At 40.9% G+C, this 72,089-nt stretch overlaps 1 long non-coding RNA gene and 1 pseudogene across 1 annotated transcript, besides 1 other annotated feature; both read right to left on the bottom strand.

Moving 5' to 3' along the window:
- On the bottom strand, positions 2,769-3,632 carry LOC100419617 (MIA SH3 domain ER export factor 2 pseudogene; annotated as a pseudogene).
- Positions 47,785-63,696, bottom strand: LOC101927822 (uncharacterized). The gene is made up of 4 exons (NR_125424.1): positions 63,652-63,696; positions 52,504-52,636; positions 51,976-52,154; positions 47,785-48,009 (listed from the first exon to the last, which is right to left on the bottom strand). It is a non-coding gene; the product is annotated as an uncharacterized LOC101927822 (long non-coding RNA).
- Positions 52,445-52,945: an enhancer, noted in NCBI's record as "OCT4-NANOG-H3K4me1 hESC enhancer chr8:134909490-134909990 (GRCh37/hg19 assembly coordinates)". NCBI's record gives its function as "activates a minimal SCP1, AML or CMV promoter by ChIP-STARR-seq in naive H9 embryonic stem cells {active_cell/tissue: H9 hESC(naive)}" and the evidence as "EXISTENCE:reporter gene assay evidence [ECO:0000049][PMID:30033119]".
- Positions 63,697-72,089: the final 8,393 nt, after the last annotated feature.

Here is a 72,089-nt window from a genome sequence, read left to right as displayed (position 1 = left end):
CAGGAAGTGTAAAACTATCAATTTTTTTTCCTTTTTTCTTTTTTTTCTTGTTGAGACAGAGTCTCACTCAGTCTCTCAGGCTGGAGTGCAGTGGCATGATCTCAGCTCACTCCAGCCTCCACCTCCTGGGCTCAAGTGATTCTCCTGCCTCAGCCTCCCGAATAGCCAAGATTACAGGCACACACCATCACGCCTGAGTAATTTTTGTTTTTTTTAATTACAGACGGGGTTTCACTATGTTTGCCAGGCTGGTCTTGAACTCCTGACCTCAAGTGATTCACCTGCCTCGGTCTCACAAAGTGCGGGGATTACAGGTGTGAGCCACTGCACCCAGCCCCTTTTTTTTCCCAAAATAGATTTTTCTATTTCTGCAAAAGAAATGCCACTGGGATTTTGATAGAAATTGCATTGATCCTGTAGATCACTTTGGATAGAATTGGCATCATAATAATATCAAATCTTCCAATCCATGAACACAGAATATATTTCTATTCATTTACATCTTCTTGAATTTCTTTCAGCAATGCTTTGTAGTTTTCAGTGTACAAATCTTTTACCTCTCTGATTAAGTTTATTCCAAAATATTTATTCTTTTTGATGCTATTTTAATAGAACTGTTTTTTAATTTTTTAATATATACTACACATTCCTAGTGTATAGAAAATAACTTATTTGTGTGTGTTAAATTGACATTCTGCAACTTTGTCTAAGTTGTTTATTGAGTCTAATGCGTGTGTGTGTGTGTGTGTGTGTGTGTGTGTGTGTGTAATGTTTAGGGTTTTCTACAGATAATGCCATCGGAGAATAAAGAGAATTTTACTTCTTCCTTTTCACTTTTAATTATTTTATTTTATTTTATTACCTAATTGCTCTGCAATGTTTTCCAATACTACGTTGAATGTAAGTTGCCAGAGAAGATACCCTTGCCTTATTCCAGATCTTACAAGAACATCTTTCAATCTTTCACCATTAAGTATGATATTAACTGTGTGGTATTTCTTTAATATATGGCTTTTATTATGTTGAGGTAGTTTCTTCTAATCCTAGTTTTGTTAAGTACTTTTATCATGAATGTTGAATTGTATTAAGAGCATTATGAAATGCTTTTTCTGCATCAACTGAAATGATCGTGTATTATTGTATTCATTTTGTTAATGTGTTGTATTACATTGATTGATTTTCATATATTGAACTGATTCTTTTTAGCCAATGCAAATTTATTTAGGTAAACTTTAAGCTCCTTCCACAATTGCCTTTTAACAATATTAAAAGCAACTCTTGGCAACCCAATGTGGCATTTAAAATTTTAAATATGTCTCATTGCTGAAGTGCTCATGCAAAATGCCTGGTAGAGGATTTTATGTTATAAAGGACTGGTTAATGATATCAAAATGCAATACAAATCCAATACATGTACTACCTAGAGAATTACAAAATGAAAATCATTTATAGGATTCTTTATATGTAACATAATCTCTATTTATAAATTATAACTCTATGAATTATAATATTATCAAGGTACAATTTGAATACTTGTGCAATTTCTTAAACACCAGTAGTTTAACTAAAAGGAAGGCAATTCAATATGACTTTAGTATTTATCTGGTTATAGACCTTCAGAAGGAGGTACCCTGGAGGATGGACTGAGCCCTGGTGAACATTCACTTCTTCTCTCAGGATGTGGGGACATGCAGTGTTTGGACAAGAATGACAAGGAAACTCCCTTGTGACTAGAGGGTCCTCAGTGCTATTAGAAAATAGGGAGGTTCAGGGAAGCCTGCTGGACTGCAGAAAGTAATCTATGGAGGCTGTTATAGACCGCATTTTGTCCCCTTACCCTAAAATTTGCATATGTGACTGCATTTGGAGATAGGGTCTTTTAGGAGGTAAGATGAACTGAGGTCTTAGGGTGGGAGGGTGGGGCTCCATCCAACAGGACTGGTATCCTTATGAGAAAATAAAAAGGAAAGAGACATCTCTCCTCTCTCTCTTACTCTCCCTCCCCCCAGCCACCCCCCCACCCCCACCCCATACACACAGAAGAGGTCATGTGAGAATGTAGAGAGAAGGTAGCTGTCTGCAGGTCAGGAAGAGAGACCTCACCATAAACCAACCCTGCTGACATGTTGATATTTAAGCTTTCAGCCTCCAGAGCTGTGAGAAGATAAATTTATATTGCTTAAGTCACCAAATCTGTGATATTTTATTATGGCAGCCAAAGCAAACTAATATCAAGACTTCAGATGAGCTTCTAGGGAAGAGGGAAGGAAAGGAGATCCTTCTCCTAGAACCATCCTCAGGGCCTGATTTCCTGGTCCCTCCTACTGGCTCATGAGGTGGGGGAACAAAGCCTGGATCAGCTGCGCCACTCTCAAGTGTGAGAGACATATCAAGAGAACCTAAGATATCAAAGGTGTTATTAACCTCATTTTTTTGGATAGGGTCTTGCACTGTCGCCCAGGCTGGAGGGTAGTGGCGCAATCTCTCCTCACTGCAGCCTTGACCTCCCAGGCTCAAGTGATCCTCCCATCTCAGCCTCCTGAGTAGCCAGGAGTACAGGTGTGTACAACCACACCTGGCTAATTTTGTTTATTTTTCATGGAGACAAGGTCTCCCTATGTTGTCCAGGCTGGTCTCCAACTCCTGGGCTCAAGCAATCCTCCTGCCTCAGCCTCCCAAAGTTCTAGGATTACAAGTATAAGCCACTGTGCCTAGCCCATTAACATCATTTTTGAGGATCTTGGGCCATTTGCCTCATTAAAAGGAAACATATAAAAACATCGGTACCCTGTTGGTCTGAAAGAGATAACAAAAGTTGGGAACAAGAGGGCAAACTCTGCGTTTTTGTTTGAGGAAGAAGAGTTGTTCTAGGATGTGGCTGCCTTGGTGGAGGAATTTTCATCCTGAGATCTGAATACTGTGGAAGTAGCTTCTGGTCCACAAAATACACCTTGGACACCAGATCCCTGAGCCATCCCAGCTGAACATACCTGAAGCCTCAGTGATCTGATAGCTCATAGGATTCCCTTATTCCCATAAGCCTCTGCCAGATGCTGATCTTGAAATACGGAGGTCTTGAAGATCATCTGTAAAGGCTCAAATTTAATATCTGCTTCAGGGAAATTTTATCTGTGATATGTATTTTCTTTTCTAAATTCACTGGGGTTTCTTTGACCAGTCTTACCAGCCTTAACTGTCAACCACTTATTAGAAGTTTTGATATCAAGTATAATCAGCTGACATTTGAAAGATTCAAAGAATCTTTCCATTTCTTCCCTTAGACCTGTAGATTTTTTTCCCCTGAAGCTCCCTGGCTCTTCAGAGGCAAGACTCATGCTTTTATCTACTTGACAAATTTCTCTGCATTCTCTAAACTATCTCTTTGGTCTAGACTTACTTTCCTGCAAGTCCCCTTCATTTTCTTGACAAAGTTCATTCACTTATTTAAGTTTCTGCTGAAACATATAAACCTCACTTTTAATCTTGCCTTTTGCGATTTCCAAAGACATATCCTTCCTTTAGAAAAAATTGCTACAATACTTTATGATATCATCTTTGAGCACTTTTAAAATTATATCTTCTCTAGCTACCTCAATACTTTTTTGGTTGCTTTCCTCTTTGAGTTTTTGTAAGAAAACATTTTTAATAAGCTTTTCTTGTAATGTTATATTAAATCAGTTTTATTATAATAAGCCTTATTACTTATTATAAAATTGGCTTTTAGCAATAAGAAAGTCAACTGTAGCTGTCCATTCTGCCAGATTCCAGGAAAGCTCCAGAGACCTGAGCCTGGATATCATGCAATGCTGCCCATATCTTAGCATGATGTTTTCAAGACAATCCTGAGGCTAAGCTTTGTGTTATCAGCAGAGTCTTCATGCACCTGCAGCCTTTCCAGGACCAAGAGGACCAGCTTCCCAATTTGACTTCAACAGAGGATTTCTTTAAGATGCAGGATTTTTGGTGCAAAATCCAGAAAAGTCTCAGGCAGCTGTAGAGAAGTTGGCTACCCTAGCTAGAATTCAAAGCAACACCTGGTAGCCAGGACCAATGAGCAGGGAGAGGGTCAAGGTGGGGGCAGGGATGATAAAGCACAGCTTTCAATATTTTCATGAGATACCTAGAAACTGGTAATATTTTGACAGGGTCTGTGGGAGATGGGCTGCCTATGAACTGAGGGACTGGCACATGCTTTTTCCACTGTGTGCCTTCCAGGGTCACCGGGTCTTAACTTGCTCATCCTATTTGGATAAATGTCATTCTTGATTCCCTTGCTACCCTCTGACTGGCAGAACAAGCTGCATGATGAAGGTGGAGACCGTCACAAAGGGGGGCTCACAAGGCCATTTTCCTTACAGACTGGCTTTCATTTGACCCCTTCTGACTATCTCTTATCTCAAGTCCACATCAGTCTCCTGGGGACATAGACTTAGCATTTCCTCTGAAGATTCAAATTCCTAAAGGAACCCACAGTAGAAAATTTTATGGCTGAGCAACTTAAAACCTTATAGCAAAAGGCAAAGTTGGAATAATTAAGATGGTGCATGCATGACTGTTAAGAATAATAGACAATCTCACTAATTAAGACAGTATATGCATTTTACTTAATGCTTACATAAAAGTGAGCATTTTGCAATATATTCCCATTATCATCCCTTGTTCATTTGTTTCAATTAGCTGCTTGTGAATATTGTGTATATTTAGAAATATGCATATGAAGTACCATTTTACACCATTTTCTTGATCAGCATGTCAAACAAATCATGATCTATATTTACAATTACTGCTGACAAAATTTTTGTATTTAAGAGCAAAAATTAAGCAGGAACACCTTAATGTAACAGTACATGAATATCTGTAAATCACCTATAACTTGTGAGATTCCTTAAATAGTTCCCAAATAGTTTGAGCTTCCTTTGCATATCTCCTGTGATAGCAGGGCTAAAGTTTATGGACATCTTTTGGCCTTTCCCTTGTGGTCACAAGATAAACATAGCTCCAGCAATTCCATTCAGGAAGGAAGAAGGAGGAACAGAGGAAGCAGAGAAAGCAGGAATAGCTTTTGTAATTAGGAAGCAAAGACTTTCTCCCAAATCCTCAGCAGGCATCTGCTGGAGCATGAGAGTCTTTAGCTTCCCAGACTCTGCAGTAGAGGAAGAGAAGGAAGAGAGTAAAATGTTGGAATGGCTATTGAGTAATATATTCTACAGGATTTGCCATGGAGGATAGTTCAAATGGAATGTCTGACATCCTTGTTCCTAGAAATTCTTAGACACTCTCCCCTACCAGAGAGCTTCCACGGCTATGTCCTTCCATGAATTCCTGCTACCCATATCATTTGTTGTGGCCCCTCCTTTGTCTCTGAAGATTTCTTTCCTCCCTCTTCTAATTCTAGGCCCCTCAGCCCTCTCTCCAGAGGTTCTCAAAGAATTGAAAATTTATGTTGTAGGACGACATATCATTTTAAGCATCACTCAGTCTAGTTCACCTTGAATGGCTGAATGAATTCAGTAAGTTATTTTCTTAAAGAAAAGAATAATTTTAGACCTATTACAAATGATGTTTTTCTGTATGGAGCAAACAATTCAAACTGTAGTTAACTTTTATCTTCAAATTATGCATATTTACCAGAATTCATAGCTGGCACAGTAGTGCTGTGCCAAGGATAGTTACTATTGACAGCCCTCTGGTACAGAGAAAAACCTATACTACTGCCTGACACTTCCCAGTTTGTTCTGACTGGAGTAAATCTCTACCTCTGGGATGTAAGCAGCTTGAGTTAGAAAGGAAGGAAGGAAGAGGAAGAAGGAAGGAAAGAAGGAAGAAGGAAGGAAGGACAGATGGACAATTAGGAACTGTCAGCCTATATGTATACAGTCATAACATAAACAAAAGTTACCCTTGTATTACTGCATTTTTTTATTTCATAAGTTTTTGGGGAGCAGGTTGTTTTTGGTTACATGAATAAGTTCTTTAGTGGTGATTGCTGAGATTTTGGTGAACTATACACAGTGTGTAGTCTTTTATCCCTCACCCCATCTCACCCTTTCCCCCAAGTCCCCAAAGTCTATTGTATCATTTTACAAGCTCCCTTGTTGCCCTTGTATTTACTTCTTTATTTCCAAGGCTAAAAAGTTAAAGCATTTTAAAAGTTTAATGCATTCACATTATGTGTATATGTGTATGCATGTGTGCGTAGCAGCTTATAGCTTGAATAAACTTGCTCTACCTCTTCTTAGATATTAGTTCAGGTTCAGCCAAAGGCAAAAACAAATTCCTTTGCAATTTACCAAAACAGACGGTAAATCTAGTGAAAACCAAAAAAGTAATTTTCACTAACTTCAAAATCAATGGGGTTAATAATGTCTTACTGCTTTTTCTTTTGATCTCATGGAGACTCTTTTTATCTCCCATAAATTGGACAATTCTATTAGTCAGGGTCTCTAGAGAAACAGAACCAATAGGAGATTATATATATACGTATATACATATATATACACACACACATATACACATATACGTATATATATGTGTATACATATAAACGTATATATATGTGTATACATATATATACACACACGTATACGTGTATATATATACACACATACATATGTATATAAGTGGTGTGTATTTATATACACGTATATATGTATATACGTGTATATATACCCACACGTATATGTGTATATACGTGTATATATATACACACATGTGTATATATATACACGTATACGTATATACGTGTATATATATACACACACATATATGTATATACGTGTATACATATATACACACACATATATGTATATACGTGTATATATATATATACACGTATATATGTATATACGTGTATATATATACACACATATAGAGAGAGAGATTTAATAGGAAAAATGACTCATGCTATTATTGAGGCCAAGAAGTCCCATAACATGCTGTCTAAAAGCTGGAGCACCAGATAAGTCTATGCTGTAATTCAGTCTGAGGCTAAAGATATAAGTCCCAGAGTTCAAAGGCTGTGGAACCAATGTCTGGGGGCAAGAGAAACTGGATGTCCCAGCTCAAAATAAGTGATAATAGCCCCTTCCTGAAACTGACCTTCTCCTTGTTCAGGAACAAAAAGCCACCTTTGTAAAACTAATGAAAGGCCAGAAGGTTAGGATTATTGGAAGAGCCTGAATTCTTCTAAGATGTAGGTGTAGCTAAATGATAACCAGCCATTGTCCCCTAGCTTGCTTTTCTATGATTCATCACTGCTCAGGAGTCATGTAGCCAGAAGCCACAAGATTCGTAACTTCCCCAATTGCTCCTATAGATAACATCACTATTGTAAAACCTAAAATTGGTCTTTGAAATATTTTTCAGGTTTTTGCATTCTGATAACTGACCGACTCTACCTGGAATCACTTAGACCTATGACTGACACTAAGGAACTGACTCAACCAGTCCTATCACCCCCATTCAGAAGCTGACTCAGTATACAAAGATTATTTTTGACCCCCTATGATTTCATACCTAACCCAACCAATCAGTATTCACTATTCACTAGCCGTATACCCACCAAACTGTCTTTGAAAAAAATCTAGCCTGTGAATTCTCAGGGAAGTGGATTTCAGAAACATCTCCCATCCTCCTGCTTGGCTAACACTATGATAATTAAACTCTTTCTCTACTGAAATACCATGCTCTCAATGTATTGGCTTTTCTGTACAGTGGGCAAAAGAACCTGTTGTGTGGTTACAATACCTGGTCAACTTATGAACCTTGAAGATGGGTCTTTCCCGTACAATTTAGCTGCAATGCATACAGTTTCATGGTTTCCTTCCCCAGCCCCTCAAGGGCTTCTGCAAATATTTCTTTCATTTTATACACAACATTTCCTCAAATACATCAGAGTATTGCAAGAATTTACACAGAATCCCAAGATTTTATCTACTATTCTAGGTCTCAAGTAAAACCTGAATTTGATTATCTAAACAAATTTACCAGACAGGTTACACCAGATTGTGTGCCACATAAAATTTAAATTTTGAACAAAATAGATCTCTCTTCCTTTGATCTCATAGAGGGGTTAAAGTTTCAAAATATAGATATTACCATTCTCCACCCTTTCTGATTCATTAGTCCTAGCCAGATTAATTTCATTTACATTCCAAGTTGAAATCTGCTTCCTTCTTTAGGTTCTGAAGGGTGTGTGTGTTTTACTTTCAAATTTCATTTGTCCATTCCTAGTACATAGAAAAGCAACTCATATTCTGCGGAATTCAGTTATTAGTTCCAGGAATTTTTATTGTTATTTTGAATTCCTTGGGATTTGTTTATGTAGACAATCATGTCATCTGTGAACAAAGATAGTTTTATTTCTTCCTTCCCAACCTATATACATTTTATTTTATTTTCTTGTCTTACTACATTAGCTAGAAATTCCGGCACAGTGTTGAATAGGAATGATCAGACAGGATGCTATTGCCTTGTTCCTGATCTTAATGGGAAAGTTTCTAGTTTTTCACCATTAAGTATTATGTTAACTGTAGGTCTTTTGTAGATGTTATTTATCAAGTTGAAAAAATTCCCTTTTATTTCTAGTTTGCTGAGAGTTTTATGATTGAATGTTGAATTTTTTTCAAATGTTTTTTTCTATATCAATTGATATAATCATATGGTTTTTCTTCTTTAGTCAGTTGATGTGATGGGTTACATTAATTGACTTGCAAATATTGAACTTGCCTTGCATACCTGGAATAAATCCCTCTTGGCTGTGGTGTATAATTCTTTTTATGCGTTGTTTAATTTTGTTTCCTAAAATTCTTTGTGGATTTTTGAATCTATGTTCATGATACATATTAGTCTGTAGTTTCCTTTTGTTTTGCTTTTCTTTGTCATGTCTTTGGTTTTCACATTTGGGTAATCTGGATCCAGAAAAAAAGTTAGAAAGTGTTCCCCCTACTTCTAATTTCTGGAACAAGTCATAGAAATTAGTATAATTTCTTCCTCAAATATATGATAACGTTTAACACTAAAACCACATGGGCCTGATGCTTTCTGTTTTGGAAGATTCTTTCAGATGGAGTCTCGCTCTTTCGCCCAGGCTGGAGTGCAGTGGCGTGACCTTGGCTCACTGCAAGCTCCACCTCCTGGTTTCACACCATTCTCCTGCCTCAGCCTCCCAAAGTAGCTGGGACTACAGGTGCCCACCACCATGCCCTGCTAATTTTTTTTGTGTGTGTGTTGTTTTCGCAGAGACAGGGTTTCACCGTGTTAGCCAGGATGGTCTCAATCTCCCAACCTCATGATCCACCCACCTTGGCCTCCCAAAGTGTTGGGATTACAGGCGTGAGCCACCGGGCCCAGCCAAAGATTCTTAATTAATGATTCAATGTCTCCAGTAGATACAGACATATTCATATCATGTATTTCTTCTTGTGTAAGTTTTTGTAGATTGTTTCTTTTAAGAAATTGGTCCATTTAATCTAAGATATAATTTGTAGGCACAAAATTGTTCATAATATTTCTTTATTATTATTTCAGTGTCCATGAGATCAATAGTGGTGGCTACTCTTTTGTTTATAATATAAATAATTTGGGGCTTCTCTTGTTTTTCTTGGTTAGGCTGGATAGTGGTTTATTAATTTACTACTCTTTTGGTTTAATTATTTTTCTGTATTTTTTATATTTTCACTGTGATTTTATTTTTTTTTTCCTCTGCTTGTTTGGATGTGAATTACTCTTCTTTTACTAGTTTCCCACAGTGGAATTTTAGATTATTGATTTGAGACCTTTCTCCTTTTTCTAATATGTATTATATTATGAACTGAATTGTGTTCCTCCCAAAACTCATATTTTGAAGCCTTAACTCCCAATGTTACCATATTTGGAGTTAGGGTCTATAAGAAGGCCATAAAAATTAAATGATGTCATAAAGATATTCTTATAAGGACACCAGTCCTATTAGATTGGACCACAGGAAAAAGACCATGTGATTACACAGCAAGAAGGCAGCCATCTATAAGACTGGAAGCAAGGCCTCACCAGAAAGAGACCCTGATGACATCTTGATCTTGGACTTCTAGCCTCTAGGGCTAAGAGAGAAAAAATTATTGTTTTAGCCACTCAATCTGTGGTCTTTTGTTATGGCAGTTCAAGCAGATTAATACACATTCGATGCTATAAATTTTCCCCTAAATACTGCTTTTGCTATACCCCACAAATTTTAATAAATTGCATTTTTAATTTTCATTTAGTTTGAAATATTTTTACATTATTCTTGGGACTTCTTTGACCCATTTATTATTTAGAAGTATGTTGTCTTAAATATTTGGGGATTTTTCAGCTATCTTTCTGTTATTGATTTCTAGTTTAGTTCCATTGTGGTCTGACAGCATATTTTGTATGGTTTCTATTATTTTAAATTTGTTAAAATATGTTTTATGGTTCAGAATGTAGTCTGTCTTGGTTGATATTCCATGTGAGCTAGAGAAGAATGTGTATTCTGGCATTGCTGGATGAAGTATTCCATAAATGTCAATTAAATTCAGTTGATCGACTATGCCGTTAGGATATTCTGCCCGCTGGATCTGTCATTTACTAGTAGAGGGGTATTGAAGTCCCCAGAGACAATTGTTAATTTGTCTATTATTCCTTACAGTTCTATCAGTTTTTGCCTCAGGTAGGCATATACTTATTAAGGATTATTACACCCTCTTAGAGAATTGGCCCCTTTATTATTATGTAAAGCCTCTCTTCATCACATAATTTTCCTTGCTCTGAAGTCAACTTTGATTTAAATTATTATAACTACTTCAGCTTTCTTTTCATTAGTGTTATCATGGTATATTGTTCTTCATCCTTTTACTTTTAACCTATTTGTACCTTTACATTTAAGATAGCTTTCTTTTAGACAATATATAGTTGGGTCCTGTGTTTTATCTACTCTGACAGCCTGTCTTTTAATTGGTGTATTTACACCATTCACATTTAAAGTTATTATTGATATAGTTGGATTAATTTAAACCATATTTGTAACTTTCTATTCATTATCCTTTCTTTGTTTCTTTTTAAAATATTCCTCTTGGCTCATGCTTGTTATCCCAGCACTTTGGGAGGCTAAGGCAGGTGGATCATGAAGTCAGGAGTTTGAGACCAGCCTGACCAATATGGTGAAACCCTGTCTCTACTAAAAATACAAAAATTAGCTGGGTGTGGTGGCATGCACCTGTAGTCCCAGGTACTTGGGAGGCTGAGGCAGAAGAATCTCTTGAACCCAGGAGGCAGAGGTTGCAGTGAGCTGAGATCGTGCCATTGCACTCCAGCTTGGGCAGCAAGAGCAAGCAACACTCTATCTCAAAAAAAGAAAAAAAAATTCCTTTTTTTTTCTGCATTCTCTGGTCCTATCATTTTATATACCTCCATTTTCTCTCTATCTTAGTATATATTTATTTCAAAAAAATTCATAGTTATATTAGAGTTTATAGTACACATTTACAATTAATCCGTCTACTTTCTCTACAGCCACTTCACAGGTTGTGTAGGTACCTTAAAACAGAGTATTCTTGATTTTTCTTTCCCTTTTCTTTATTGTCATTACACATTGTCTTTTATTTCATTTATCCATAAACTATAATCACCCAATATAGTGATATTATTATAATATTGAGCAAACAGTTATTTATTAGATCAATTAAGAATACAGAAAATACATGATTTTATCTTCTGTAATGGACTAAATTGTACCTCTTCAAAACTCACATCTTGAAGTCCTTACCTCCAGTATCTTGTAAGCATGAGGACTATCTTGCATATGTGGAATATATTCTGAACCAGCAGCCAATGTTTGGTGCCATTTCTCCCATTGCTAGAATAGGAGGTGGGAACTAAGGGACAAAAGTAGAAATAAGGCAGTTGTGGCTCTCCTAAGAAGATACTTACAAACTTTTTTATTCCCATCCATGCAATATGAGCTCCACTATTTTGGAAGTCTCTACCTGTTTCAGTTAAGATCTCAACAGTAACAGATAGCATATGCAAATTGGGATAGTTCAAACAGAATTTACTTACAAGAGGACAACTAGAAAATTGCAGGCAGAATGTAGTGGAAGCACAAGGAATAGTGAAGAGACCCAGGGCCAGCAGGCACTAGAATTTTCATCACCTCTAAGCCCAAGGGAACAAGCAGTTTTAGAAATTAGGAGAGTGATCCCTCTGGAATCAGCTGTTTTAAGAGGAGCTATGATCATCTGTTGAAAGATACAGCCAGCCAGTGGCAATCCCAGAGGGGTAGAAACAGGAATAAATACCCTGGCTGCACTCTCCTCCCTCACCGACAACTCTCTCCAGTGAAGCTCCCATTGACCAAGCTCAGCAGGGAGCAAAAGGCATTGGATCCTTTGATCATTAATCATTAGAGCAGAGAAGAGTGGAAGACCATTAATGCATATTTAGGGAGGCACATGGAAGATATTCAGCCCAGTAGCCAAAGAAAAAATAAAGAGAACTATTACAATTAATCACTAGATACAGATTGATACTTAAAAAAGTCAATTGTATTTCTATATACCAGGAATAAAGAATAAAAAATTAAATATATATGGCCAGGTGCGGTGGCTCACGACTGTAATCCCAGCACTTTGGGACGCCGAGGTGGGCGGATCACGAGGTCACGAGATCAAGACCATCCTGGCTAAGACGGTGAAATCCCGTCTCTACTAAAAACACACACACAAAAAAAAAAAATTAGCCGGGCGTGGTGTCGGGCACCTGTAGTCCCAGCTACTCAGGAGGCTGAGGCAGTAGAATGGTGTTAACCTGGGAGGTGGAGCTTGCAGTGAGCCGAGACCGCGCCACTGCACTCCAGCCTGGGCAACAGAGCAAGACTCTGTCTCAAAAAAAATAATAATAATAAATAAAAATAAAATAAATAAATAAATTAATTAATTATATATCTCTCTCTCTACATACACACACACATACACACGTATATAATGTGAACCCTGAAAATCTGAGACAAATCTCAGTTAATTTAGAAAGTTTATTTTGCCAAAGTTAAGGACTGACACCCATGACACAGCCTCAGGAGGTCCTGCCAACACGTGCCCAAGGTGGTCTGAACACAGTTTTGTTTTATACATTTTAGGGAGACATGAGGGATCAATCAAAATATGTAAGATGAACAGTGGTTCAGCCTGGAAAGGTGGGACAACTCCAAGTGGGGAGGGGGCTTCCAGGTCATAGGTAGATGAGAGACAAATGGTTGCATTCTTTTGAGTTCCTGATTAGCCTCTCCAAAGGAGGCAATCAGATATGTATTTATCTCATTGGGCAGACTTTGGATGACTTTGAATAGAATGGGAGGCAAGTTTGCACTAAGCAGTTCCCAGCTTGACTTTTCCCTTTAGCTTAGTGTTTTGGGGGCCTCAAGATATTTTCCTTTCAAAGAGTAACTAAAAAACTCCAAATACATAAATATAAATTTAATTAAAGATATTCAAGAACTCTGCAACCAAAAAAAATTATAAAAGACTATTGAGGATAATTAAAGAAGACTCAAATAAATGGCAGAATATATCATGTTCATGCCTGGAAAGGGTTATTATAATATTATTAAAATTTAATATTGTACTATCCACAATTTATAAATTTGATACCATCTTAACCAGGATTCCTAGTTTCTTTAGGGAAACTTCAAGCTTGTTCTCAAATTCATATGAAAATACAAATAGTCAAAAAAAATAGCCAAGACAATCTTAAAAAAGAAGAAAGTTGGAGAATTTACACTAACCAGTATAAGTGCTTCTTATAAAGCTGCACTAATTAAGACAGTATGGCCTTGGTACAAAGGCAGACAAATATACCAGTGGACCAGAATAAAGTCCAGAAATAGAGCCAAATAAGGACACTTTATTTATGACAAAGGTGACACTGCAGACTAGTGAGTAATGGACAATCTTTTCAGCAAATAGTGCTGTGTCAACTAAAATTCATATGGAGAAAAAAAAGAATTTTGACCCCTATTTTGTCCCCTACCAAAAAAAAAAATCAATTCCATGAGGTTTTTAGATCTAAATGTAAGAGCTTAAGAAATAAAGCTTCTAATTAAAGAGAATGGATCACAGAACTAAATATAAAATGCAAAGTTAGAAAGCTTCTAGAAGAAGACATGGAGAAAATCTGCATGACTTTACGTTTGGTGATGAGTTTTTATTTTATTTTATATTTTGTGGATGCATATTTTATGTATACAGAGTTTTCGATACAATAGCAAAAAGTACAGCAAAATTGAAAAGTTGACTTTATTATAAAAGAAAAATTGATAAGTTGGAATTCATTAACATTAAAACTTTTTACTCTGTGAAGAAATTGTTAAGAGAATGAAAAGACACTGGGATAAAATATTGAAAATCAAATATCTGATAAAAGACTTATATGAAGAATATCCAAAGAAGACTTAAAACACAACAGTAAGGAAACAAACAGCCCAAATTAAAACAGGCAAAATGTCTCAACAGACACCTGTGAAAGGAAAGTAAATATTCCGCTCACAAATTCACTAAGCCAAAGGGAAAAGTCAAGCTGGAAACTGGGTCATGCAAACCTGCCTCCCATTTTGGTTCCTAAACAAGATGTCTACAAAGATGAAAAGCTATATGCCTCCTTGATATTTTGCACACAAGGAAATTTCTTGTGGGCCCCAAGATCTTTACCCTAAAGTGTTTCTGTTAAAACTCACCCTGGCAATGTAAATTGATAGCTTATCTTCACAGGTGCTGGGACATAGGGCAGAACTCAAAGTCATTCCTCTGCCCACCTTAGACAAATGCATATCTGATTGTTTCCTCTGCCCTATTGTCTATATTATTTTATGTAAAAATGCAGATTCACTGAGGCAGACAAATGCATGAATGACCATTTTCCTCTACCTGCCCTCACATGAAAACTGTGTATTTCTCAATATCCTGCCCTTTCCTCTTGAAATTTGAAGCCCTCAAAACCATCTTCAGAAAAAGGTGTAGACTTGTCTCCAGGATGCGTGTCCTTAACTTTGGCAAATAAATCTAAAATGATTGTCTTGCCTTGGTCATTTTCCTTGATTGACATCCCTCACTAAAGAATATATACAGACGGTAAATAAGCATGTAAAAAGATGTTCAACATTAATTATCTTTATGGAAACACAGATTAAAACAACACTGAAGGCCAGGCACAGTGGCTCAGACCTGTAATCCCAGCACTTTGGGAGGCCGAGGCAGGCAGATCACTTGAGCCCAGAAGTTGAAGACCAGCATGGGCAACATGGTGAAACCCCATCTCTACTAAAATACAAAAATTAGTGGGATGTGGTGGTGGGTACCTGTAATCCCACTTACTCAGGAGGCAGAGGTAGAAGAATCACTTGAACCCGGGAGGTGGACATTGCAGTGAGCCAAGATCATGCCACTGCACTCCAACCTGGTGACAGAGCAAGACTCTGTCATGTTATAAATAAAGTTTCAGTTTCGCAAAAGAAATAACACTCGAATATAAAATTTTCTTTTTTTCTTCTCAGCAAAGCAGTTTACTTCTATAGAAGGGTGTGGCCTCACAGATGGAGCAATGGTGAGTGCATACCTGGACAAGGGAGGAAAAGGGGGTCTTATTCCTGACACACATGGCCCCTGCTGCTGTGTCATTCCCCTGTTGGCTAGGGTTAGACTGCACAGGCTAAACTAATTCCAATTGGCTAATTTAAAGAGAGTGATAGGGTGAGTGGTTTGGTGGGAAAAATGGTTATGGCAGAGCAGGAAATCATAATGAGTCAGGGTAGAGAATGAGCAAGTAATTGGAATGAGTCAGGGTGGAGCAGGTAATCAGAAAAAGTTGCTTTATGAAGAAGTTAAGTTTAAAAGTAGAAGGCAAAGAATTGAACATACTGACATATTGATTATTTGAAGAGAAATTTAGAACTCATATCTAACAGACTCAAAAAGAAAAACAAAAACAATTCTGAAACCCACTGTGAATGCATACAGTGACCAAACAATATGTAAATAGACAGTGGAAACTAGATTTTTCACTGTTGTATTGGGAGGTTACAGACAAGCAGAAAGACTAGAATTATCCATGTGATATTGAATTAAAGTTGGAACCATCGGTATTAACTAATGTTTAGCTTAATATAGATACTACTGCATAGGCATAAAAATAATTACAGATGTGTGTGATACGTGCATAAATGGTTTGAATGCACATACATATATTTCTTAGCTCTGTCCTGACAAAGATTATTTGCTTGGACAAACTTTAGTCAGGCTTCTGAATCTTTTGCTAGCGCCATCTGTGCACTTCCTTGCAAATTCCAGTTTTAACAAAGAATCTTGCTGATACTGTCTGGCTGTGTTCCGACCCAAAATCTCATCTTGAATTATAATCTCCATAATCTCTGTAATCCCCACATATCAAGGGAGAGACCAAGCGGAAGTAATTGGATCATGGCAGCAGTTTCCCCCATGCTGTTCTTGTGATAGTGAGTGAGTTCTCAAGAGATCTGATAGTTTTATAAGTGTTTGGTAGTTCCTCCTGCGTTCATTCTCCTTCCTGCTGCCTTGTGAAGAGGGTGCCTTGCTTCTCCTTTGCCTTCTACCATGACTGTAAGTTTCCTGAGGCCTTCTCAGCCATGCTGAACTGTGAGTCAATTAAATCTCTTTTCTTTATAAATTACCCAGTGTCAGGCAGTTCTTTATAGCAGTATGAAAATGGACCAATACACCTGCTAACTCAGTTTAGTGAGAAGCCCTCATCCTTAATATCTAATCAAGTTCCTCATCCTCCCCCACCCCCAGGCAATGTCTGATGACTCTGGCCTATCTTCAGCAATAATCCTTTTAGGTCAGTTGAGCCAGAATTTCCTTTATCCTGATGTTTACTCTTAGTAAATTCTCACTCACTGACTCCCATACTGCTCCTTGGCTATCATTTCCCACTTGCTCATGCTGTATTCAGAGTTGAATCCAATCTCTCTCCTCCACTGGAAGATGTGTTGCAGCAGCCCCTACATCAACTGTGATAGCCTTGAATAAAATCTTCCTTACCATGCTTTAATACATATCATTAAATAATTTTTCTCTAACAGTCCTCTGAGAAGGCCTAGAAACATGACACCTGCCCCAGTATAACAAGCACACCTAACACTCAGATCTTGGTTTCTAATACCATTCTCCAATAAAGGGAACCAGGGCTTTTTAGAGAAATGGCTGATTCTGGGATGGGGGCATGGAAGATGCAAAACTGACCTGAAGAATCTTGAGGTGCTAGAAAGTAAAGAAGTAATAAAAAAGAAGGATTGGGTCATATTAAAAAGACACATGAGCCAACAGAGTCATTGGTCAAAACTGAAACAACTTGAACAAAAAAATAAATAACTCAAAGTCTAAAATAAATATCCATGAATCCATATCAATGTAAATAAATGACTGAATAAATAAATAAATGGAGGAGGAGAAAGACACAAATCCACCATACAGAATAATTCCAAATAATTTATGTAGCTTCTGTGCCCTCAAGGAGATAGAACCTTAAGTTCCAAACTATGCTTAGGAACTTGCTCCAGAGTACAGTGTAGAAAAGGGGGAGAGGATAGTGACTCCACAATGGAAAAAACTGGCAGCATGACTTTAGCCAGGGGATCAGAATTAACATCATCAGTGACAAGTCATGTTGATAGCATGTATTCTTGAGACCGTGTTTTGGGAAGATACTGTGTCTTTCTCCCAAAACCCCATCACCCTAGTCTAAGCAGGAGAGAACATCAGACAGATCCAAACTGAGGGACATTCTACAAACATTTGATTAAAACTCTTTAAAATTGTCAAAGCCATAAAAAAAAAAACAGCAAAAAAATCTAAGAAATTATCACAGCCATAGGTGTCTAAGCAGACATGAAGACTAAACATGATGTGGTATCCTGAGTGGGATTCTGAAACAGATAAAAGATATTGGATTTGGGACCAGTCTAGACAACATGGCGAGACCCCATCTAAAATACAAAAATTAGCCAGACGTGTTGGCAGGTGCCTGTAATCCCAGCTATTCAGGAGGCGGAGGCAGGAGAATCACTTGAATCGGGGAGGCAGAGATTGCAGTGAGCTGAGACCATGCCGCTGCACTCCAGCCTGGGTGATGGAGCAAGACATTGTCTCAAAAATTAAAAAAAAAGATATTGGAAAAAACTAAGAAAATCTCAATAAAGTAAGGACTTTAGTTAATAATAATGCATCAGTATTTGATTCACTAGCTGTGGTGAATGTGCCACAGTAATATAAGATGCTAACCATAGGGGAAACTGAGTGAAGAATACATAGGAACTTTCTGCATTATCTTTACAGCTTGTCTGGAAATCTAAGGCTACCGTAAAATAAAAATTTATTTAAATATAAACTATAAAACTTCTAGAAGATAAATTAAAATATACATAACCTCGGGGTAGTGACGGTTTCTTACACAGAACACAAAAATAAGAAAACCTTATAAAAAAAGATTGCTAAGAGTTGGACTATATTAAAATTAGGAACTTCTGTTCATCAAAAGATGCCATTAAATGAGTAAATAGAAAGCCACAGGGTGGGAACAAGATGTTTTCAATAAATATTATCTATAAAGAATTTGTGTCCAGGATAATGCTCTCTGTCTTTTCTCTCTCTCTCTCTCTCTCTCTCTCTCTCTCTCCCTCCTATAAATCAATAAAAATCAGAGAACAAACACAATTGGACGAATAAAAAACAAAAGCACTAAACAATGCATAATCAATGAATATGAAAATGTGTTCAATGTCACTAGTAATCAAGAAAATGCAAATTAAACCCACTGAGATAACAATATATCTGACCAGAATGGCTAAAATTAGAAAAACTGAAAATACAAAGAATGTGTAGCACTGGAATTCAATACTCTGATAGTGGGTGTGAAAATTGATACAACCGTTTTTGAAAAACTGTTAGGCCATATCTACTAAAGCTGGATATAAACATACCCACATACTCTATGGCTTAGCAATGCCACTCCTGAGTCTATATCCAGCAGATGCATAGGCATATATGCACTAAAGAAGTGCAAAGTGTTCATAGCAGCAAGTCCTGGACTAGGGTGAGGTCAGCAAGGCACCTAGGGTGCACAATTGAAATAGGCTGTCATTCTCAGGATCATGTAAGTGCTGATCCTGCACTTTGCAGAGCCTTGAGGGTGCTTGGTTCTTTAAATTTTGTTCCCTAGGTGCCTCCCTTGCCTCACACTAGTCCTGACCCCAATAGCAGCATGTTTTATATCAGCTGAAGTGGACGCTGTTAAAAATGACCCCCGGATGTCATCTGCTTTCCTGTTGCAGTGGCCACTGTCAATGGCTTGTACCTGCAACCTCCTCAGAGCACTGCCCTGAGCAATTGGGACTGCCTTCCCCAAAACTTCCTAAGAGGTAAATTCATATGCACCACCTTGGGTGGCCCGGAGCCAGGACTGACCACTGGAGAAAGCAAAAGCCTCACTCTCTTTCCTTAAGGCAGGCCAGATTCCGTGGTGGAATTTATGCTCCAGAGCTTCCTACAGGATCAGACTGGGGCTGGGCTTTACCTGAACCCACATTTACCCTTAGCTTCTCCCCTAGCCACAGAACTTTCCCCATCCTGCTTCCTTCACCTCATTACTGGTTTCTTCTAAAAACGGCTTCTCAGTGAATCACTTGTACAGGAATTCCTGTCTTAAGTTATGCTTCTAGGAAACACGACCTATGACAAGCCCCAAACTGGTAGCCACCCACATGTCTGTCATAAGAAATGGATCAACAAATGATGTTATGTCCATACAATGGGAAACAAAACACCCATGGAAATGAGTTAAACTTTGTTACATACAACCACATAATAAAGTACATAGTCATGTCATTAGGGAAAAACACTAGGTATAATAAGTGGATACCATATTATAACCTAATACACAGTTTATAAACCAGCATAATTAATCTGGAGCAAGAGAAGCAAGGACTGTGGTTGCCTCTGGGAAGAGGGAGTAGCAGGTCACAGCCTAAGAAGAGTTTATGGGATTCCAGGATTGTTCTATTTCTTAATCTGGTTAGAGGTTAGATGGGTGTGAGTGGAATTCAGGTAACATTCTTGTAATATTAACGAGGTCAATGGAGAGAAATAAATTTTATAAAGGTTTTATAAAACAGACTATAGATGGTCCCCAACTTATGATGTTTTGACTTGACTTTTTTTACATTATCATGACACAAAAGTGATATGCATTCACTAGAAACCACATTTTGAATTTTGATCTTTTCCTGTGCTAGCATTACTCTGCCATGATGCTGTAGCAAGCCACAGCTCCCAGTCAGCCACAGGATCAGAGCGGTAAACAGTGTTTAGTGTTTTCACATCCCATCATGTCTACAAAATGCCCATCTGTATCTCCTGCTTCTGGTGAGAAGAAAAGAAAGGCAATTACTCTTGAGATGAAACTCAAGATAATTGCCTGGCATAAAGGCAGCAAGCCAGTAATGACCAGTGCAAGAGGAGTTAGGACTTTCACAATCCACTATCTCGGCCGTCTTAAAGGAAAAGAAGTAAATCAGTAATGCGTGAAATTGTCAGCATTGGTTAAATCCATCATCACCATGAAGAAAAGAGCTGAGCAGATTTATGATATGAAAAAATTACTTGTCATGTGGACAGAAGACCAGATACAGAAGTCCACACCACTTATTCTCCTAATGGTCCAGACTAAGGCAAGAAGTGTTTTCAATACACTAAAAGAGAGTTTCAGTGACCTCATGTACACAACATGCTTATAGCAAGGCACGGGCAGTTCCAATCCTTCGTAAGTCATTTTAATTTTTATAACGTGAAGGTCAGTAGTGAGGCAGCAAGTGCCAATACTGAAGGTGTTGAAGCTCTTAAGAAAGGGCTGCAGAGGGTAATTGTGAATTAGAAATATTTGCTGAAACAAATATTTAATGTCAATAAAACAAGCTTGTTCTGGAAGCATATGCTGGAGAGTACATACACTCATCAAAAGTCCAAACAATGCCAGGATCAAGGCATTCAAGAACTGTGTAATGCTGCTTTGGGATGGAAGTATTGCAAGGTGCAAATAAAAGACTTTCCTAATCTACCATGGGGAACCCTAGAGCATTCACAAACGTGAGCAAGTATGCATTTCCCTTTATTAGCTCTATAACAAGAAACCCTGGGTGACATCTGCATTGTTTGAAGACTGGTTTTGAACAGTTTTATTCCACAGGCAAGAGAATATTGTAGGCAAAACAACATCTCATTCGAGATTCTTCTGATCTTAGACAATACTCCAGGGCATCCACAGCATATTGGGGACATGCATCCTGCTGTGAAAGTTGTGCATTTGCCACCACACATACACAACCGCACTGATTCAACCAACAAACCAAGGCACAATAGCTGTGTTTAAAGCACACTACTTATGCCAAACGTTTGTGCAGGCTGTTGAAGTGACTGAATCTGGCTGTATCTGAAGTTTACTGAATCTGAGTTTTAGGAAGGTTTTAACATCCTAAATACTGTCCAGAATATCACTGCAGTATGGGAAGAAGTCACACAGCAATGAATAAATGGCTTTTGAAAGACAGTTTTGAAAACATATGTGAACACATTCAAAGGCTTTAACAAAAATTCTGCTGTGGATGAAATTAGTAAAACAAACACAAGATATTACTGCTTGGGAACTGCTAGAGTTGGACAATGATGAAGAGGATACTCACGAGCTTGTTGGCATTGAGGCTGGAGAGCTTTCCAATGATGACCTGGAAGACTGAACTGGAAAAAAAAAATGTAAAGAAGTTGAGGCAGAGGGAGGAGAAGTTATACCTGAGGCACCAAGAATGTTAACAGCAAAGAAACTGGCCAAAGTATTTGCTACTATCAGAAGTGGTGTATGGAATTTAGAAGAAATAGTCAATTGTAAGAGATTCACAGGAGCCGACCAGCAGAAACAGGATGGTCATGCTTGCTATAGGGAAATATATAACAAAAAGAAAAAATCTATGCAGTCAAAATTTGATATCCTTTTGAAGAACACTATACAGTGTTGGTGTCTCAGTGCCTTTACCTGCCAATCTCTCGCCCAGGGGTCCCCAACCCCTGCACAGTAGGAGATGAGCAGTGGGTGAGTGGGCAAAGCTTCATTTGTATTTACAGCCACTCCCCATCACTTGCATTACCACTGGAGCTCCACCTCCTGTCAGATCAGCAGTGGCATTAGATTCTCATAGGAGCATGAATCCTATTGTGAAATGCACATGTGAGGGATATAGGTTGCACACTCTTTATGAGAATCTAATGCCTGATGATCTGTCACTGTCTCTTATCACCCCCAGATGTGACTGTCTAGTTGCAGGAAACAAGCTCAGGGCTCCCACTGATTCTACATTATGGTGAGTTGTCTAATTATTTCATTATATATTACAATGTAATAATAATAGAAATGAAGTGCACAATAAATGTAACGTCCTTGAAGCATCCCAAAACCATCCCCTCCATGGAAGCATTCCAAACCGGGGTCCATGGAAAAATTGTCTTCCATGAAACTGGCCCCTGGTGCCAAAAAGGGTGGGGACCACTGTTCCAGTCTCTCTTCTGTTCCCTTCATCAGAAGAGAGAGAAATTGATGATCCTGTTGCTATAGCTTCCCCAACAGCCAGCAATTAATTTTAGTTTAATGCTTCAAACATTCTTCAGGCCCAGTGTGCTTTTAGCTCTGTATGTTAATGATGAGTACTTAGCACCAAAAATAAAATCTAAATCCCCTATCTGACCTCCTCTTGACCCAGGGGACCTCAGAGAAAACTTAATTAAAAACTGGGTTCCAAACCATGACAGGATGGGATGTCAGAGACACACTTCATTATACTCCCTGCCTTTTATGGTATAGACATAAGTGACCAGCACTGATGTTGAAATGGAGATTGTAAGATTGATGGAATGAACTCTTTGTGGCAACAAGATATCAAATTATAAATAGAACCTAAGACCGTGCCAAGTAAGGATTAAGTCACACACCCTGTTTTAGTCCATTTTCCCACTGCTATAACGATACCACCAGAGACTGGGTAATTTACAAAGGAAAGAGGTTGAATTGACTCACAGTTCCGTGTGGCTGGGGAGGCCTCGGGAAACTTGCAATCACGGCAGAAGGGAAAGAAGGCACCTTCTTCACAAGGCAGCAGGAGAAAGAAGAGTGAGGAGCAAAGAGGAAAGAGCCCCTTATAAAACCATCAGATCTTGTGAGAACTCACTCACTATCATGAGAACAGCATGGGGGAAACTGCTCCTATGATCCAATCACCTGCCACTGGGTTCCTCCGGCAACACATGGGGATTATAGAGATTATAATCCAAGATGACATTTGGATGGGGACACACAGCCAAGCCATATCACACCCAGCACTGAAAGGATAAACTATTTTCTAACTGCCACAAGATTTTTCTTTTTCTCTAGCAGCTAAACAAGCACTGGCCTCAAAATAAGCAACATGAAAACAATTGCAGCTCATCTACTGCCAGACACTGACTTACTCCCTGCTCCACAAGCCGTAACTACAGCTTCAATTGAACAAGAGATTGATTTCAGTAACTTCTACCTGAAAAAAAAGATCACTGACTATGGACTGATTCTGGCTGGTTTACGGAGGCTGTGCACGGAGTGCCTTTGTGTCCTCACTTCATCTTTTGACATATAGGGCCCAATTGTGATACATTTAAATATTAAGTCTCCATGCCAATGTGAACATGGGCTGCAGGTAACATACATGTTTGCTCTGTATACATAAACAGAATACTCTTCCCCCTTCATGAATATTCATAGCTCCTCCTATAACCTGTTGAATGTGTACACTTGGCTAACCTGTGCAACATAGATTCCCATCTCATCCTTCCCTACTGTGAAGATCTGCTAATGGCTTTGGCCAAAGACTGCACTTCTCAGCCTGTCAGATGGCCACCCTGCAGGCTGAAACCATTTATAGGAAATAAAGTCTCCTTTCCAAATTTATATTGTGTGCTTTTAGTTGATAGTACCCATACAACCATTCTGTTTTTCACTGTCAGTATTCAATAAATTACATGAGATATTCCACACCCTATTATAAAATAAACCTTGTGTTAGATGATTTTGCCTAACTGTAGGGTAAGGTAAGTGTTTGGAGCATGTTTGAGGTAGGCTAATATTCAGTAGGTTAGGTGTATTAAATGCATTTTCAACTTATGATATTTTCTGCTTATGATGGGTTTATCGGGAGGTAGCTTCATCATAAGTCAAAGAGCATCTGTACTACAACGTGTTCTACAGTGACCCCATAATAACTGCTTTCTCTCCTTACTATGACACGAGGCAGGATCAGAGTCCTGAAGGTTATGTGTTTGGAGGGCTTGTCTTAAAATAGTCCAAGATTTATGACTCAATTGATGAGTTCAGCTTTCCAAATTACCTAATTAAAATTCTAAGTTAAATAAATTTTACATGCCAGGGGAATTCATTCTGCTAAGAAAGATTCTAGAAATAAAAATGCTACTGCAAAGAAAATGGTGAAATAACCAAAAGGACAAAGAAAAAACCTTTTGAGCCATATTTTTTTAAAAGTCTGATCATCCAGAGCTATAAAATTTCATTCTACTTTGAAAGGAAAGTGTCAAATGCCTAATAGAGAATGGGAGTAGGACATTTTTCATACTTTTGAATTACTACAATTCTATTTCAATATTGTAATTAATATTAGTCTCCCTACCACCTAGCCTTGTGTAATATTCCTTAGCTGAAAGAGCATGGCCTTTCAAGTAGGACTGAACAGAATGTAATCCTAGCCGCACTATTTTCCAGCTGTGTATCATGCACATGTCACCCAACCTCTCCAACACTTGAGCTTTCTCATCAGACCAATGGGCATGATTATAGATAGCTCTCTAACTGCAGAGTGGGAAGGACAAGTGAGTTTCTTAGGAGAAAGAGCCCTAGACATCAGGGAAATTCAAGAAATGGCAGCTCCTTCCCATTCCTTTCGAGCAGAGAGGGTCTTCCTTAGCACACTCTAAATCCATACTCGAAAGGATTCGCTTATGTATTTATCCACTCATTCAACAAATATTATTGAATTTCTACTATACACCGACATCTTTCTAGGCCCCGGGTATGCGTGGTAAATAAAATAAAGTCCTCGATGCCAGGGAGCTTTCATTGTCCTGGTAGACATAGACACAGACACATATGTAGAAAATATGGCAGGTAATGATTGGTGCAGTGCACTGAGGCAAAGGAGCAGGCTCAGGACACAGAAGTGCATAGGGTGGTGGGTGTAGGCTGCCCTAAGGAGGTCATTAGAGCAGAAACCTTAGCAAGAAGGGGGAGCAAGACCTGTAGAAGGTGAGGTAAATGAGGAAAGAACATCTTAGCACAAACTAAGTCAATTACTCCAAGCTTTCAAGGGGAGATCCCTCCCTCTTTCCAAATGGAGAGAAGAAAGTGACTTATTTAATGGTAAAACAAAACTCTTAAATGTGAAGCCAGCTCCTGAATACTTTCACCAGAGTCAAGAAGAAACCCTTTGGACTCACCTGGAGGCTGTGTGTTACCATTTGCTACCTTTTACCTTGACAGCCATGCTTGAGAATTATTTGAATCTATGCTTGGTAGTAAGAACATAGTGAGAGGAGCCAAGACACCATTTGATTGCCTCATAGCTTCAGTGTCCCACTGTGGATGATTCTTGATCTACAAGACCTTCAAATATAACCCGTGAGTAGATCATCTTTATAAAAAGGGCACAGAAAGGCAGCAAGGGCTTAGGTTTTGGAGACAGGCAAAGTTTGACCTGAATACTAGCTTCACCTCTTCCTAGATATGTGACCTTAGACATGTCATTTGACTTCTCTGAGCCTTAGAATTTAAATCTGTAAAATGAGGATTACAACATATGCCTCATAGTATGGATTTTTGTTTTATTGGTTTTCATTGTTGCTACTTTTTGTTGAATGTCTAGAAAACTGTGCTAGGCACTGAAAATAGTGCCTGCCCTCAAGGAGCTTATATTTTAATAGAAAAATTCAGATAGTAGACAAACCAAAATTTTACAAATAATAATAAAATAATGCCACAGAATGGCAAGTGCTACCACAGAAATTATCTCTATCTTACAATGTGATTGACGGTGAATGGGAGGAAGCTCTTTTAGACAGATAGAGAGGCTTCTGGGAGAGACTCTATGAAAAGAAAACATTTGATCTGGGTCCTAAAGGGTGAATAGGAGAAGACATATGGAAATCATGGGTGTGAAGTGAGAAGGAGAAACCTGTACACGGAAAAGTCAGAAGTTGTTCATGGAAGAGCCTGACAATGTGTTTGGTGTGCAGAGAACTTGAGCTGAGGTGGGTCCAAGGTTTATTTGGAGGGATAAACAGGCACCAGGACATAATGGATTTGTAAATGCCATTAAACTGTTTAGATTTTAACCTAAACACAATAGAAAGCCATAGGAGGATTGTAATTAGTGGAGTGTTATGATTTCATTTTATTTTAGAAATTACTATGCTGCATGATGATTCATTATAAGGAGACAAGAGTGTAAGCAGGAGGGTTTGTTAGGATTCTGTTATAGGAAGAAGGATGATGTTGGCTTAAATTATGGAGAAAGGATGATCAGCAGTAGATGAATTTAGGCTTTAGATTGGAATAGAGTCAAAAAGAAATGTTAATAGATTAGATTTAAAGTCTGAAAAGGCAGGGAAAGAAAGGGTCATGATTCTTAGGCTTTTGGCTTAAGCAACAGGATAATGTTATTGAAAGGATGGTGTAAAACAATGTGCATAGCCTGTCTATAGTGCCTCGTTGTATCACTAAATATTTTGAGGATATGACAGAGATCAAATTCAAGATGGCTTAAGCACAAAAAATAGTGTTGACTCACACAGTGGGAAGCTAAGGGTCATGCTGGCCATATGCATAAATGCTCCAGGTCTTCCAAAGATGATAGCAGGACACTGCTTCTCTGTTGCTTCATTTGATGATCAGGCTTTTCTACCTCAAAGGAAAAATGACTACTGATCATTTCAAGTCTAAATCCGTACAACTACAATCTGAAAGAAAAAGAAACTCCTCTTCCAGAGTATCAATGCTAGATGCTGTGAATTGAATAGATGTTCTTGTGGCATGTGTCCATCTGGGGACCACTTTCTGACTGCTACTGAAGGGAGAGGGCATGATGATTAACCTAACTTCAGCAGCCAGTCGCTTGTTCTTCTGTGGTTGGTTGTCTGCAACAAGGCTGACTACAATCCCTCTCTACCCTGGTTGAACATGCCACTTCTCCCATCAAGAAGTATATCTGTAACCTCTCCCTTGAATCTGGGATGTCTCTGTGATATAGTTTGACTCATAAATGCGGTGGAAGTGACAATGTAAGACTCTCAGTCCTAAGTTTTTAGAGCTCCCTTACCTTCATTTTCATCTTCTTGGGAGCAAGCCACCACATAAAGAAGCTTGAGCTAAACGGCTCAATGGTGACAGATCACACAAGAGAGAGGTACAGGTAGTCCCAGCCATTTCAGCCTCTTTGCTGAGCCCACAGACCTGGGAGTGAAGCTGTGTTGGATGTTGCAACACTAGCCAAGCTCCCAGTTAACTGCATCCACACAGGACTGCTTACAGAATTCCTGGGACCCACTGCAAAATAAAAATATGGAGCCTTTTGTACAAAAAGCAGAAAAAAAGTACCATTAAATGTATTAAAGTATACAAGTTGTCCCCTTTAGTTCATGGTTTATCTCTCCACTTGTGACTTTTTAAAAAATTTGCAATTTAATATTGTTTTAAGTAAAGAACATTAAGATACCAAATTATTAGCATGAATTTTACCATTCATTCTTAATTCTACTTTTAAGTACAAACATCAGAGCACTTAACTCACATGCAGAATCACTGAAATTTCACAATTTGTGTCTTGTGAATCATCACTGGATAGTGCCTCCAGAGGACCAGAAGAAAACTTGGGAGTGGGACACCCCAGGCACAGAGAAGACCAAGGGAGGGCCTCCTTAGGACACTCATGGGGCAGGTGAAGACTCTCACAGGTCTCTGGGGTTCCTGCCCTGCAATCTGGGATCAAGCCTGTTGGCCACTGGGATCCTCCTTCCACAAACTATTGGAATGGTGGCCAGGACTGGGATGAGAATGGAGAAGTCAAGTGAGGCATTTTTTCATCCCATAACCTGCCACCCCAACCATAGCGAACAAGCAATCCTCAAGGGTATTGCAACCTCCATGCCAGGACATGTGAGTCACAGATGGGTAAGAAGCTCCCAAGTGCTGAGTCCCCCACCAAATGGTGCTGTGATGCTGCCAGCCAAGGGCAGGAATGGCCACTGCCATGACCCACCCCAAGAAGCCATGGGGCATGGATGTCTGACCTAGACCCTCCCAACACCCTGTGCCTGGGTCCCTCCAACACTAGAGAGTAGAGGGTGGTGGCAGAAAACAGACTTTCCCCTTGCTGACCCAACCTGGTCACCATCCCAGGTGGAGGGCAACAGTGGTCATGGGGCAGAAGCCAAGAGAGGAATGCTAGGTGGAGCCCAGGACATCAAGGTACATGGAGAAGGTGGCTAAAAATCCTGTCTGGGGATGTGGTGGGGAGACAGGAGTGATACAGTGGGAAGCAGGGCCACATGTTCCAAGCCCTCTGTGAATATTCAGTTGTCCTATTATTTACGAAACACAAATTCAAAGATAAATGTGATCACTATTTTAAGATAGTGACCACAAAGCTTTAAACCTCAATCTTGAGGCCCTTTAAGTACAGGGCCCTTAAAATGCCCTGGTCACATGCTCATGAAGCTAGTCCTGCAGCTATCTGAGTGACACCAGCCAACGGCTCATGGAGCAGAACCATCCAGCAAAACCCAGCCAATGTATAGAATCATCAACAAAGAATAAATTGTTATAGTTTTCTCTTTTAAGCAACTAAGTTTAGGGTACAAGTTACATATGCCTGGCTAAATTTCAGAGTGGCTAATGATGGCTTTGTGCTTCCCATTCTTCCTCCTTTCCCATTCATAAACACAAGTATCAAATGCAGCTCTTTGGTCCTGTCTTATCATTGCATATTGAGTGTTTATGCAGAGGATCATTTTTTTTTTTTAGTGCCCAGGCCACTGGATCAAGTGGTGTTGCACCCAAGGCATTACATTCAAGAAATCACACCTAAGAAGTTTAATCTGCACCTAGACCTCATTACATGATGAGATTTTGGACTTGGAGCAGCCTTATGCCATGATTGGATGAGACTTCAGGGATCTTGCAAGGGTCTGAGAGTATTTTGTACACATGAGAGACATAAATATTTGTAGCCAGGGTGAAGTGTAATACATCATCAGCAAAGAGATCTACCAACATTCTCTCATCCTTGTCTATGCGTACTGCTCCTCTCCTTAAGAGGGAGGCACAGTCTATGTTTCTCCTCTTGAATCTGAGCTGGCCTTTTGATTCATTTTGACCAATAGAATGTGGTGGAAGTGGCACTGTATAACTTTTGGGATTATGTCGTCAGAGACCTTGCAGCTTTCATTTTTAGTCTTTCGGGGCCATCCTGGATATATCCCAGCAGATGAGTTACCTGCAGAATGTACCACAACAATCACACAGAACAGCAGCAGGGCCAAGCTAATCCAGCCAACCCACAAATCATGGGATATAATGCGTTATGGTTGTTTTAAGCCACTAAGTTTTGGTGTCATCTGTTACACAGCAATGGATAACTGAAACACCTTGTAACTAATGAGGGCGGACAATCACATTGGGATGGTCCATCATCATGATGGTCCATCATGATGGACAATCCCAGTGTGAACACATAGAAATGGGGAGGGGAATTAGTAGACCCAAAGAAAATAGATGTGCTCTCACCACTACATTCCACCCCTTGGCTGCCCTGTGCATTCCTGAACCCTTATTTTCATAAATTCCAGAAATATTACTTTCTTAAGAAAGAGAACTATCCCATATATAAATGAAAATGTACCCACTCCTTCCTCAAAGACAGACAACTTCAAGATGTTTTCAGTTACTACATTCAGTTCCAAATTCACAGTTTTCTGATTAAATTCTTCTTAGTTATCTTCCAGTGTATTTTTCATGGTCGATTGACCTATGAGATGAATAATAATTTTAATTAGTCTTGACTCCCAGTATACAATAGTAGAGGAAAAACAAGAAAGAAAAAGATCAAGGTTGTCTCCACCTTTGGATAAATGGGGAGGGGAAATGACTTATGTTTGCACAGCCATCGTGTCGGGCAGCAGAGTCAGATTCAATTGTTTTGGCAAGTCAGGAAGTTTCCTGATCAGTCAACCTGGCCCATCCAGTTCTCCTCTTTAAACAGCTTGCTTTTGTCCACTCCTCCCTATGCCGCATTTGAGACAAGCACTGGAAGGATTCCCCTCCCCGGCCTGCAGTCACTTGGCAGCCTGCTTCCTGTTGTCTCAGAGGCCTGGGAAGTTGTGTAACCACCATCCTGCATTTACCAGGATTGAAGTTCCTCCTGTCACAAAAAATCCCCTAACGTCTCAGTCATCTGTTAATTGATGCAATTTCTGAAAACACCACTGGCCAGTAACCAAGACAAGAGCTTTTTGAGTCAGAGTCCACGAATCTGGATACTCCCTTGAAGTTTTCATTACTTTTTTTTTTTTTTTTTTTTTTTGAGATAGAGTCTCCCTCTGTCGCCAGACTGGAGTTCAGTGGCGTGATCTCGGCTCACTGCAACCTCTGCCTCCCGGGTTTCAAGCAATTCTCCTGCCTCAGCCTCCCAAGTAGCTGGGATTACAGGCACCCACTACCATGCTTAGCTAATTTTTGTATTTTTAGTAGAGACAGGGTTTCACCATGTTGGCCAGGTTGGTCTTGATCTCTTGACCTCGTGATCCACCCACCTTGACCTCCCAAAGTGCTGGGATTACAGGCATGAGCCACCGTGCCCGGCCATAGGTTTTGTTACTTATTAATGGATCTTAAAGCTCTGTCCTTTCCCATATTCTTCAGCTAAATGGCCTCCATTTGGGTGGCTGGCTCAGTAGGGAGGCTGATCTGTTCCTTGTGCTCTGCCTCCAGGCTGTAAAACAGAGTGTACAGAGAGAATATCTCTGGAGGAATATGAGGGGTCAGGCTTTCCCAATTTTCCAACTCCTTCTGGGCCATGATCTTATTTCCAGTTATATTTTCCAACTTCACTAGCTTTATTGAAGTAAGGAACAGGGCTTTTGCAAATTTACAGGCCCCATAAATCTGACTCTCCGTGATCTTGAACAGCTGCCCAGAGGCAGAAAATGCCTCTAAACAAAATGTCCACCATTTCCTTCCTTCTTTAAAAATAACTGGCTTGGATGGAGTGTGCAATAGTTAAAGCCATAGGAGTCTACTTCTTAATGTCCTGGTAGTGACTACCAACTACTCCTCTCAGAAGGATCAGGGACTGAGGCCTTAGATATGCATTGTAACAGCTTAACAGACTGTTCTGTTACTACTGCAAACCAGGGATTGCCAGCTTCCCAGATGCAACAGGGGACTCCTCACACCTTACACCTCACTTTGACCCAGGTGAGCCTGTTTTATAGGGCTTGTCACTTCCAAGCACTAATTTCTTGGTTAAATGGAAATCTTTCAAAATAACTCAACTAAAAGTAAATTAAGAAGGAAGAAAGGGAGGGAGGGAAGAAAATGTAGGCTTAAAATAGAAGGAAATCCAAGGTGGAAACTGGCTACAGGCACATCAAGTCTAGGGGTTCAGTGGATGCCTGGTCTCTATGTCTCCAGCAGCACTTTGCCTGTTTCCTGTTTGTTGACTTCACTCTCAGTTGGACTTCCTGCAATGGTGGTAGAAAAGATGCCTTCTGTGTACCCCATGCCTGTATTTTTATAGCTCATGATCCCTGTAAAAAGAAGACCATTTATTTCCCAGAATCTATGTATCATTTTTCATAGAAAAGTTTTGATTCCCTGCTTGCATCCCTCACTATTCAAGGGACATGCTACTGCCCAGAACCTGCATTTTTTTTCTGTCTCCTATGCTCTGAGAGGGCAGGATCTGGATGGCTAAAGTCAGGGAGTGGACTGGTTTCCATTGGGAAACAGGGGTCTGAACAGAAAAAAAAAAAAAAAAAAAGAAATTAAACACAATCAATGGTGCCTAACATTTCTTTTTTTCTTTTTCTTTTTTTTTTTTTCTTTTTTTTCTTATTTTGACAGAGTCTCGCTCTGTTGCCAGGCTGGAGTGCAGTGGTGTGATCTGGGCTCACTGCAACTTCCGATTCCCTGGTTCAAGTGATTCTCCTGCCTCAGCCTCCAGAGTAGCTGTGATTACAGGCACGTGCCACCATGCCCAGCTAATTTTTATATTTTTAGAAGAGGCAAGATTTCACCATGTTGGCTAGGATGGTCTCAGTCTCCTGACCTCATGATCTGCCTGCCTTGGTCTCCCAAAGTGCTGGGATTACAGGTGTGAGCCACTGCCCCCAGCCTAACGTTTCTATTATAAAGGACAACATGTCTTTGCATTTTTAATCTGAGCTAACCCTGAGATTTTTCCAGCTGGGGAATGAAGGAGACCACCCAGTAAAGGCTTTTAACCTTTCCCATGACCAGGGATGCCCACCCATTTCTGGGATCCTGATGAGGGGCAAGATTACCTGCCTGCTCAGATGCATGGGACTCGCCATGGCCTCTCCTCCTGGGGCTCTGGTTTCCTGATGTCTGGGACCCCGTTGCTGAAACCTGCCCACAAGCAGTGGGGATTGTTCTTTCATAACTAATTGGCAGCTTCGGCCCTGCCATGCTGCTCCACACAGCTCCCATGTGCACTCAGCTCAAGGCAGGGTCTCTCTCCATCCCACCACTGTACCCCCACATCCCAAGGCACGGCAGCTCTGAGCTTCCAGTGTCTCAGAGAGCCTTGAGGCAATAGCTCTCTCACCTCAAACTCAGGCTGGAAGACATGGGGGCTGGCTGGGGGTCTACAGACAGTCTCAATGACAGATCTCAGCTGAACTCCCCAGTTCTCTCCAAGGCAGTAGCTTGGCCCAAGAACCAAATGTGTACCTTGATCGTTGCTCTTCTTTTCTTTTTTTTTTAATTTTATTTTTAATGTTTTCAACTTTAATTTTTTTTTTTAACTTTTAGGTTCAGGGGTACATGTGAATTTTTGTTAGATAGGTAAATTCATATCATGGGGTGTGTTGTGCAGATTATTTCATCACCGAGGCACTAAGCCTAGTACCCAATAGTTAAGTTTTCTGATCTCCCTCCTCCCACCCTCCATTGTCAAGTAGGCCCCAGTGTCTGTTGTTCCGCTCTTTGTGTCCATGACTTCTCATCATTTAGCTCCTAGTTATAAGTAAGAAAATGTGGTAGTTGGTTTTCTGTTACTGTGTTAGTTTGCTAAAGATGATGCCTCTTCTTTTTTTTCTTTTTTTTTTTTAGATGAAATCTTGTTCTTGTCCCCCAGGCTGGAGTGCAATGGCGCCATCTTGGCTCACTGCAAACTTCCCCTCTTGGGTTCAAGCAATTCTCCTGCCTCAGCCTCCTGAGTAGCTGGGATTACAGGCACCTGCTACCACGGTCAGCTAATTTTTTATTTTTAATAGAGATGGGGTTTCACAATGTTAGCCAGGCTAGTCTGGAATTCCTGACCTCAGGTGATCCACCTGCCTCAGCTTCCCAAAGTGCTGGGATTGCAGGCGTGAGCTACCCCACCCGGCTAATATCTCTTCTCTTAAGACCAACTCTTCCTCAGTTATTCCTCAGATCCAAGGGCTGGGAGATCTCATGAGGACCTTCTGCTGGGCTGCCTTCTCACCCTCTGATCTAATTTGATTATGAAATGAATGGGTTCTCTTCAGAGCTGAGCTTCAAAGGAAACTATTGCTTGTAGTTGCTTTTAATCCCATGGAGTTACTTGGTGGAGACTCTCTTTTCTTTTCAGAGCCTAGAACATGTTCCAAAGTCAACAGTGAGGTCAGTGCTCTGAAACCAGCGTGATGAAGTTAACAGCCAGCCCAGCCCTTCTACACAGCTGCTTCCAAACAGAAAGACCCTGAAGAAACCCGGGAATAGAAATTGCTTCTTTCTTGTCAATATTTTTTTCTGGTTTTATCTTTAAAATCCCACAAGTTTAGTGCCGGAAATATGGAAGTGACACTTTGTCAAGAAGAAAGTTATTCAGATGTCTTGGAGGATTGAAAAAAGAAAACCATTAGATCACCCTAAATCTTAGAGCTTTGAACATGTCAGTGGGTTTCTGAGTTAAAGTGACCTGATAAATAAGCACACTTCTGGGCAGGAAATCAGGAGGAAGTGTGAGCCCAGGCATGGGGTGACCAGTTGCCGCCCATTTCGTCATGATTTTTGGCCTTCTTGTCAATGTTCATTTTGCCCTCAGCACTGCTTCCCTTTGCAGCTGAGGCCGGTTGTTTATTGTTCATCCCCAGCGGCAGAGAGAGAAGAACCACCTCTACGCACCATGTAAGATGTGTCCCTGCATCTTCTCCCGCAGTTTGGATGGGTTCATTAGGCCCTGGCAAAGAGGAGGAGGAGCTAAATGAAGGCAACTCAGCATTCACATTTTCACTGAAGTTTTCTGAGTTTTGAAGGACAGTGTACATGAAGACAACATATTCTTGATAGTTATTAACTGTTAGGAGTAATTATCAACATGTGGGTTGCATTAACATCATAACCGGGGCAGGATTTACTAATACATGCAACCCTTATTTTACCATTGTACTCAATGCAAGGCAAGTACTGGCTAGAGTGGTTACAAGATGATTTTCATGTCTTGTCAGAAGAGCAGAAAAAGAATATCCCAACATGAGAGACGAGAGGAAAGGGACAAGATCTCAGCCAAAGAGGCAAAGTCAATTTATATACTAAAGAGGATGGGCAGAAGAAGAGGACGAGCGGGAGGGCTAAGCCAGGTGGCCTGGAAGCTGGAAGGAGATGCTGGGGTGGTGGCATGTGAGACATTTCTGAGCAGAGGCAGAATCTGAAGGAGCAAGGACTCAAGGAAGAAGACGGTGAAAGGCTGATGTGGATTACAAATTGTATCATTGTCCAAGTTTCTCAAAAGACTCAAGAGAAGTTGGGAATTGCTTTCTGAAAATGACATTTTGTAGCTGGACTGGGCTTCTTTAAATGTGATTTTACGCAGGGTCTGAACCACATGTGGACACAAATTATACTTGGATTACAGCGTCATTTATATACAATCTCTCTTCTCCGTTAGAGTGTAAGATGCTGGAAAGAAAAATATAACTTTGTCTTATTAATAATGTTTAGTGCCTGTCGTAATGCAGACACTCTGTTTGCTGACTGAGAGTGGAGATGAAGGTTTCCCTTTATTTAAATCTATTAAGCAGTCGCAATAACCAACCGCTTTACACACAAAGTTGAGGAGAGGAGAGTTCAGTGGGATCCAGAGCTTTGCCCTACATTACCATTTGTGAGCAAGGGAACCAGAGTTCAAATTCAGATTCATATGACTGAGGTTCATGCTTCTTACATTATTCCACACAGACCAAAGAGAGCAAGTGTCTTGAGCTGTGAGGAGGGGAGAAGGGTGCTAAGTATAGATCAGTGACTGCCTATCCCGCTATTTATAAAGTCCCCACCACATCCCTACAGCCTGCCAGAGTGCATGACCCACAATGTGCGCTAACTAAGCATGTGTTCCTTGAATCTAAGATGAGCAAATGAATGAGAAAAAGAATCCAGATGCCAAAGGGAGACGCGGAGAATGGGAAAGGAGAGAAAAGACAGAAGCAGAGAAAGAGCAATAAGACAATAGGAGAACTGAGGAAGAGGAGATACACAAAGAATGAAGTAGGATCCAGAGAGTGTCAGAAGACAGAAATGCAGAGGGGAGAAAGAAAAAGGGTGTGGAAATGTTGAGAAAGATTGTTGGGAAGCAGAGAGAGCCAGGGTGGAGAGTTTGAGAAAGAAGCCCAGAAGAGAGGGAGGCTGAGACAAAGCCTGCCATGGGGAGCAAGTTTTGGGGACAAGAGTCTCTTCCCTAACTGGGGACAATCAACCGGGCACCATAGGGTAGGGGGAGTGGCAATGCACTTGCATCTCAGAATCCATATTTCTGTGTGGAAGTACCTGGTGCTTGAAGATGCTGGGCAAAGACATACATACATACATACATACATACATACATACATACATACATACAGGGAATAAAAAGCCCCAAGAGAGCTATAATGATCTTCCCATTCTTTCTTCAGAAAGGATCAGTGCAGAGAGGCATCAATCTGCTTCCTATGACCTGCTTGAGTGTTCTCTTCACCGCTCTGGTCTTGCACAATTGGGCCTTAGAATTCTGTTTCCAGGGTCTCACCTCCCACCTGCCCCTGCGCTATTCCACACTGGCTCCTGCCTTCTAAGACGGCCCAGCTTTGCTTTCACAGGCTGGAGGAGCACAGCTTTTGGTGAATGTGAATGGGAAGCTGCATCTGCAGCTGTTAGGCAATAGCCATCAGTGATGCAGAATAGACCTGTGAGTGCTGGCAGAAAGGGAGCTTCTGAAAAGAGTAATAAGACTCCGGCAAGTTCGAGCTCCTGCAGAGGAGGTGGTCAAGGGCAGCTGAGAGGTGTAAATTTGTGATACCAGGGCTGGACAAATCTCACAAATGACAGTTCGAGCATCCTGAAGGTCTAAAAGAGGACTCAGCCTCCAATCCACAGCATGTGCTTATGGAGCCACAGACTGAAGTTGGCAACTTCCCCTTCACCAGCCTCTCAGAGATGCCAAGAGAAGCTCCTTAAACAGGACCACCAAAGGAGTTCATCAGGCCTAGGCTCTGCAGCATCCCACCTCCATTCTGCCAATACTCACCTTGATTTATGGACTCCTTTCAGCTACATGTTCATTCATTCATTCATTCATTCATTCATTCATGAAAGGCTGTGTGAGGACCCTCTGGGTCCCAGGCACAGCGTGAGGACTGGGATTCAGAGGCCAGTGAAAAAGACCTTTATCCTGGAGGGCAGAGGCCAGGTGGGGAGATAAACAGATTACTAAGAACAATACATCCCTTCATACCATGTTATGTCATCTTGTATTGCATTCCTTTGTTTATTCATTAAACATCGATATGGCACATGTTCCTCTAAGAAGCGGGGATGCAGCAGTGCACAAAACACAGTTCTTGACCTCACGGATCTTCCATTCTAGTGGGGAAAAGAACAATTTTTATTGAATGTACTTCGCATCCCATTTAATTATCAAAAAAAAAAAAATCCCCTGTGAAGTGGATTAAAATATCCTCCAATTAATAGATAAGAATATTAAGGCACAGAGAGGCTGGGTAACTTGCTGGTCACACAGTGAAGACATAGCACTGCCTGGCCTTTGCCTTGGCTGTCTGCCTCCTGGGACCACATTTCCCCTACTGCTTGTGAGAGAGGAGCACGGGTGGCCCTTCAGAGAAGTGGGGATTGAATTGCAGGTTTGAAGGATGAGTAGTAGTACTTCCAAAATACTGTGGCGCGTTCTTTTCTAGAACCCATCCAAGACTCCAAAGTAAAGTCAGCTTATTCCCCTGGCACAGAGGTTGGCCCATGGCTCCAAGCTCTCTCTCTCCCACACACACAACAAGCTGCAGATGGTGAGTGCTTCCCCTACATACCAGCTGTTCTCTCGTCCATGACTTTGCTTACATTGTTCCCTCTGCTTAGACTCCTGCCCCATTTTCAGCAAGCAAAGGCCCTCTCAACATTTCCAGTGCAGATAGATGGTACCTCCCCCAGGAAGCCTTCCTGGACTTCCCCATCTCCTCCTCCCACGTTTCATGAGGAGCTCCTCTGCTGGCATCATCGGGACAGGCTCTGTTCACTTCTCTCCCTAGAGTGTGAATTAGACTTGCATGACCTGGTTACCTGCCTGTTTCCTTGCCAAGCAGTCCCTCGGTGCTTGGGCGGTGCAGGAGTGAATGGCCCCAGGTGCAGGAGGGAGGGCATACTAGCAGAGGGCATAGCTTAGACAATGGTGAGGAGCTGGGATCATGCCAGGTGAAGCAAGGGGCCCCAGAAATGTCCTCTGGATGCAGGGTGGGGTCTCCATGGAAGGAATGCAGGACAAAGAAGCAGAAGATTTGGAGAAAAAGTGGCCAGAACACAGGTGCCAAGGAAGAGCCAGAAAGGCTGCGTTCTCTTCAGGAAAGAGGACCCTGTATGGCAGGCCTGCAGAGCTCCACCCTGAGAAAAAAAAAATTCACATGTACCCCTGAACCTAAAAGTTAAAAAAAAAATTAAAGTTAAAAACATTAAAAATAAAATTAAAAAAAAAGAAAAGTAGAGCAACGATCAAGGTACACATTTGGTTCGTGGGCCAAGCTACTGCATTGGAGAGAACTGGGGAGTTCAGCTGAGATCTGTCATTGACAGGAAAGCATGCTCAAGGGCGTTGCCACATGTAGGACAGGGATTGTGTCTGTTTTGTGTTGTGAGACAAAAAGTGTCTGAGGCAGGTCTCAATCAATTTAGATGTTTATGTTGTCAAGGTTTATATGTATATATAAGCCCATACACACACACACACACACATGCACACACATACCACACATGTACATACATACACACACACATACACAAATATGTGTGTTTATATGTGTGTGTATATGGGGGTATGTGAATGTGTACATATATATTTATATATGTATGTTTCGAGGGCTTATACCTATATATGTGCACACACATATATAAGCCCTCAAAACCTTCTTTGGAAATACACACACACACACCCCTATATATATACACACACACACACACACATATATATATGTATATATACTTTTTTTTTTTTTGAGACAAGTTCTCACTCTTTTGCTTAGGTTGGAATGCAGTGACATGATCATGGCTCACTGCAGCCTTGACTACTCAGGCTTAAGTGATTCTTCTTCCTCAGCCTCTCAAGTATCTGGGACTACAGGCATGCACCATCATTTATTTTTTGTAGGGATGGGGGTCTCACTATGCCCAGGCTGGTCACAAACTCCTGAGCGGTCCTCCCACCTTCACCTCCTGAAGTTCTGGGATTACAGGTGTGAGCCACCCCACCTGCTGGTTTCAATATTTAAAGGAAAAGGAGCAGGCAGGAAGGAAGGGGGAAAGAAAAAAATGGAGGATTCGTAGTGAAATAAGTGAGCACTTGAGAAGTGCTCACTGAATCCGTATGTCACATTGGAAAGGAGAGGGTAGAAGAATAGTCAATTATGCATTCATCTCATGCTCAGTAAATCTGCATTTGTCTCTGGGTAGGCAGAAGGATGATGTCTAGTTTTGTCTTTGTCCTGTACCTGTGAAGATAAGCTGTTAATTTACATTGTCAGGGTGAGAGAGGCCACCTAGGGAGATGTGTGGTCTTCTGTGTTGTAGCTATTTGTTTAGGAGCAAAAGGAAAAGCAGGCTTTTTTTTTTTTTTTTTTTTTTTGGCATGAGTCAGTGTCCAAGTTTAAATTTTCCCTTTGGCATAGTCAGTTTGGGGTCCTGCGATTTTATTTTCCTTTCAGAGTCCTCTAGGAGACTCACATTAGGATGGGCTGCTGCAGGACAGATGAGCTCCTTCCACTAATGCCTGCAGACTGAGGCTAATGCATGGTTGTCAGCAATGCACTGGGCTGTTGCCATGTTGGACGGGACCCGGGTTGGACTTCTCCAACACCTCTTCACATGAGCTGCAAGACATGCAGGGCCAGTCCTGCACCAGCCAACTACATGCTGAATGCCTCTGTCCTCTTGACACAACCTGCTTAGTTGGACTCTATTCCCTTCCCCAATCTATGTAAGGGGAAACTGAGGACAGAAAGGTAAAGTCCTTTGTTGAGTAACCAGTAGAACTGGAATCTCGACAGGGGCCTACCTGAGTCTCATCATAGCCATGTTTGCCCTTTGTGATCACCCACCTTCTAATCTATGACATGAAGACATTCCACTTGAAAACCTAGAAAGAGGTAGAGTGGGGAGAGGAAAGGGCCAGGGGAAGGGAGAAAACCCACATGGCTACCTACCAGCTGTGTGACTTCAGACAAGCTACTTACCTTCTGTGATTCTCAGTGCAGGGAAAAGGGAGACATCAGTACTACCTACCTCTCAGTATTGTTCTGAAATTAAATGAGCTGACTCACAGAAATCACATAAAGCAGCGCCTGACTCGTAGGCAGTGCTCAGAAAGTGTTACTACTACTGCTGCTATTGTTACTACTGCTGATGCGACTACTATTACTCCTGCTACCACTGCTGCCACTGCTACCACTATTGCAACTGCTATTGTGAATACGGTTACTACTATTGCTGCTGCTAGTAGTATTGCTACTACTGCTGCTGATGTTACTACTAGTAAGTATCACAAGACATGGTGTTCCTGGTGGCTATAAACACATTGTTTCAAGGAGGAAGTGGTCTTCCACAGGGCTTAAAGCATCGGATTTGGAGTCAGCCCTGAGTTCAAATGCCAACTCTCCCATTACTCTCCACACAGCAAGGTCTGAGCTTCATTTCTTCTCTGTAAAGTGGGAATAATTGGCACACTGTCTGTGCCATTGCCTTACTGTAAGAAGCAAGGGAGATAGTTTATGTAAGAAAAATAGTTTCTATTGCAATGGGAATTTATTGGGATGATGTATTTATTGAGATGCAGATGAGGAGAATGGTGGCAGGGATGATAGTTTCTACTCAGAACATTCTGAGAAACTTCTTCCATCCAAGGACATAGATGTGGAAGTAAATTGCAAAATGTCTTAGGATTAGGGCCATGAGAGGGTTTGGAACAAGATCCTGTGCAAGCCAGAGAATGGAGTGCCCAGAGCTGCCTAGACATTCTCTGTACCAACCATGCCCTCCTTTCTCGGGGGCTCTGACATGCCCCTCCTCCCCAGCCCATCCCTGCATGGTCTCCCTAAAAATCCACCAGGAGGCAGGGCTTTCCTGGCAAAGAGCCATGCTAACTGCCTGCCTTGCTGAAAGCCCTCCTGCATTCTGCCAGATGCTCAATAGCATGTGTGCATCTGCTCAATTGCAGACAAGTCTAGTGTTTGAAAATTCAAGAAACTGTGTTATTCCGGCTGGTAACTCTTGTCACTCAGAAGCTTCTGGATTACCTGGGTTCCTAAGCACTCATCCCAGCTCCTGTCCTGGCCCTGCAGTCTGTCTGCCCAATGTCTCCTGATCAGTAGGGTCTTTCCTGACCTCTTTAACCATGTGGATCACCCCTGGTTTCTTCCTCGTGCCAGAAGGTGAGCTTCCTCCCTCATGTTTCTCTTCTGTTTGTTAGGACATGTTTATTTGTTACCTGATGAGTTTCTTTCTGCACAAGACTCAAAGCTTCATGAAGCAGCTCCTCTCATTCAGTGTGGCATCCCACACTGTGAGTGGGGAGAGGAAAGAGCCAGATGGAGGCAGCATGCTTGGTGCACAGTAGGTGCTTAATAAATAATAAATATCTATAGCAGAATGAATGAAGGAGTAAACGACTTTTAGAAAAAGAAAGGGAAGCAACAACAAGAACAATAAATTGTTCCACAGAAACAGCATCTGGGCATTGAATGGGGCTTTAGCAATGGCATTTACCGTTCATCTCATTCTGAGGTCCCAGCTGCAAAATCTGAACAAGTGGCTACATCATTCCTCTTGAACAAAGCTGAAGAGATATACTCTGGACATTAGCTGCTTATTTGGTTTATTTATGAAGAGTGTGTTGGAAAGACACTTGCCCTGGGTATTCTGAGACTTGGATCCTATCTTCTGCATGGCATTTCAGGTGAGCTGAGCAAAACACTTGTATCTTAGAATTTCAGTCCTTCATAAGCAACCAGATGAAGCTCCATCACACAGTCCTTAGTATCTGTGCTTTTTGACCTTATTTTATTTCCTTCTGTACCATGCTATTTTTGTTTCTGCTCACTTGTTCAAAAAATCAAGGCTGAAATCTCTTGTCTAACTTCTCTTATGAATGAATTAATGCCTTTATTATGAGAGTTGATTCATTATAAAAGTGAGTTCAGTTCCCTTTCTCTCTCTCTTGCCCTTCTGCCTTCCACAATGGGATGACACAGAAAGAAGGGACCTTGCAAGAAGCTGGTCCTGCAATCTTGCACTTTCTAGCTTCCAGAAATATAAGGAAAGACATTTCTGCACCTTATAAATTACCTGGTCGGTGGCATTCTGTTATAGCCTCACAAAACGGACTAAGACACCAGATTAGCATAGCTAATAAGTGGCCAAACCAACATGGGAATTTGATTCCACCTGATTCCAAAATACGCCTAAGCTAGGACTAAAAGTTTTTACTTCTAGCACTAAATCTAGTACTTCTCTCACCATCCTTCTGTGTGAGATTGGGGAATTTCCTTCTTGGAACCTCAGAAAAGCTGTATGGCTCACTGAACGGTTGTTAGAGTTGAATAGGAAGTCATGGGGTCATGGTAGAAAGTGCATTGTTAACTGTGAAGTGATGTGCTCACCAGTGTTGTCATCAATGTCAGTGTTTAAGGCTTGACAATGTGGTATGCAGGGCGAATGCTGTGGCCTTTCATGGGGCAAGAGTAACAGGCATGATGCCAATTGTCAAGAGAGGATTCATGGGGCCAGTGATAGTTAAATTAGGACTTGAAGGGTGGCAGGTGTTACACACACCATGTTAGGGCAACCCCCAAACCACACAACTCCTTGTCTCCTTGCCTTCCTTTTCAGACTCCTTTATAGATAGTAGTGATCATATGGCCCAGTCTGCCCTGTGGAATATCAGAAGTCCCTGGGTAGAACACTTTAAGAGAGACCCAGCTAGCATACACTTCAGCCCAGCATCCATTCATTTTGCTCCTGTGCCTTTCTCTCTTGTTCTTGTTTAGAATGTAGATAGCAGGCCTGGAGATGCAGCAGCTTTCATGTGACCATGAGGATGAGTCACAACATCAAACATGGAGATGGCATGGTAGGCACTGGTTTTTAATGATTTCCAACAAAACAGTTTAACGTGAGATTAAAAAAAAATCCATTGGTGGTGAAACTCTCATTACTTGCGTTGTCTTTTATGTGCCACTGAATGCATGTAAGGATCAGATTGATAATGACACAAACAAGGTGAAGCAGGGAGCAGGCAAGGACAGAAGAGAAAATAGCTGAAGAAGCCATCTCTCATATTGCACCAAGATACATATGCATATGGACACCAGAGAGACAGCTGTTGATGCCAGTGTGGAGGTCTCATGGTCTAGATTCAAGTCCGTCCAACTCCTCCAGCTCATGCTTGGCAGGGGGTTTCTAAGTCTGCCAAATGCCTGACCCAGAGTGAGTATTCATTTACTCATTCAGAAAGCAGGTCTTCAGTATGACTCTCCAAACACACTACTAAATGCTTTTCATGTGTTCTTGTGAGCCTGTTCATATAGGCTCATTTAAGCCTCCCTTTACTGCAAAGATGATGAGTCCCATTTTACAAAAGAAAAAGGTGAGAGCTAGAAAGGTAAACACCATGTCCAAAGTTTCTAACCTAAGACTCAAGCCCAAGCCACTAACTCCCAATTCTGTGATTTAATTACTGTGCTGTACTGAAAATCAAATATCTGTTCCTCTCTGAAATCTGAGGGGAATCTACACACACACAAAATTGCTCAGTCTCTTCTCTGTGGTCGCATATGCCTACCTAAATCTATGCAGAATCAAGGTGAATTGTGAGTATCATGGACTTCTCCCTGGGGCTGTGAGCACCTTCTTAGCTGGTAACCAGGCCTTATCCAGCTTCATATTCCAGCACCTAATATGTTTTCTGAATACCTATCCATTCAAAAAATGAGTTAACTAATTAAATAACAAAGGTCAGATTTGGCACAACCAATCAGAGGGGATGATAGAAAAAAACCCAGGCTTGAGCCACAAGAAACAACAATGGGGTGATTCTGAACCACCTGTATGTTTAGCATCTCTTCAACCTGTTGCACTTTTTATTATATAAATTTTAACATTAATAAATTATTGATCTATTAATAATAAAATTATTATTATTGTAACATGCCCATTTTTATGTGTTCCTCACTTTTGTCTTATATCTAGAATCCATTCCAAGACTTCTAGATGTGGTAAAATCCAGAAGCATTTCTTTCGACATAGCTCACAGACGCTCTGTTAAGTCAGGAATACATCTTCCCTCTTGTCATGAGAGTCATGACGAGGGAGAAAATAATAATAATTATGTTCTGAACCAGATGAAGATTGCATATCTTATTAATAGCTGAGATAAACTGTGTACACTCTCAAAGCTGGGTCAATAACGATTCGTCAGACTTCGTTACCAACATCTTTAAAAGTTGATGTGAGTCATACGGAGCTGTTTTGCACAAGATTTGTCACCTGGATTTGAATGGGAAATGAATAACTAAATATAAAATGCCATTTTGCTGTGATTCATAGCTCTCTCAAGCTGACAGACATCATCAAGGGATACAATCTTTCCTCTATTTCTAAAGAATGCAGTCAAGGGGTCAGGTTCTTAGTTTCTTATCAACCTGAAGAAGGACTAGAGAGAATGCCTGTAAGTCAACCACAAGGAATAGCTTTTTCGTTTTTACTTTCTGACAATGTTCATATCGGGGAAAGAGGCCATAATCCATGTGCTCTGTTTCTAGGAAAATGAAAGGTCCAAAATATAATTATCTTCACCTTAGGATGCTCTAATTGGGCTGTTTCCTTTCCACAACACGTACAATTACATTTGAAAATTAACACATGTTGCAATCCTTCCCATCCACAAATGCTCCTCATACATCATTGTAGCATATACGGATTATCTTCTATTTACCTAAGCATTTTTCACCCAGAATTGGTGGATGTGCCTCCCAATGGGTCTTCCGAGCAACGTCCCTCCACCTCCACCCAGCCTCCCACACTATCCTTTTTCTACTCTGAAACCAGAATGATCTTTCTAAAATGCAAGCCCCTCATATCACTGCCCCCATGTCAGACCTCAAGATAACTTCTGATGCCTGGAGGAGTTGTTCTCTCATCAGTGCTGCCAAGAGCCTAGAATACTGGAAGGGAATGTTGTAGGCTATATTCTCACCCCAGCCTCAAGTGTTGACTGAACCTGCATAGCAGGAACCTATTTAATTTTTTTAACCCTAATATTTTAAAAACATATTTGATCCTGTCCTTCAGAACCCGTGTTTTAGAAAACCCCAACCTATAGACTAGAGTATAAGGTTTCAGGCAGGATGTAGATGGCCCAGAGTATCACGCATGTCCTCTGTCTCTGCAGCCTTACATCTTGTCAATCCCTGCTTCATAGTTTGTGCTATAAGAGAACAATTACAGGTAATGGTGAGTCCACCCAGTCCCTGACCTGTGTCAGCCAGCATGCTGGGCACGTGGCTGCCCTGCAAAAATCCACATGGATCTGTGGTGAATGGGGAGCTCTTGAGCCCGACACATGAGGTCAAACCTGAATTGGCAATCTTGGGCAATTAATCTCTCCAGGCTTCCATTTCCTCAATTGTAAAGCAGGATGATAATAATAAATCCTACCTCCTGGGTTCTTGTGTGGCTTGCATGAGTTTTTATATATAGAGCACTTAGAACAGCTCTTGACACCTAATGACTTCTTTGTACAATCAGCTAATATTAACAATCAGTAGATAGATAACCATCACAAAAGAGGCAGGAAATACGCATTTAGGCTCAGCACAGCCTGCCTGGAAGTGCCTCTTCACGGCTTCTGCTCTCCCCACACTGACTCCCTCCCTGGGCACTCAGCCCCTGAAGGCAGTGATGGCTTGCAAAAAGGTCCCACCTTCACAGGGCACCCCAGTCCCTCTCCCTAGAGTCTCCATACTTCCTCCTGACCCTGTCCTTGGAAGTCCATGCTCAAACCATGCTCAACTGCCCCAAGCCACCTCTTCCCCTAAGTACCCAGCTCCTCAGAAGACCAGATATGAAGTCCCCTCCCAACCTGGTTACTCTGTTCTGGGAACACTTTGGGGAGTCGATGTGTGGCAAATCAGCAGGTGCCGATACGTCATCAGCACCAGTGGCCATGCCAGAGAGAGACATGGAGCTAGTGGAGGTGAAAAGCTCCCCCATAATCTCTACCTGTTCCCTTCACTGATATGGACAGTGACATAGTCTCAATCTACTGTCACACGCAGTGCAAAACCAGTTTTAAGATTAGTCCTCTAGCTGCCAACTTTCAGATTGTTGCCCTTTAGTAAATATTTTAAAACTACAAGCTATATTAGTGGATGCTCAAGTCAATTTAGTGGGTACTTTCCAGATGTTCAAAAATTATAGAGTATAGAATGGAATGAGTGCATTGCCTGTAGTGAGTATTGTATAATATATTTGGTTCTGTTTTATGTCTTTTGTGTGCATGTGTGCATATTGGAGTATAATGTAAACTACATTTTTTACTGTAGGTCATGGGACAAGGCAGTTTATAAAACAGTATCTTAAGTTTTTCTTACATAAAAAATGTTGGAGCCCCATTGACTGGAATTATCCACAGCATTCTCTCTTCTCTTTCTAAGAGAAAGCCCTTATCAAAAATAAAAGATAAAATAAAAGGACTCCCTGATATGTTTCCTCATGAGAGCACTTCAATGGCAACATCCATAGGAACATAGAGAGTAACCTGTGTTCATTGCTCCTACCTGAGGGCTAAATCCATCTGTCCTCATAGAATAGAGCCATGTGTGTTCTGCAGATGACTTGGCTAGACAAGGGCAGGAGGCCTTATGAAAGAGCTTTAGCAACAGAGAGTGGCATAGAAAATACTTTCTGGTGTACTTGGGGAACTGTAAAATCCACTTCCCATTGTTGACACATTTACATGTTAGGGACTTGAAAAATATCTGATGAATACATTGACTTTTCCCCTGCTCCCATCTGAATACACGCCACCCCTCTACACTTACATACAAACCCATCTGCATGCAGTCTTATCCTTGCTCCCTTCACATACTTGTTTTCTTCTAGATCAATGATTTTCATAGCATTTTCAGTAGCAGACCCTGTGTTTCAAAGGGAGTCTTTAGCAAAACCCCAACATTATCATAAAATAGATAAAAGCAGCACATGGTTTCCCTGAACATTTAAATCTCCATTTTTGGATGGGGGGAGAAACCTTTAAAGAATTTTTGTTTGGTTTTGTTTGTTTGGTTTTTGAAGAATGTCTGTAGCCTATCTTCAGGGATTGGCTTGAAAAATGAGTATCTGAGAAACTCTGGCAAGCTAGTTAATGTCCGTCCTGAGCAGTTCTGAAGCCGGAGTGAGGTCATGTAAGAATGGCGTTTCACTGAAAGTGTACTGTCCTTTACTTTTATTATTATTTGCACTTCTGCTAGCTGTACAACGTTGAGCAAACCATGCTGTTTGGGGGCTCTCTTTCCTCATTTATGAATTTTCAGGATTAGATTGCAAGATCCTGGACTTCCTTTAGGCTCCATATGTCATAGAACTGATAAAGGCATGTACTTAACCCTAAGATACTGATAGTCATCATAAAGCCATGGTTTGGGGTGGTAGATTTAATCACCACCACGGTCTTTCTCAGTTTTTGATTTTATGATCCACTCAAAGAGGCTCCACATGTCTCTCAAGTAATTTTTATAATATTTAACTATCCAAACCACTGAGAAACTCATTTTAACATGTCTCATTGAGTTTTTGTAATAACAACAATAACTATAACAACTTTTTTAACACTTGACAATCAACAAATGCTTATATCCATTATTTTATTTGATTCTCACAATAATCCTGTCTTTGTTTTATAAACGAGAAGGCACATGCATGGAGAGTGTCTGACTTGCTGAAGTCATCCAGCAAGAGGAAGGCTGAAGCCAAGTTGGGGTTGTCAGGCAGGGTCGTCATGCGGGACCAGTTGTGAAAGCCCTGAAAGCAGGTCACAGGGGCTCCATTTTATTGGGTCAGCAGCCCAGATACCTGAAAGAGACAAGTTACCTGATCAAAGTGGAGAGAGATTCAAATCAGGCAGGCCAGGTGAGAGGCCCCTCAGGATTCTAGAGAGATCTGATGGTGGCTGCCCCAAGATGGTGGCGGCTTAGGTGGGGAGAGGGAGTGTTTCACCCTTATCTTTCAGGGAATCCTGAATCCTGCAACCAAAACCTCTTTCTTTACTTTGCCCCTTGAAGAAATGCAGACTAGCCCCAAACTAAAAACCAGCCTCTTCCTGCGTGTTATGTTCAGAGGCAGAAAGAAGGCCCTTCTCACCTATTTCTTCACACAACCTTTCTCTTGGGGTTCCCTTTCCAACCTTGGTGTGGTTCTCATGAGTATTAAATACATCAGCTTGTCTCTCATTCCCCGCCTCAGGCTGGAAACTGGAATCCAAGAGGCACAAGAAAGTTTAGGTGAGTTTTTTGAAGCTGCCAAATCTGATGGGCTAAATTTTCATTCTATTTATTTTATGGATTTCAAAGGTTCATATTCATTTAACTGTGAAGACAGAATTATTCCCAAGTTATTTGATAGGACAAAAACTGCACTGTGGGTAGCAGACTTTGTCCAAAGCCTGAAAAACAACTAAGGAGTAAAATGATCTTGAATTTATTAGGATCCTCCAGCAATGAAGCGGCAGGGGGTGGAAACTGACCCGTCACAGTAGAGCGGAAGGCATGAGAGATAGATATGCAGGTGCCCCAAAACACGCTTGAAGCTGGTGTATTAACTTCACACATTGTTCGCCATACACAGCCATTCTCACATCCCTGGTGCTGCTGCAACAGGGGTAAGTTTCGGTGGCCACACCATCAGGCATCTTTGATGTGTGAGATGCTGATGATGCTCACCCTGCAAGGAATTCAGAGTGCACCAGGGTGCACAAGGGTCTGGAAATACCTGGGCAGTGGAGGGGCATGCAAGATTAAGACTAGGATAAAGGAGCATTGCAACCATCCCCAGCACAGAAGAAGGCTTTGAAGATTAGGAAATATTTAAACTCAAATTTAAAAAGAGGACTCTGCCCATTGGTCATGTCAGAGAGGATATTCCATGCAAAGGGAATGAAAATTTGAGGATGGGCAGAAATGCAAGTGAGTCTGGCATGTTTCATAAATCCAAGTGGTCTAATAATGTTGAGTCTTCCACTTGCAAGGGTTGGGGAGGAAACACAATGAGGCAGCTAAGCTAGAGAATGTTAAGGGCAGTGTCCACAGAGGGCAGTGGTTTGGCATGGGCTTTCAGAGCCTAAGCAGAGTGAGGAGGGCACCTGCACAAGAGAGAGGGTGGTGATGGTGTGGGATACATATGATTGAAACATATGTGGAGGATTGATCCAATAAGTAATAGTATTAAAGAAAATGGGACCTAGATTTTGCACCGTCAGAGAAGGGAGTGACAAATATAGGAAAGAGAAAGCTAGAATCAACCCTATGGTGCTAAATTAAAATTGGAGTTATCACTGTGAAATAGAAAGAAAAAGAGAGAACTGAGTGGAGAGAGAGAGAGAGAGAGAGAGAGAGAGAAGTATTTTAAGGCAAAACTAATATTAAAATAAATATTAGTTTTACCAGATATTGACACTTCTGCCAGCTGTTTTCTGCTGAAAAATTTCTATTAATTTGTAAAAGTTTATTAGTCCTTTCTTCTGTTGTCTCCAGTTGGTTGTTAAGCCCATCAGTTAATGTTTTACATCAGATATTGTACTTTATAGTTCTAAAATTTTAATTTGGTTCCTTTTTATAATTTACATTGCTCTGTTAAGATTCCACGTCTGTTAATTTATTATCACTACATTTTCCTTTATGTACTCGAACATATTTATAAAGCTGCTTTAAAATTCTTGACCCAACATCTGAGTCATCTTAGGATCAGCTTTCATTAGCTATGTTTGCATAGATTGCATTTTCCTGCTTCTACGTTTGTCTATAAATTTTTATTGTATTCTAGACATTGTGACGCTACATTGAGAGTCTGCATTTTGTTGTTTTTTTCAGAGAATGCTAAGTTTTGTTATTGCGGACAGTTAATTTGCTGGAAGATTAGATTGATCTTTTAAGGCTTGTTGTTAAGCTTTGCTAGAGTCGTTCTAGAGTACTCTTACTCTAGGATGAGAGGAACCCTGCTTCTCAGATGTAGTCTTTCTGGATCTCAGTTGAGGTCTTCTCTCCACTCTGGATTATTGGAACACCTATATTTCTCAGCACTGTGTATCATCAATGATCTCTGCTCATCTTGTAGCTCTCCAGAAGTTGTTTTTGCCAAAGGTTGGGTAGTCTTGCCCTAAACATGTATACTTTAATTGCATCCAGTGCCTTAAGGGGACTGATACATAAATTTCTGGAGCTGCTCTTTTATGCAGCTCTGTTCTCTCTGTCATCCTGAAACTTTGTAAACTTTAAACTCTAATCTCTGCCTCCCCAGTTTAGCAAACCTGCTGTGCTCTGCTTGGATTCCCCTTTCCTAAGCCATGATTCAGGAGTAGCCACAAACATAAAGTCAGGATGATCACATGGTTCACCTCCGCCAGGCATCCCCCTTAATCCAATGCTCTGTGCTGAAATATTTCTGAATCAAAACAAACAGAAGCAACTTGCATGTCTAGTTTTGTTACTGTAAACATCGAGCCCATTTCACACTTCCCTCCTGTGGGTTTAGGGAGGAGTTAGTTAGGTCAGTCACAAAACGGAAACTTTGAAACTGCTTGCAAAGTTGCCTAATGTATCACAAGGCAATGTGGTAGGTTGGCAGAGCTGGTATCTCTCTAATAGGCTGAAAGTCTCAAAATTAGAACTATAAAATTTGAGTTTAGTTTACTCTAATTCCACTGTCTATGTCCTAGGCACTGCGCTAGCTGCTAGAGGTACAAAGGTGGATGAGATGTGACCACTGCGCTAGCTGCTAGAGGTACAAAGGTGGATGGGATGTGACCAGTGCCCTGAAGGATAGGGTCCTGCAAAGAAAAATGGCAAATGCTGTGATGGAGGTCTGCAGGGCAACTAGGGTGGGAGCACAAAGTGGGGATGACCCATCTAAGCTTAAAGAGGTCAGCAAAGGTGCTAAGAATGTAGAAGAAGGTGATGAGTGAATTGAGGTGTCAAGGAAGTACAGAAGTTGTTCAGGCTGACTGAAGTGGGCAGGGGAAATAGCTGGCGAAAAGAAAAAGAGGTTCAAGCCAGGTGGCAACTTCAGTTACAGACAGCACAACCTATACTATGGCTATGGCATATACTGGCTATACTAAAGTAAATAGAGTATACAAGCTATCGCAATGGGTGCAACACAGGATTATGTCAGGAGATATAGTCAGAGAAACAAGGCTAGCCAAGATCACAACACAACTTCAGGTCCTATTTAGGCTAATAAACACAGGACTGTAGCTATTGGAGCTAGAATAGTACATAAATTAGTGGCAATTATTTATGGTGTGAGGTTCCATCTCCATTCTCCACTATCCAGATCCCGTCTGAAGTTTCTAGTCCTATATAAGACCTTTGAAACCACCAAAAGTGAAGCAGAGAAGGGAGTCAGGGTGGCAAAGGAATTCGAAAGCATTTTCTTCTGGTATGGTCATGGAGACAGGCCTTCCTATCCCCCCTTTGTAAAGGAAACAGCTCTATCCTTGTCCCTAGGCTGTTTTTTCCTAAAGAAAGTTATGGCCAACCATGAGTTCTAACTATCTGACTCAAGGCAGTTAATTCACAGGCTCATTTTGCATTGACGAGCAGGTGTCTTTAGGTTGGGCTCTCTGGGAAACAGGCCCCGAGATGAAAATATCTATGCAGAAGGTTTATCATGGTGCACTGTCAGGATCAGCAACCTAAGTGATAAAGGAAGCAGAATTGGGCAGAGGGCAAGGTTAACTTGCCATACAGTTGAAACAGAGATCTCAGCTGATTCCATGGGGAGTGCAGAAGTTGACAAGGCCCTTCAAAGACCTTTCATACTTACGCAAAGGGCCAGACTTCTGTTCGTCATCTCAATCAGTCATTAGATGCATTTTCTCCAGGGGAAAGAAAAAAAATCCCCCAGCGTGATCCAGCTGTGAGCTGTCAGCTGACAACCCTTCCTCTGGGACATGTGGGTGCTGCATCACTGCTTCCATTGCAGATAACCTGCTCTGGGAAGTTCTGCCCATGGGAGAAATGATAATTAGCCAGACTATTCAGACTCCAGAAATGAGCAGTAACATATGGCAAGGATCAGCCAGGTGATATAAACAACTTGTTTGATAGAAAGCAGGAACCAGGAGAAACAGAATGTGTGAGGAGCATGTTTATCCCCTGAGAGATGGTTGAAGAAACTGGGAATGTTTATCTGGAGGGGCAGAGAAGACTGTGGAGGGATGTGAGGCCCACCTGTAAATAGCTGAAGGGCTGGCAAGTGGAAGAAGGCTCTGGTGTGCTCCTCAGCACCTCAGGGGGTTGCATTTTAGGTGGAGAGGGTCCCAACAGTCAGGGCTCTAAGTTCTGTCCTCACCTGCAAATGGGGCTGCTGCTGACACCACACAGGTCTTTGGTGGGAGGTGGAGCTGAAGGCATTGTCAGGACCGGAGCCTCTGCAGGTATCCTGTTCCCCTAACAGCAGGCAGCTTCCTTGATGTAGGCTGCATCTGAAAGGTTAATTCCCTCTTCTTTGGGCCAGTTCAAAAATTGTAAGCATGACTATAGCTCGGGCAGTGATTCTCAAACCTGGCTGCATATGAAAAGCTCTAGGAAGTTTAAAAATATAGTGCTCAGCTCCAGAGAAGTCAAATCATAATCTCTCAAGATAGGGATGGGTCATTTTTATTTCTTAAGGGCTCCCCAGATAAATCTGATATGTAAACAAAGTTGAAAACCCTACGTCTGCCCTACTAGAGTGTTATTTGACTGAGAGGAAATGAGAAGGGTCATTCAAAGGATAAATGAAAAAGATTTCTGTTGCATAATGAGATCAATAGGAAATGATTAATCCCAAGGGAGGTAGCCGTGGCAAAATATAACAAGCAAATTGATTGCTACAAGAGGATCTGTGGCCCTAATGCTGACTGCCTTGAATCAGAGGAAGCTGAAGTTTTGTTTTGACAATGTGATCCAGTGCTCTATTTTAGTGAAGTATGTGGCTTGATGGGAATAGAGTGTCTTTAAACTTTCTCATGTAACAGGGACTGTTCCTCTCATAGACAGCCCTTAAGCCCTCTGGGGCTCTAATATACTATCAGGTTGTCTAGGTAACAAAAATAAATTATGTGTATGGAAGAAAATGTGGAAATATAGAAATGTGTGAATATAGAAAAATATAAAGTATAAAGAAAAAACACAAAACTTTTTTCCAATTCCATTGTCCAAAACTAGTCATTTCTATAATCTTGCCATAATATGCACAGGTAACATATACACTCCTTCTGTGTATGTGTATACATACACATGCACATATATGTATGTATGTATTTATCTGTGTATCAGACACTGTGCTACTAAGCACTCTTGATTAATTATTTTGAAACCACAAAACAGTTTGAAAGGTTATCTCACCTAGGATGACAATAACAGTTCCTACCTCATGAGGCTGTTGTGTATTAACATTAGCTAATACGTGGTAAAATGTTTAAGACAGCGCCTGGCCTATACTAAGGCCTTAATAAATATTAGAAAGAGAAGAGAGAGAAAAAGAAAGAGAGGAAAAGAGGGAGGAAGAGATGAGGAAATTTACTCATGTTAGAAAAAGTCTGAGAGGAGGTGAAGACACAGAGTTTGCTAACTCAGCACCATTGGCATGCTGGGCTGGAAAATTCTCTGCCGTCGGGGGGCTGTCCTGCAATTCATAGGCTGTTTAACATCATCTCCAGCCTCTACAATTCAAGGCCAGCAGTCTCCCCTCCTCAAAGGCATCACAGTCAAAAATGTCCTCAGACATTGCCCTAGGGGGCAAAATCACCTCCAGTTGGGAACCATTAACCTAGATCCATCATATATTAATTCTTGTTCTTTTACGAAAAAAATACATTTTAATCAAATGCATGTGTAAAATATCACAGTTGAGATCCACATACCGTTTTATATTCTGCATTTTCACTTAATGTCACATCATGATATTGCGCCTCATCATTAAACATTCATTATAAATGTCATTTTTAGCGGCTGCATTATATCCTAGCCTTCCAATGTACTGTCATTTTAATGACACGATATTGTTAGATAGGTTGTTTCCACTTTGTGCTCTTACCAAAAAGATGATCTTCCAAATGCATACCTACACACATATAGGTCTTTGTCTACATTTCTACTTCTTTTCACTGGGTAAATTTTTAGAAGTGAAATTACTGAAATAAAGTAATTGAGATCCTGAAGAGTCTTGACAAATATTACCACATTGATTTCCAAAACAGCTGTCCAAGTCGACACGACCACTAGCAGTCATGTAGGTATTTGGAATGCATGAGATATGGGGACTGGCATGGTTTTGATTTGAACTAACTGAAGGGGTCTTTTAATCTACACTTCACAAAAGTCAAAAATAAAACTTTAAAAGTAAAAGACAACACACGCCATGTGGTGAGGTGGTATTTATTACATCACAGGTGATGTAACTGTGCATAACTTCAATAAACTTCACAGCAAAGGAGATGGTTCTGACATCAACTCTATTGCTATTTCCTAAGGGGTTGAGGGAAACCTTAAATAGTCCAGTGAGGAAAATATATCTCTCATTTCTAGAGAGTTACCAGCCCTGCTGGGAGCCACATGGAGAAGTTGGAATTGAAATACAAGGCTGGTGGTCCAGCTGGCCACATGTCAAGCTCAGAGCCATGATGGTTATCTGATTTCCATCCCACTTGAAAGTGATGTTCAAATCATCTACAAGAGGAATTATGAAAGAATTTGTAGTATTCTAGAATTCTTATAGAAAGCAGAAATCTGCTGCTTCACTCCTCCATTTGGGGGAGAACTTTCAGAATGGAAGGGGAACTCAGATCTACTTATAGGCAGCCATGAAACCTTGAGTCAACTATGGAAATTTCCAAGCCCAGATATCAGATTTGCACCTGGGGGGTGGATTCCAGCCTCTCTGAAGACTGGTCTGGCATAAGTGTTATAGGACCCTGGGACAGCAGGCCTCTCCCACTTATTCCTCATTTTCTATGGGAGGTCATGTAGGCTTCTTGGACAGTGTTTATAATCAAGTGTGGAATAAATGAGCTAACAAAGAAGACTGACTCATCCAAATGTGCTATTGGCACAACCCAACAGAGCTGAACATATACATTCTAGATGTTCATTTGATAAATAATTCCATTTCACAGACATTCATTGGTGTTAGTTTAATGCCTGTTGTAGGTACTGTAGAGGATTAACACGACACTGTCCCCATCCTCCAAGAGTTGAGAAGATTTTAAAAAATATACAATTATCTAGAATGTTAGGCATACAGCTAAAAATAAGTCTATTATAAACAGAGTGCCCAGGGACTTCATTGCAAGGACACAAATATTGCAGAGCACTTAGCATGTGCCAGGCAGTGTTATGAGGACTTCACGCTGAGTCAATGCATCTCATCTCACAATGCCATTCTGAAACTGGTGCTGTCCTAGACACCTTGCCCAAGATCCCACAGCTGGTAAATAGAAGAGCTGAGGGATGAACCCGCTAGCTGGATCCAGCATGAAGGCTATGCTGTACATTGTTCTCTGGGGGTTTAGGAAGAGCCTCATGAAGGTAAACACAATGGAGCTTTCAGAGGTAAAAATTGAAGGACAGATCTCCCAGATAGATAGACTTGGGAGTTAAGCCAGATAATTGGTACATAATCAAGTAGGCAATAGGGGAGTCAATAAGTATTTTTGGGCAAGGGAATCACACGATCAAAACTGAACTTTAACACAATGAATCTGGAAGGAAGAAGTGGGAGAAAGGAGAAACTGAAAGTCGGTGGTAGGGAGATAGGTATGATGGAACAGCTAGGGTAAGGGTCTTCGGCATGCGGCAGTCTTGGGATGATGAGAGAGTAAAGATAAATACCAGGCTTTACTGAGCATGGCATTGTGTTGTGATTCTCATCCTACCCCACTTTGATGTATTTATTCACCCAGAATATATATATATATATATATATCACAAATGATCCTGGCACATACTAGCTACTTAATAAAAACCTGATTTTCTGAGAGAAGAAATAAATGTCATGCCTCCAGGTTATTCAGTAAGTCTGCAATAGGATATTGTTCAATGCCCCTGTGTGTGTGTGTGCTTGTGGGGGGTGTGTGTGTGTGTGTATGCACACACGCATGTGGTGTAAGAGCTGGAATTTAGCCCAGAGCTCCATGTACACAACTTTTTTTTGCTGATAGACACTGGCTTCCATCTGTGATTCTAAAAACCATGGCCAAATTTGGTCTTTGAAGTACAGAGGCTCAGAACCTGAGTAAAGGTGGACATAGCAAGAGTCTGCAGGACATGGGCCTCTCTGAGCAGCAACACCCAACCCCTCCTAGTCGTCAGAAAGTCTATAGCTCCAGAAGGACTTTTTGATGCAGAAGTGAAACCCAAACTGTAGCTAAAAACAGAGCAATGCAGTATGATGCCTCCATGCTAGTGAGCCCTGCATGTGGGCAAACAAGGAACCCTCCTGCATCCCATGCCCATTCCGCCTGTGTATGGCAGTTGTTCCAGCCCCATCTCACTGAGCAGGAGCTGCATAATGATTTGTGCCCAGGATTGTTAGAAAGAATGACTTTGACTTCAGATTGATCAGAGCTTCAATCCAAGTTTTGTCTCTGATAAGCCACCAACTCTTGGGCAATGTATTTAATTCCCTCTGCGTTGGTTTCTTTCTTTTTTCTTTTCTTTTCTTTTCTTTTCTTTCTCTCTTTCTTTTTTCTTTTCTTTCTCTCTTTCTTTTCCTTTCTTTTCTTTCCTCCCTCCTTCTCTCTCTGTTTCTTTCTTTCTCTCTCTTTCCTATCTTCCTCTATCCTTCCCTCCCTCTCTCTTTCCCTCCCTCTCTCCTTCCCTTTCCTTTCCTTTCTTTTCCTTTCCCTTCCCTTCCTTTCCTTTCCTTCCTTCTCTCTTTCTATTTCTTTCTTTCTTTCCTTTCTTTCTTTCTTGAGACACTCTCAATGTTGCCCAGGCTGGAGTACAGTGTCACAGTCATAATTCACTGCAGCCTCCACCTCCTGGGCTCAAGCAACCCTCCCACCTCAGCCTCTCAAGTAGCTGGGACTACCACAACCAGCCAATTTTTTTTTTTGGAAGAAACAGGTCTTGCGTGTTTCCCAGGCTCGTCTTGAACTCCTGGGTTCAAGCAATCCTCCTGCCTGAGCCTCCTGAGTAGCTGGGTCTACAGGCAGGAGCCACTGTGCCGGGCTGCTTTGGTTTTCTTATTTGCTAACTCAGGATGACTTTAGCTTCCAGGGTGGTGCAAGTGCAGGGCCAGTGCATGGGAGTGAGAGCCTCCTTCAGTCGTGTACCCTGGGTGCCTCACATGACTCACCCTAGCCCCGGCCCTGGTGAGAAGCTGTGAAAGAACCTGGCATGTGAGGAAACACCATGGATCTTTCCACGTGACTGAAAGGAAGGAGGTGCGTGTGTTGGGGACACACTGTCAGGAGAGGATGAGGAGCTGACACCAGATACTGATGGCTCCAGCCCCAAGACAAGAGTGCCAGGAGATGCCCCTCAGCACCCCATAGGTGGCAAGCCCAAAGGGTAGATTACAGGCAGCCCCTGACTAGACTTTTCAGAGAGAAGCCTCAGACCATCAAAGTGAAAATGATAGTATTCAAAGTCATCAGGGAAAAGGAGAGGTTACCTATAAAGGGATGGCAATTATACGTTCAGTAGACCTTTTTTCCCCAACAACAGATGTCATGAAAGATGGTGTATCATCAGGAAGGTGCTGAGGAGAAATGATTAACAATCTAATATAAACAATAAATAGTAGGCATCCATTTTTGAGCACTTGTATGGTAGCCTAGAGCTCTGTATTCAGCATAACGATTATTTAATATGAGAGTTAAATAAAGACGTGTAGAATACAAAAAATGCACTACTCGTTGGCCCTTACTGAAAAACAAAATCAGCAAGAGGATGGATCAGGATGGAGAAAATACAGGTGATCACAGAAAGTAGTAAAATATAGTGGAAAGCGTATTTAACAATTGACTTCAAGAAATTAATAATGATTGCTATTGTGTGTTTTACAGTTGGTGAAATTAAAATTAATAACAAAGAAGATACTGGGATGTTTAATGAGTAAAGTGAGATAATATGTGCCTTATGAGAATGATTGAGATCAAGAATAAATGTAGAATTTGTTAGAAAAATAATTAGTTGAGTGTGAATATTGGAAATAAAGTTTAACAGCAGAAAGAATGGAAATCGTCATCATCTTGCAGTGAATGCAAATATCCGGCACCTTCCTGTTAGGTGCCTTCTTCTAGGCATTGATGATACAGAGATGAGCAGACGGAAAAGTCTTTTTTTGCATGGTTTTGTTAATGTAAATTGTAATGTATTCCTAGACTAACCTTGGTAACATATGACAATGCTGAGAGTCACTTTATTTTTTTTGTTTTTTTTGTTTTTTCAAAAAAAAAAAAAAGAGGTGGTGCATGTAAACTGTAGATGGAGTGTTATATGGGGAGGGACTTGCCTTTGGGATATGAGTTAGTTCATTTCTTGCATTGCTGTAAAAAAATTCTGAGGCTGGAAATTTTTTCTGTTTCTACCAAAAAAACATCCAAATTAGCAGGTTATGGTAGTTCCAGCTACATGGGAGGCTGAGGTGGGAGGGTTGCTTGAGGCCAGGAGGTGAAGGCTACAGTGAGTTATCATTGTGCCACTGTACTGCAGCCTGTGCAACAGTGAGACTCTGTCGAAAGAAAGAAAGAAAGAAAGAAAGAAAGAAAGAAAGAAAGAAAGAAAGAAAGAAAGAAAGAAAGGAAGGAAGGAAGGAAGGAAGGAAGGAAGGAAGGAAGGAAGGAAGGAAGGAAGAAAGAAAGAAAGAAAGAAAGAAAGACATTTATAAAGAAAAAGGGTTTCGTTGGTTCAGTTCTGCAGGCTGTACAGAAAAGCATGACTCTGGTTTCTGCTGGCTTCTGGGGAGGCCTCACAGAGCTTTTACTCATGGTAAAAGGTGAAGCAGGAGCAGGCATGTTACATGGTGAAAGCAGGAGCAAGAGAGAGAGAGCTGTGTGGTGGGGAGTGTGTCACACTTTACAACAACCAGATCTGGTGGAACTCACTCATTACTACAAGGACAGCACCAAGTCATAAGGGCTCTGCCCCCATGACTCAGACACCTCCCCCCAGGCCCCAGCTGCAACACTGGGGATTACATTTCAATGTGATATGTCATGTCGGCAAGGACAAATATGCAAACTATATTAGGGCGCTTCCCTGATGGTCATGGAAAAAGGAAGTCTTCTTGTTGAGAACCCCAATGCCACTGTCTTTAGCAATGAGCATATTCGATGTATTATGTATGTCTTCATCCCATGGGTTTAGCATGAAGAGTTGCAAATAGCTGGGCTTTAGCACACCGGTACCACTGAGCCCTGGAAGATAAGAGATGCCTTGGGCTGAGCGGGAGTGGTACAGAAGTCCTGGAGAAAACCAAAGCGCAGAGGAGCCTCCGGCACGCAGATGTGGATTCAGGGCCCATCCTCTTGTCTTGACCTTGAGCAAGTCAGTTACCTTCTCTGTGTCTTAGTTTCCCGATCTGTACAGTCACCGCTTCATGAGATTGCTATGAAAATGATGATGGACGTGTTGATTCACGTCTTTGTAGGAGCTCCCCCACTGATTAATAACAGGTGTCCAAATGCTGATTGGAGCTCCTTGAATACTTTTCTTATTTCTCACAATGTGCTTAAGGTCTTTGAAGGCATTTACTGGTTCTTATTCATGTTTGTATTCCCAAGCATTGTTCTAGGAACACACTTATTAACAAATATTTTTTAACTGAGCTAAAGTAAATGGAATGAAATTGGATTGAATTGACAAGGATGCAACCTAAACATGATACAATTAAGGAACAATAGGAGACACCATCTCATTAGGGGCTTCTTCCAGCTTTTATAAAATTACAGGAATTCAGAGACGAGGGAGATGAAAGTAGACTGAACAGACACTTATTGGGGACAAGCACTTCCTGAATAACCACTTTGTGCCTGACACCATGCCAGCCCTTCTCCCAAACACTATCTCATTAACTCCTAACAACACACTGAGAAAAAAACATTATTACCATCATTTTATAAATGAAAATCCCAGGGTTCAGAAAAGCCAGGTCACCTACCCAATGTGACCTGAGAAAAGCGGCAGGGCCAGAGTAAAAAGCGAGCTTCTCGGCTGCTGCAGCCCCCTCTCCGCTTTCTCATTCAGCCCCAGGCTTTGGTGTGGGGGGTAACTCTTCTGCTTGTTTCTATTTGATTCTCTTTTGTTTTTTTGTGCCACATTGGCAAAGCTGTACTCACCATGCCTATTTTCAATTATAGCCTGCAAGCCTGTGCTTTGAAGTACATAATTTATTTTCCCAGTCAGACCAAATAGAAAACACAACTGTGTGTTTAAATACTAATTAACCTTTTCACATATCTCTCTCTCTTTCTCTCTTGCTCTATCTCTTTCTCTCTCTCCTCTCATTCCTCTAAAGCAAAAGCATGTAACATGTAAGACAATTCTTGCCAATTTTATTTTCCTGGACTCTATCAGTTGGAAGTCTACAGCATACGGCTATGAGGACTTCTGTACTTGAAGTCAAATTCGTTTAGAAAGAGAAGACTGCCGTGCATGTGGTCACCAATGTGTTTGTTTCTCTGCACTGAGAATTCTAAGCTCCCTTTACTGTAGAGTTTGCAGGGCCCATTTCAAGGATAGCTCTATTGGGTTTCCATTAATATCATTTTCATCGGCCATATATTACTTTCCCCTGCCTGAAATCTCTCATAGTTTAAAAGACTTGGGCTTTGAAAGCAGACAGCCTGCCCATTTAAACGAACTTCATGCATCCATATAAAGCAGCTTAAAAATTACTTCATTAGCATCTCCATGTCAGCATTTTAATTTTCTAATATTGCCGTCCATCTCCCACTCAGCTGCAGCGCTCCTGTTTTCACAGCCATCTCCTCCTATTCTGCACCTAGATCCTTGCATTGACCACTTGGTTTTGGAGTCGTGGAATCATCTTTGATCTCAAAATCTTTTTGGAATGCAACCATCTGCACTTCGACCCAATCTGAGTGCCCCATTCAGAAAACACCCCTTTATTCTCAGTACCATTTTTTCAGTGGAATGTAGTGATGTGTTTAATTTCAGATATGTTGAACTTACAATGCTTGAGAGGCTACTGTGGATCTGTTGGTTCAAAGCTCCAGAAAGAAAGTGAAAAAGACTAGAAGACAGTATTGACATGGAAAGCAGAAAAAAGAAAGGCTTTTTTTTTTTTTGAGTTTCACTCTTGTTGCCCAGGCTGGATCGCAGCAGCGCAATCTCAGCTCACTGCAACCTCTGCCTCCTGGGTTCAAGCTATTCTCCCACCTCAGCCTCCCGAGTAGCAGGGATTACAAGCATGCGCCACCAGGCCCGGCTAATTTTGTATTTTTAGTAGAGACAAGGTTTCTCCATGTTGGTCAGGCTGGTCTAGACTCCAAACCTCAGGTGATCCACCCGCCTCAGCCTCCCAAAGTGCTGGGATTATAGGCATGAGCCACTGCTCCTGGCTAAAAGTAAAGACTTTCTATGAGAATGGAATGGTAAATGGAATTGGATACCACAGAGAAGTCTGATAGAGTAATAAAGGGATGTGTTTATTAGGTTTTGCAACAAAGCGGTCAATGGTTTCCCTTGTTACAGGGGTCCCCAACCCCCAGGCCACGGACCAGTACTGGTCCATGGCCTGCTAGGAACTGGGACATACAGCAGGACATGAGTGGCCGGCAAGCAAGTATTACCCCCGAGCTCTGCCTCCTGTCAGATTAGTGGTGGCATTAGATTCTCTTAGGAGCGTGGACCTTATTGTGAGAGGTTGTATTTGAGGGATCTAGGTTGCTTGTTCCTTATGAGAATCTAACTAATGCCTGATGATCTGAGGTGGAACAGTTTCATCTCGAAACCATCCCCCATACTACAATATATGGAAAAATTGTCTTCCACAAAACCGGTCTTGGGTGCCAAAAAGGTTGGGAACCACTGCCTTATCAGACACATTTATGTTGGTAGGAGGATAAAGACACAAATTGCAATGACTTCATGAAGGAATGAGAGGGAAAAAAATGTTGTGATAAAAGGTGTAGATCCTTATTTCAAAGAGCCTAGCACAATGCCTGGCTCACAGTGGACTCTCGGCAGATAAGAGTTAATGAATGAGGGTCGAAGCAAGAGCCAGAGTGATGGGTAAGGACCCCCGTGCCTTAGTTTGAGAACATGTTCTGAGGATTTTTCTTTCAAAAGTAGTTAACAATCTAACTAAGAATATAAGCAAGTATATTGGTAAAAATTGCAATATGACCTTCAAAAGGTATGCAAGCAAGCAGTAAACTGGGTGTCATGTACTGAGTCATAAGAAACTGAGGCTGTCTCTGTGTTTCATTTACAAGCAAATGGGTGAAGTTTTCCTGGTGTTCGTACAACCCCAAGGTCTGATCTTCAAGTCAAAATCTCCATTTGACTAGTGGAGAGGCGACCTGTCTCTTGCTGTTAATTTACAACTATTACATTATGTAGAGACTAATATTTATTCACTTATTCATTCATTCATTCATTCATTCAACAGACATAAACTGAGCTTCTACAATGTAGAAATCCTTATGTCCTACCATTAGGTGACAGTGGCTGGAAAGTGTAACTAAGAGAAAAACCAGAATGAGGGCATCTGTCGGGTAGAACATCTGATCCCTGGAAACAAAGCTACATTCAGATTTGTTGTTACTAGTTTGAAAGTTGCTGCCCATAAGCTGTGGGGTTAGGGGAGTTAGTTAGGATCTTAATAACTACAGACTTGGAGCAATAGTAGTCTGATGACCCACGTTTGCCTAAAGATTGAACTTCTCAGTTAATCAGATACTGATTGCCAGACAATCACTCACATTTTGAGAATATTACTAGAGAAACCAAAAACCATTCTTATAGGAATTTCTTTGCAATGAAAGTCCAATAGCTGTGATGCTGTGGCATGAGGGCAGAGATCACCCACATAGAAGGTATGAAGTCAATATTTTTGAATGCGTGAATATATAATGGGTTTCATGCAATGTGACAGTGAGATGGAGCCAGATGTTCACTTTTGCTAATCTTACTGGTTCCAGCTGTCTTTCTTTTGCCTTTTTTCCTCCTTACCTGCCCCAGCCTAGACTGAAATGGTCCAACTCAAGTCTTGCTGTCTGTCCATTCTCCAAAACTCCCAAGAGAAGGATGATGTATATGTGTGAATGTGTGTGTGCACATGTGTGTGTATGTGGACCAAAAGACAGTTATAAGTTCAAGTATCCATCAAGAAATATCTACCAAAAATATCTTTGCCCTCATATTAAAGGTTAATAACTAAGTAATAAAAATAAAAAACGACAATAGCAACAACCACGGAGTATAGGTTTGTTATCCTCATTTTACAGAGGAGGAAGTCGAATTCCAAAGAGAGTCAGTGACTTACCTGAGGTGCCATTATCAGGAAGTGGCAGGACCATGGTTCAAACTCTGGCCAATTTGACTCCACATGCAGCAAATGCCCAATGCATCTAGCACTTAGTTTTCTCTTCAGTAAAAGAGGAGATTCGCCTTAAAAGTTTCTTTTAATCCTAGCAGTCCCTGAAAGAATAATGTTGCTTCCTTTCCCTCAGTGCCTTGTATAGCATGGGGTCTTGCAGTGAGCGCTTGTGCATTTATTCAGGTGATTTACACAAGGTCCAGTAGGTGGAGCTAGAGAGTAGACACAAACTTCTGTGGCTGATGAGGAGGAGCTAATATCTGGATATTGTCCTCACTCATCCTGTTTGTTAGTTGATTTCCCTCTTCAGAATAAAAATCACTACTATGAGCTAGGCTTGGGGTGAAGGGAGATGAGTCTCCCAAACCTGAAAGATTAAGGCTAAACTGGAATTTGCTACTTAAACTAAGCTCTGGGAGTAATCTTCTATGAGAAGGGAAAATCAGTAGAAGAAACAAAAATACTTTGTTTTTCACAGGTTATAAGTATAGCCTTACTTAAAGGTGCAGCCCTGGGTGTGAGTCCTGGTTCTCAGTCTCTCTGTCTCTCTCTTTTTTTTTTTTCTCCTCTCCTCTCCTCCCTCTCTCCTCTCTCCCCCTACCCTCTCTCTTTCCCCTCCCTCCTTCTCCAGTCTCTCTCTCTTGCTCTCTCTTTTTGTCTCTTTCTCACTCTACTCCCCCTTCTCTCTCTCTCTGTCTCTCTCCTCTCTCTCCCTCCTCCTTTCTCTTTCTCTCTCTCACTCTTTCGTTGCTGTTGTTTGTTTGTTGTGAATCAAGGTCCAAATTAGGAAGTTCAAGACATTACTATAGGCTGATGTTTGATAACTGTCCGACTTTCTTATTCTTCTAATAGACTTTATGCTTTAGAACAGTTTAGATTTACAGAAAACTTGAGAAAATATTACAGGTTTCCACTTACTCCACACCCAGTTTCCTCTATTTTTAACATCTTACATTAGCATGTTACATTTGTTACAATTAGTAAAGTGATATTGATACCATATTGCCAACTGGAGTCTGCAGTTTATTCAGATTTCCTTAGTTTTAACCTAATGTTCTCTTTCTGTTCCAGCATTCATCCAGGATACCCTGTTACATTTACTTGTCACATCTCTTTAAGGCTCTACTTGGCTCTTTCTCAGACTTACCTTGTTTTTCTTGAACTTGACTTTTTTTTTTTTTCTTGTTTGCTTGTTTTTGTGGTTTTTTTTTTTTTTTAATGGAGTTTTGCTCTTGTCGCCCAGGCTGGAGTGCAGTCACACAATCTTGGCTCACTGCAACCTCCGCTGCCCAGGTACAAATGATTCTCCTGCCTCACCTTCCCAAGTAGCTGGGATTACACGTGACCGCCACCACACCAGGCTAATTTTGTATTTTTAGCAGAGACAGGGTTTTACCATGTTGGCCAGGGTGGTATTGAACTCCTGACCTCAGGTGATCCACCCGCCTCGGCCTCCCAGAGTGCTGGGATTACAGGCATGAGCCACTGCACCCAGCCTGACCTTAACAGTTTTGAGGATGGTTTGTAAGATGTTCCACTACTGAATTTTTTTCTAATTTTTTTCCTTATGATTGGACTTTTTGGGAGGAAGAGATGAAGTGCCATTTTTTTCACATCATATCAGGGTACACATAATCAACATGATTTATGACTGTTGATGTTTAACCCTGATCACCTTGTTGAGGTAGGGTTTGTCAGGTTTCTTCACTGAAAAGTTGCTATTTTTCCCTCTTTCCTTACTGTTCTCTTTAGAAGAAAGTCACCATGTATGGTTGACACCTAAGAAGTAGAAAGTTATGTTTCTCTTCTTGGAGGATGGAATATCTACATAAATTATTTGAAAAATTTCCTCATTCATTAATTCAGTTATTTATTTATATGAGCATGTACTCATGAATATTTTATACTTTGGGTTTAATCCAATATTCATTCATTTCCTTGTTCATATTGTTCCAGCTTTGGGCATCAGGAGGTCTTCCAGTTGGTTCTTCTTTTCCTGTGACTCATTCCCATCAATGGAGGCCGGTATTGCATTTCTTTTGGGCCATTTTGTTTCCCTCCCTCTCTCCCTTCCTTCCTTTATTTCTTCCTTCCTTTCTTACTCCCTTCCTTCTTTCCTTCCTGCCTGCCTTCCTCCCTCCCTCCCTTCCTTCCTCCCCCCCTTCCTTCCTCCCTCCCTTCCTTCCTCTTTTCCTTCTTTTTTTAAAATACAACTTTGCTCTGTGCTACAACATGTGAGATGAATAAGAGAATCTCTGCCCTCAAGGTGTTCCCAGACAGACAAAAGGCATACAAATTCAATACACGGTAGTAAATTACGTAGAAAAGAAAACACAAGGTGTCAGATAGAGAAAAGGAGTTGGGGTGAGGGGCAGTAGACCGAGTTTTGACTTGCTGGCTCTCTGTGACCTTCACAGGATCATTTCCTTTCTCTGGGCCAGACATTACAAATCACGAAAGAAAAGAAGTTGAAGAGGGTGAAATTTTAGTGGGGGAAAGAGCTAACTTTTTATTTTTAAAAACAGACTATATATGATGCATTATGGTAGGAAAAATATATTCTTTATTCACTCATTAAAAGCATAAATGAGGAACTAGGCACTGGGAAAGGTGATTTATATTAAATCATTCATTCAACAGATTATTTATTCACCACCGGATCCCTACTAATTCATGTACCTCTCACAGAAAAAGGTGTTCTGGTACCCATTTTATGGAGGCTGAGTCTCAGAGACCTTAAGCAGCCTGCGCAAAGCCTTCCTAGTAAGTGGAGGGCACAGATGTGAACTCCGTTCGCCTTGCTCCAGGGTCTTCTCCTGCCATGACTCAGGATTACTCTTCATTTCTTCTATGATTGCAGACATCTCTCTTGCAGGGGCTTAAATAGCTTAACAAGAGCTCTCAGCACAGGAGTTAGCATCCTGGGGAACCTCTCACTAAGTCTTAGTGTTTGGTAATAAGTTTCTCTCGGGCTCTGGCTCCAACTCCTGATCCCTTATAAGTGACTATTCATTTTGCAAAATTTCCCAACCTGCCTGCCAATTCATTTCCTGAGCAGATCACACAGAGGTCAATTGTGGCAAGATGGGACCCTGCCAACCTTTGCTCTCACAGGGCCTTGGACAGGAGACAGCCTCTCCAAGGAATGCTGCATCAGCAAGGCCACACACCATCCTTGGACACATTATCCTGGGCACAGAGAAGGATGGTTTGGTGAATGATAAAGCACGAGCTTTGGAGGAAGCACAAAAAGCCTGATCTATCTCTAAGGGCAGCACAGGACAGAGGGGAGAACATTGCAATTACAATCAAAAGAAGGAAATGGAAATCAAGATAGTTACTGAGCACCAACTGTACACCAGGCACATACCAGATAAAGAGTTAATGAGTACTCCTTGCCCATAAGGAGACAACTGTCCTGTAATGCTTGCAGAAATAGACAGAGCATCAAATAACTTGTGACTCATGAGACTGGTGCTTTGGAAATCTGGTGCAATATTGCAGGGAGCTCCCCCAGAACACTATTCTGAATGTCCCTCTTCATGCAAGCTAGAACAACACTCTTATCCTCACTGTTAACAGACAATAAGGGATATGACAAAACACACCCACTGCACTAATAAAATTTAATGCTCAAATCAAGCAATAAAATTGCCTATTCATATGCATGTTTATATCTCCCTATATAAAAAAAAAATCACATTTCCCTAAGAAGAATGTCTTAAGTCAGTGTGCAAAGCACCAGTCCCCGCACTCAGTCCATTGATTTCATAGATATCCAAGGGGCACACAGGGAAGAAGGCAGGAGACGGAGGAGTGGTTGGTTTGAGATTTCGTTTCTTGGTAGTAAGATGTGGCTTAAAGGTGAGTTGAGAGTATATTCTTCTTACCTCCTTTCAAGACAAAACTGAGGAAACATACAAGAGCAGTTAGACAAAATTTAATCTTTCTCCCTCTCTTTTTCTCCATGTGCTCTGAGTTCAGTGTCTCAATTCTCTTTTCAGTGCATCTGGCCAGTCATGTTAGTTCAATATTTGTGTGTGGACAAACAGCTTGTTCAGCAGCTTGTTTACTCCTCATCAAAACCTGTGTTGCAGACTTTGTACATGCAGATGAACAGGGTGCCTGGTCATCCCTTCTTGCCAACAAAATGCTTAGAAGCCAGGACACCACGAGGGTTTACTCTGGTTCTCCATCTGCAAAAAAGAAAGTATAGACATAAGAATGAAGATGAAAATGTGGTCAAGATATGGGAATTCCATCAGAGAAGAGTTGTCTGATTTTGTCATGCAAAAATACATGACAAATTATATTTGTATTTTTATCACAAGTCATTGAATAGTCCTTAATAAAAATGCAGGTCATTCATTGAGGCATTTAAAATAATTTTCAAATCACTTAAAAGTTAAATTAGATAAATGAAGTTAACAGGTAGAGGGCAGACTGTGTTATGAACTTTTGTTCTAAAAATAAGAGAATGCTGGGAATGAATGTATAAAACAGAAAGAGAAAAATAGATCAGAAAGTACTTACTTTTGCCTAGAATAGGACATTCGGTGAATACTACAAAGAAGTACTATCATCTTTCTGTTCAATGAACAGGAATTTCAGGTGAATAAGGTGGTGGTGGAGGAAAGTCTGAGAAGAGTTTTCCCTAAATTCAACTTTAGGTACCTTGAGAGTTGGGGTGGTATTATCAGACCCATAATAATGATAAAGGTATTGTGAGGATACCTGATCCAGACACAAAGGTATTCTTTGTGAATAGCAAAGTGTTGGAAAAATTAAAGATGTATTGCTGTTTCTTTCGTGATGTCATCATCTTTGTTATTTGAGTGGCTGAAATCATTGAGTTCTAGCTCTGCCACACAATAGCAATGTGACTTTGAATACGTTGTGCAACCTGTGTTTCCTTGACTGTACAATGAAAGCACAGTACCCCATGGTCTCTGGGGCTCCTTCTAGGCTAATCTGATTCAACACATCTCCTGGCCATGCTCCAAGTGCCCCATCCATGGCACTGGCACCTGCAGGATCCTTGGCCTGAAGCAGCATGTCCTTTAGTGAGAGAGACACACAGGGTACTCTGAATCTTAAGAGTGTAAGATCTTTCATAGAAGACATTCGCAGAGCCCGGAGAATAGTGGACATATGAATTCAGCATTATAAGAGATAACTCAGAAATTATAGCATGAGAGACTAAAGTAAACTACAAGGAGAAACTCAGTAGCAGATTAGGCCCTAAAAGATCTTTCCAAAGTAAATAATACCACTTGTGAATTTTATCTTTGCCATGAAACTGAATTTGGTAAGTACCCTAGAGCAAGCCCTCTAGAAATACATTCAATAATCATATAAAAACACTTTGTTGTTGTTGTGGGATATACTGGAAAAACGAGCAGATGTCAGTGCTAACTGGTGTCTTAGCTTGGGCTGTTAAAAGGCACACACAAGGTACCTTGAATCTTGAAATATCATAAACTAGGTGATATAAACAACAAGCATTTATTTCTCACAGTCTGGAGGCTGGGAAGTCCAACATCAAGGCACCAGCAGATTTGGTGTCTGCTGAGGGTCTGTTTTATAGATGGCTGTCTTATTCTTGTGTCCTTACACAAAGAGAAGCAAGCTCTCTCTTCTGGAAAGAGAAACAAGCTCTCTTGAAACTTTTAGAAGGACACTAATTCTATTTGAGGGCTCTGCCTAACAACCTCATCTAGTTCTAATTCCCTCCCAGAGACCCCTTCTCCTAATACCATCAGATTAAGGGGTAGGGTTTTAACATGTGAATTTTAGGGCAACACAAGGACTTGGTCCATAACAGCTGGTAACAGGTCTATAACAGTTATGATCAGGAAGGAAGGGAAGGAACACAACCTCACCAAATTAACTTTTGGCAAATTTCTGAATCTTGCTGGTCATTGATTCCTTTTATCAAAAGAGACAAGTAGAATTAACGATCTCTACAATAATTCTTTCCTTAACCAGCTATGAAAAAACCTTTTGAAATTAGTTTGGAGGAAGATGAATTCCTTTTTTTTTTTTTTTTTTTGAGATTGAGTCTCGCTCTTTCACCCAGGCCAGACTGCAGTGGCGCTATCTCGGCTCACTGCAAGCTCCGCCTCCCAGGTTCATGCCATTCTCCTGCCTCGGCCTCCCGAGCAGCGGGGACTACAGGAGCCCGCCGCTGCTCCCGGCTAATTTTTTGTATTTTTTTTTCAGTGGAGACGGCGTTTCACCGCGTTAGCCAAGATGGTCTCAATCTCCTGAACTCGTGATCCGCCCGCCTCGGCCTCCCAAAGTGCTCGGATTACAGGCGTGAGCCACCGCGCCCGGCCGATGAATTCCTTTTATTTCATCCATTTATTTATTTTGTCCTTTCATCCAACAAATATTTATGGGTCATGTCTTGCACTAACCACTACAGATAAAGAAATGTGTAAGACAAAGCTATTGTCTTCAAGAATACCCAGAGTGGAGGAATTGTCTTTAGATTCTAGATCTTTCTCTTCTTAAATCATATTTCTTAGAATATAGGTACAGGTTTGGAACATTGTGGTAATTCCAAATTTGTTTACCTTTAGTGCTTAGTGCTGAAAAGAGCTACAAAAATAATAAAGACCTGGAGATGTATTAAACAATATCCATTCTTTTCTCATCTTCATCTGTTGTTTCAGCCATTTCCTCAACAGCATCTTTCTTGGTGAAGACCTTCTCACCTTTGCAAGTAAATCCCCTAAAATGAAGACCACACTGCCTACTGCATCCCGTTCTCACTTTAAGCAGTTCTGAGAATCAGAGTGCTGTAATTTTGCTGACTAAAGCCCATCTTCACATGCCATTTACCAAAGAATTCCTACTTACCTTCATCAGGGCCACACAGAACAGGCCTAATCAATAATTTATATTCATATAGCAGCTATTTGACTATTCTTACTGGTGACCTAGAGAAAATGACTTTACCTTTCTGTTTTCACAGTTTTGTGATCTATGAAACGGAGATTAAAACTACCTTCTTTTACCTATAGGATAACTAGGAGTATCAGCATTGATTTGCAAAAGTTCAGTGTTGATTGCTATCAGGTACTGTACATATACCATGAATTATTATTAATAATAATGCCACTTGAAATAGTGGAAATAATCTTCATAAGTTGTTGATATTATTAATAACAGTGCACCATGTACACTTAACAAAAATAATATCACTATTAAAATGATTCTACTGTTAAAAGGATTTATACCTGAAATGCAAGGATAGTTCAACATATGAAAATCAGTCAATGCAATATACCATACCACATTAACAGGATGATGGAAAAAACAGGTGACCATCCCAAATGTTGCAAAAAAAGCACTTAGCAGAATACAAAACCATTTCATGATAAAAACACTCAACACACTAGTAAATAGAAGGAAATTGCCTAAGCATAACATAGGCCATCTATGAAAAGCTTATATGGCCAGGTGCAGTGGCTCACGCCTGTAATCCCAGCAGTTTGGGATGCTGAGACAGGCAGAGCACCTGTGGCCAGGAGTTCGAGATTAGCCTGGCCAATATGGTGAAACCCCTCCTCTACTAAAAATACAAAAATTAGCCAGGGGTGGTGACGCACGCCTGTAGTCCCAACTACTTAGGAGGCTGAGGCAGGAGAATTGCTTGAACCCAAGAGGCGGAGGTTGCAGTGAACTAAGATTGCACCACTGCCTACTCCAGCTTGGGCAACAGAGTGAGACTCTGTCTCAAAAAAAGAAAACAGAAAAGAAAAGCTTATCATTAACATTTTGTCGTTACCAGGCCTGCCTTACAAGAGCCCCTAAAGGAAGCACTAAACCTTGAAAGGAATAACCAGTACCAGCAACTGCAAAAACATACCTAATTGTAAAGACCATCAACACTATGAAGAAACTGCATCAACTAATGGACAAAATAACCCGCTAGCATCATAATGACAGGATCAAATTCACACATAACAATATTAACCTTAAATGTAAATGGGCTAAATGCCCCAATTAAAAGACACAGACTTGCAAACTGGATAAAGAGTTAACATCCATCAGTGTGCTGTATTCAGGAGACCCATCTCACATGCAAAGACACATATAGGCTCAAAATAAAGGGATGGAGGAATATTTATAAAGCAAATGGAAAGCAAAACAAAACTAAACAAAACAGGGGTTGCAATCCTAGTCTCTGATAAAACAGACTTTAAACCAACAAAGATCAAAAAAGACAAAGAAGGGCATTACATAATGGTAAAGGGATCAATGCAACAAGAAGAGCTAACTATCCTAAATATATATGCACCCAATACAAGAGTACCCAGATTCATAAAGCAAGTTCTTAGAGATCTACAAAGAGACTTAGACTCCTGCACAATAAT

The sequence above is a fragment of the Homo sapiens genome, chromosome 8 (assembly GCF_000001405.40).
Source record: "Homo sapiens chromosome 8, GRCh38.p14 Primary Assembly".
Classification (NCBI taxonomy): domain Eukaryota; kingdom Metazoa; phylum Chordata; class Mammalia; order Primates; family Hominidae; genus Homo; species Homo sapiens.
Note: the sequence above shows the minus strand (reverse complement) of the source record. Positions and strands in the feature narration are given on the sequence as shown.